This window comes from Gadus morhua, chromosome 14 (assembly GCF_902167405.1).
Source record: "Gadus morhua chromosome 14, gadMor3.0, whole genome shotgun sequence".
In the NCBI taxonomy this organism is placed as follows: domain Eukaryota; kingdom Metazoa; phylum Chordata; class Actinopteri; order Gadiformes; family Gadidae; genus Gadus; species Gadus morhua.
This window is the reverse complement of record NC_044061.1, coordinates 24,917,870-24,989,757: the sequence shown is the minus strand read 5'-3', so window position 1 is coordinate 24,989,757 and position 71,888 is coordinate 24,917,870. Positions and strand designations below refer to the sequence as shown.

Genomic DNA, 71,888 nt, shown 5'->3' with positions numbered 1-71,888 from the left:
ATTTACGGCAGTCTTTTTTTCCCATGGAAATGACCGTAGCTTTTAGTTGTCCGCACTGCTGTGTGTCGCATTGGCAGCAAACATTTCTAGTTTGTTTTATATGACCGTGTTTACTAGTGGGGCATTTCTCTTCCAAGGACCAGAGTACATGGAATGAATGTGAGAACCATTGCTGGGCAATCTAGGCAAGGTTATAAAAGAACAAAACAGTCCTATATTACATTAGTGAGAAAGAACAAGGAAGTCAGACATTTGACATATTTTCAAATCAGCCCCAAAATAAAAAGTGTGTGCACCTGAGTGTTTGTTTTGAGAGAATTTAACCGACTAAGGTCATTCCGGGTAAAAAGCCTGTTATGGGCAAATCTAAATGAATGAAAACCCTGGGCAACTTATTGTGTCACATCCGCTCATCCCCTTTGTTTGGGTTTGATACTGTTGTGGTGAATGGCAATCTGAAGACGGGGTTATGATGCTTCCTGATCGTTTGTTTGTTTCGGGGTGTGTGTGATAGTGTGTGCGTGTGTGTGTGTGTGTGTGCGTGTGTGTGTGCCAGCGTGGGGTCAAGGTGTATATGGACACTGGATGTTTGTCATAAACAAGGCCTAGCCCAAAGAAGTCCATCTGCTTTGATTGTATTTAGCTATTCTCACCCCTAGGGGCCCCGAGCGGGAGTGAGAATAACAATACTTGGGCCCATCTGCTCCCATAGAACCGGCCCGGGCTAAATTATCGCACGCTACGAGCGGCTGGCATATGCTGTGATATAAAGCTTCAAGAGGGCATTGTGTACCAGCTGTTGTGTTGACAAATACTTATCTGGCAATTCTTAAGTCAGCTTGCTAAGCTGGTTTCAAGTTTGACTAGAAACTACACCATGGGAAGGTGTGGTGCGCCGTCCCTGTGGCGGAGTTGCATCCATAATACACGCAGATTCATACGCGGGATGTTTTCTTAAAGACGGTCTGGGGAATTGGGTCACCGGCGATGGAACTTAATCCCAATATATGGGGACACATAAGCATCTTAAGCCGGCCAAGTGCAGGCCGTCGGTTTAAATCTTTGTTATCCCTCTGTGGGCTAACATGGTACCAGCAGCTTGATATCATATTGTTGTGTTGTTCAACTATTTACAGTCAAGTGGATGATCCCTGTTTTCACGGGACTTACCGGAGGATGATCGGTGTAATGCGGAATTAAATCGGTCCACTAGGCGTTCATTGCGTACCTTTCAAAACGGGTTTTATTTTAGTTAACATTTAGAGGAACATCACTGAAATTAATTTCCACCCGACACATCGGTCTACACTGTAGATGAAAGAAGGAAAGTGCCGCCTTCTGTCGGGAGACTTGTGCGTTCCCCATGTCAGTGACAAGCATTTAAGTTCAGCAGTGTTGAACGAGTTCACGCACACCGCGCCCCCCTCTCCACCCTGCGGGGGTCCCGTCGGGGAGAGGGGGGGGCGGCGCCCGGCTCGGGAGGGGGGGCGGCGCCCGGCTGGGGAGGGGGGGCCCGGGCAGAACAAGCATCTGGGAGTTGTAGTTTTCCGAGACCTCATTCCTTATAAGCCTCGACAAATTTGTGCCTTGATGGGAATCCAAACCAGGGAATGTGATTTAGAATGCATTTCTGCTGGATTATTGGACAATTGTAACGATATCCCACCCCTCAAAATGTTTTGACATGAAACATTGTCTCAATACTTTGTTATGCATGTATTTTTTTCGTAATGCATATTGAGCATAACTATCGTATTATCTAGCAGGTTCCTCGACCTGGTCAAAATCATCATACAATGGAGTCTAGAAGTGTTTTAAATATATAGATATACTGCATATATTTAACCCTGCAGGCTCCAAGGTGTCCAGCCCTGCGCCCGCTCGGTTCCCCGTGGCGCGTCCTCGGGTTAACATTCAGTAGTTCCATGGTACAGAGTCCACCACAACTCACAACTCAAACGTGTAGCGAGGGAGCACTGTATCGCCACGATTCTTCAAAAACGGGAAATACAGGTTTAAGATTAAGTTGATTATAATATAATAAATAAACGATCACAATCGCGTATAAGTCATCTGTTGCACGGGGTATGGATGGATGGATGGATGGGGGAAGGTCTTTTTTTTGTCTGAAAGGCAGCGATAGCAAAATACTTCCACGGTTCCCCACTGTGTGTAGGCGTTATCACATCGACTGGAGAGATATAGCGATATAGATCTGTAAACTTGAAACGCAATTTAGATTCAGTTAACTCAGGATTCTTCACATCACACTGTTAATTCATGAGTACTAGAAATTGTTTATATTTCCGCGGATGCCTCATCTCAGTAACCTGGGGTCGGCCAGAGACCTCCACCCATATACAGCCGTAGCCATTGTAGAATAACCCCTTTTCTTGCGTTTAAAAGCTACGGTGTACGATAAAACCAAACCCATATATATTAAAATACACAACTCTGAAATATCATCTTTGACAAATCACAACCGCTGACTGGCGTAAAATTGAACCAATGGTCTTCTGTTCGTCCCCTCCTGAAATGCAGCATTTGATTGGTACTCATGCAATTAAGTGGGACTCATACAATGGCTACATCTGTACAATTTCAGCTGCAAAAGAAACATGTTATAAAGGACATCTACTGGGCACGATGGAAGAATGTCGTTGTCGAACATGGTCGATGCGGTTGTACAGTGGGTCCACGTTTATACTGTCGACGGCAAACATGTTACACAGTGAGAGACTTGATGCTACCAGGGAGAGTTCCCACACACTCGCACGCGGGCCGGGTGAAGGTGGTGGTTGGTGGAGTTGTTTTTGTTCTTGGAGTCCTAATGGAAAGCCCTCCCTTCCGAACAGAGATGAAGGATGGCAGGACCTCCCTTCTCCTCAAGGTAAATGAGGTGGCCCCCGGTCATCACGTCTTGTTTTTTTTCCACGCGTCTGGTCAGCAGAGATGAGCTCCACAACACCTCCCACACACACACTAATATTTATACACACGCACGCACGCACACACACGCGCACACACACACGCACACCTCCTTCCTATTCCGAGGGACTCTGAGGGGTCCCCATCGGCAGAGTCCTTGCTCTTTGTCCCCCAGCGGCAGCCTGCATGTGAGGCACAGGGAGGCTGGTATGGCCTCAGCACGAAGCGGGCAGACACTTCCTCCACCTCCAGCCAGTGGCTGCTTCCCCCTCCTGCCCAGCCCTCTCTCTGCTGCTGCTGCTGCTTCCCCCAGCTCTGAGCGGCCCTCTGCCCCACACCAGGCCCTCTCTGCTGCTGCTTCCTCTGAGCGGCCCTCTCTTCTGCCTGACACACCGGAGGGAGGGAGGATGAAGGGGAGCTTCGGCGGAGAGGAGAGCGAACGGAGAGAGAGAGAGGGCCACCCTCTGAACCACACCCAAACCCCCCCTACCAGCCCCACACCGAAGGGGTCTGGTTCCCTTCAGCCTTCCTCGCGTGTCTCTGGACGGGGCTCTTGTCCTCGAGGGTGGAGGGGGTCGGGGGGGTCGGGGGGGTGGTGGGGCTGCGGGGGGAGGTGGAGGTCTACTTGTACAGGCTCATGGTGGGGCTCTGGTACATGCACATGTAGGCGTCGCAGAGCAGCCGGCGCGCCTGGCCCTGGATGCTCTTGGGGTCCAGCGCGTGAAGCTCCTCGGGGCTCATCTTCAGGTAGGCCCCCACCTCGGGGCACGCCGACACCTGGGGGATGTTGAAGCCGTTCTGACCGCCTGGACACACACAGACACAGACAGACAGACAGACAGACACAGTGACACACACACAGACAGACAGACACACGCACACAAACACAAAGAGACACGCATCAGAATTAGTTGCATTCCAGTAAGCATTATTTCACAGTATATATATTGACATTTGAACATTTCTGATTTCATATTGTTGTATCGGCACAGAGCAGGATGGGGATGGTTTGCTGCACAACAACAATTAATACATTTGATCAATTCACATTTTCAATCAATAAAAATGTTCGACCTTATTCTTCCTAAAATACTGTACTGGTAAAAATAAAAGAAAGATTTAATGTAATTCATTTTAATAACTTTTTTACACATTAACCATAATACAGAGCAGTGTCAAATAATCTTCCATCTTCCAACAATATAATGTGGCCTGAATGTCCAATGTGGCTCGAGCTGCTTTTCCCTTTGCACGTCCTCAAGGTCCCCACCACCAACACCGCCACAGCCACACTCCCCTGCTCCAGGTCATGACGCCTCAAAGGGCAGCCCCCAATACACCTTCACAACCCACCACCCCACCCTCCTCCAACGCCGGCCCTACGTCGCGCCCCCACGTACCGTCGCGGTCGGCCATGCTGTCGAAGAAGAGCCAGGCCGAGTCGGCGGCGCCGTACTTGACGAAGGCCACGTAGTGGCTGGTCTCGATGCACAGCACGGCGAACAGCTCCATCCGCTGGCGGGGGAAGCTGCCCTGACGCCCCAGGCCCTCCTGCAGCTCCTTGGGGAGGGACAGCTTACCGTGGCGGTGGCTCTTCCTCTTGGGGTGCAGGTGGACCTAGGACACACACACACACACACACACACACACACACACACACACAAAGTGACAGTGACAAACACACACAATCATGCAGACCAACATGCACACACAACCACACACACAAGACCACGGAGAGAGACAGACACACAATAAGACAGACAGACAAATAGACACACAAACACAACCACGGACAGAGACACACAATCATACAGACCGACATACACACACAACCACACACATAACCATGGACAGGATTAAATCGTGTGAGGGAAGCAAAATGGAATGCAGCCCCGTTTGTGTGTAATTTGATTATTAATGGAATGAAATAGGTAGCAAAATGTTACTGTTCCATAATAAATAAAGGAAAATCATACATCTTAGCACACAGCGGTTTTTTTTTCATGTTGGGAATAAGGACGTTGAAGCCAAAATAGAAATGTGGAAACATTTAAAAGAGCGAAGGGATTATTAAGGGTTAATGACAGATACATCCGTCGAAATCGTCCTACAAAAACATCCTGTGGTAAAGTGATGAGTAAATAGACTGACAATAAATAGATATAAACACAGAGGCCAGACTGTCTGTTTAGTCTGGTCCGTGGAGTAAAACTAAGTTGTTAACATCTGCAAACAAACAGAGCATGTTCTGTTTCAACTCGGTAAGAAGAGAATGGTGAAACGTATCGCTGTTTAAAGGTTTGTGTATTCACCTCGTAAACATCAAGAGGCACAGAAACAACAACAGCACAAGATAATCGTACACAGGACTCCGTTCGCGGACCATTGTGTGAAACTAAATCGTTCTCTGTCGAACAAACAGCCCGTGACGTGAGACGAGTTATTCCCTGGAGTTTGGCACCACCAAGTGGCCGAGTGCGGTACATGAGCCACCTCTAATTATCATTGACACTGCGGCGCCCTCTGTCTCCCATACCTGAGTATTGCACTTGTCACAGAACTGTTTGATCTTCCCGGCGGTGATGTCTCCGTCTTCGTAACACTCGCGGCATTCGTGGAGGGCCAGACCTCCGCAGATACGGCACTCCCTTGGGGCTGGAGGACATAAAACACACCGGATTAGACAAGTCTGACTGGGAAACAGACAGTGTTAGACCAGTCTGGCTGTGAAACACAAAGTGTTAGGTTCAGTATGGCTGTGAAACACACACTGGTAGACCAGTCTGTCTGTGAAACACACAGTGCTAGGGACAGTCTGAATGTGGAACACACAGTGTTAGTGCAGTCTTGCTGTCACTCTAGAGGACGGCCCTTTGAAAACACTGCTGGCCCCTGTCGTCGGGGGGCTGGGGGGAGAGAGCTACCTCATCAGCTGCACTGCAACTCAATGGAGGCTTGTTGGTCAGGTAATCACCCCCCCCACACCACAAACACACACACACGCAGACAGGGTAGAACACACACATGTATCTTCTCTCTCTCCATCTGAACTTTCCTCATCATCAGTATGAAGCACCAGTAGTGACAGCCTGAGACAGACACTGAGTGATCTTACTGTCTTCCAGTAGGTCTGTGATGTCCAGCTCCAGCGAAGGGAAGATCTTGTTGAACATTTTGAATTCCTTTCCAAAGCGGGGCATCTGGATGATAAGGCAGGAAGGGGCCTGAGAGGGGAACGAGAGAAGAGGCCTCGTTAAGAGGTCTCAGTACATAGAGAACAGGCATCCCAATGAACACTTCTCACTGCATCCAGGGGAAATTAAACTCATTTTGAGGTTCAATAGGGTTAAGGGATATTTTCTGATAGAAAGTTATATCACGGTCGTAAAATAAAATGATATGATAAAAAAATTAAAACTAAAAATGTAAATACCAATGAATAAAAAATAATATATGTATCGTTTTAAGCACTCATTTCGTTGTTGAAGACACATATTTCTCGTCCTGCGACTGATGTGGTCGTGGTCAGATGTGGTCATCTGATGCCGGAGCAACAGTGGGATGTGTGGCTGAGCACGAGGCAGCAGGCGAGAGAGTAAAGGCCAAACAATAGCAGCTAGTGTTACCGCTGAGAGTTCCCACTGGGAACGGATACAATCCCATTGCAGACATTCAGAGTAGAGGAAGAATTTATCACAATGTGGAAAAACAGATCAGATGTGCGCTAAAGAGTAAAATTATGTCTGGAACTATATTTGGATACATGCAAATCATTAGCCTCATAGCAAAATTGCCTACATCATATTCTAAGGTTAATCTTGTTATAAGTGTCAAATATGAGGCAAAAGGATTACTTATGCAGGTAGTGATTATGGTATGTAAGAAGCATGCTGATTGGCTTAGGATATAGCCAATGGGGCTCAGTGAATCGGCAGGTTCGGATAGATATTACAATTTGGCCAAAATATGAATTTTGTTATGAGGCTAACGATACAGAGACATATGGAGAAGCCACGTGATAGACGAGTCTATGGCTGTTCTGAAGCTGGCGGCGTGGCTCAATCTCCTGGTGAAACTGCTAGTCAGAATCACCCCGATATAATGAAATAAGGCTAATCCATGGACAATGCTGATTTAATAACTCCTTTTTGCTTGCAGGCCTAGCCTACTAGTACAACGTCTTGAATAGCAAGCTTATACAGGTCAGTATTAATAGCTACTCTATCACTCAAACAAGCCTAGCTGCCTTATGCTGGATTCATGAATAGGTTTAAGAATGAAACAAGACCGGGATCAGATGAATGCTTCCCCCCTGTGGCAGGAGAGAGCATTGCAGCTCAAGCCATACTGGAAACAGACAAGATTTGCTATCACTTAATTATACCAGTTGTTTTTTTGATGGTAGAACCATTAACCTCAACGTTTTTAAGAAATTTATATCGGCCAACCCTGGTGATTAAAAACAACTGCAAAACGTTTTTCACAATACACAGTATACTAACAACATCTCCATAACTACACTAGATGTGAAAAAAGGGAAGTGGAACTTCTCCAAGATGAAATTGTGTAACAGTTCAGGTTTCATCCAGCCAAGAATAAGATTAAGGTTAAATCAGGGTTATTATTTTGTAACTGATCTTGCATCATCCAGTCAAGGGGAAGCCAAGACGAGCCTCACCTCGGCGAACTTGAGGTCGCTGTTGATGAAGGACCACTCCAGGAGCTGCTGGCTGGTGGGGACCCCCACCTTGTCCCTCTTGTCCATGAAGATCTGGTAGAAGTAGCAGTCCTGGACCTTCTGGCCGGCCGACCTGCAGGGCACACGTCTCCCTTTAGAGGGGTTCACCGGGAACCTCTCATGGACGTTCAGGAACCTCTCTGGAAAGGCTCTCCACTTCAATGCCCGACCCACAACAGTTTGACTAGAAACGCATGGAGGCTCTGCTTCTTTTTACGACTCATGTGAATCAAATGGGGGCGTTTCATCAAATCATGAGCACTAAAGTATTTTATTTGGGATGGAAAGTTTGACCAACAGCTGGTGGCCAGTTTTTTACTTATTTATTTTATGAATTGTATTGGCTGTGTTGACTACTGTTTGCAAACTAAATTACCACTCGGGGAAAATAAAGACTATCCTATCCGTTATGAAAAAGCCTGCCACGGCCACCTGGGTATGAGTTTGCGATGGCCCAATATCCTGTTTTGTTCCCAATATATAAACACATCTGCCAAATTTGGTGCTTTCATCACAAAATGACCAACTGCTTTCTAATGTTGAGCTTTGCAGCCCCAGTACTGGGAGTGCGACGGTCAGGAGAAGGTCGGGGCCTCGGTGTCAGACACAGCTCTACCCCAACGAGACAGAGCGTCTGCCCACTGACCTCAGCTTGAGGAGGGGGTCCACCCTCAGAATGTGGTGGAAGAGGATGTTGAGGAACTCTTCCGGGTCTGAAACACATATAGGTTAAAAAATCTTTAATATGATCGACAACCACTCAACATTCAAGTCAGTTGGCCTTCGATGGATGAATGTAAAATATATATAGATGGAAAGCTGACTGATATTGGGTACTTGTAATCATTGTTTGTATCTGTCACCTTTCTCTTCCGACGTGAACCCAGACGCTGCCTCCATCTTCTCCAGGATCCTCCTCAGCTTCATCACCTTAGTGGCACACACGTACCCATGACTGAAACACACACACACAAACACTGTAAGCAACACACGTAGCCGTGTCTGAAACACACACACACACACACACACACACACACACACACACACACACACACACACTGTAAATTACATCTTCAGCCCTACACATAAGACATATTTTTCGGACAAGACACAAGTATATAAGTAAGGAAATCGACACGTCTGCAAGAAAAAGTTACTGTCTCACCTCTGCTGCAGTGAAAATAAGATTAAACCTTCAATCTTAAAGCTATTCTCCAGACCATTTCTTACTCAAGACATGAGGTGAGAATTATTTGCCATAATTGACATAGATGTCTGTTGGGCCAAATACACGTCATGTGGGTTATATTAACTCATGCTACAGTAAAACACACCATATGTTATTCCCCATGACAGCAAGGAAGGCTGTTAGCCTGTAATCCACTGTGCGCCACTGGTTCACACAGGGGGAAACATGTGTGGGCCTGAATTACAATAAATCATTATTGGAGGGTCATGCAAGGTCATATATACCCTTCTATCATATATATGTTTATATCATAGAGTAGTAGTTAAAAGGTTCTATAGGTGAGATTAAAGAATCATTATTTGAGAGTCATTTGTTAGAAATGCCACAGCCATCCATCAAAGTTTAGTGAGTGAAATGCCCTGACAGATTATCCACTTCAGGCGTTCTGCATCTGCATGAGACTATTTTGACTTTGGACCGCCACTGCGCCCTGATTGGTACAAGGCATCTCTGCCCTGATTGTTTCGGAGCCTCTCTGCCCTGATTGGTTCAGGCCATCTCTGCCCTGATTGGTTCAGGTCATCTCTGACCTGAGTGGTTCTGGGAAACTATCGTACCTGTCAATCAAATGTGTATGAACGAGAAGACTTCTAACAGCTGAGAAACATAAAGACGGAGGCAGCAGAGTGGGAGGGGATGATTTGTTGGCGGTTTGGTTCCAAAGTCTCGCTCTCCTGCTCTTCTTCTGCTCACTCTCTAGCCACTCGGCTCTCCCCGACTGCAGCCTCAAGAGCCTGCTACCTACTGCAGCTTTAAGAGCCTGCTACCTACTGCAGCTTTAAGAGCCTGCTACCTACTGCAGCATTAAGAGCCTGCTACCTAATACAGCTTTAAGAGCCTGCTACCTAATACAGCTTTAAGAGCCTGCTACCTAATACAGCTTTAAGAGCCTGCTAACTACTGCAGCTTTAAGAGCCTGCTGCCTAATGCAGCTTTAAGAGCCTGCTACCTACTGCAGCTTTAAGAGCCTGCTACCTACTGCAGCTTTAAGAGCCTGCTACCTACTGCAGCTTTAAGAGCCTGCTACCTACTGCAGCTCGCTCTAAGAGCCTTCTACCTAATACAGCTTTAAGAGCCTGCTAACGAATGCAGGTTTAAGAGCCTGCTACCTAATGCAGCTTTAAGAGCCTGCTACCTAATGCAGCTTTAAGAGCCTGCTAACTACTGCAGCTTTAAGAGCCTGCTGCCTAATGCAGATTTAAATTAGGGCTGTACGGTATGGACTAAAATGTGTGTCACGGTATTATTTGAGGCAAAGACGGCAACTGTATCAAATCACGGTATGTTGATTTTATCTTCTAATTTCGATATAAATGCTTCTGAATGGGTAAAATACTGGTTGGGCAGAAAAACTGCATAAAAAAATGCAAAATCTTTTCTCAAGTTACTTCCATTTCTGAAAAACACTAATGTTTGATAGTATGGATTTCTTTCTCCACTTGCTCGCGGACCTTGCCGTATAGTTTTGGCATCGCAATTTGGCTGAAGTGTGTGCGGGCAGGTAACGCGTACCTGGGATAGAGCGTTTTGACCATCTCTTTAAAGCCCTTTCTATCGACATTTTGAAAGGGAACCATGTCCTTACACAGGAAAACAGTGACGGCGTTTGTTGTCTCGTTCCACATCTGGCATTTTATCATAAGGACTGGCTTTGGAAAATACCATGTCTGATATGCAGAGACAGCTTCATGCTACCAGCGTCTGTCTCGTACGGTGTGGAATGAGAGCTCGGGAAGAGACTATTGCGCAAGCACGCAATAGCATGCTGAGAAGGCAGTATCGCTGTCAAATCTGTCCCTGGGAAAAGTAACGTTGCGCCAAATTGAAACAGGAACTATGTTTTGTTACCATATTTTCAGTAGTTGCGCGTAACTTTACTTTTTACATGAAAAATACGTTTGGTTACTGTATTTACGCGTTACACACAACAATGTCTATGGGTCACATCGGTCTCATGGTAACGTCAAAATCCATACCGTAGCACAAATTCACACCGGTGTACTTTCTATACATACCTGGCCATGTTGTGTCAAATGACCTGTCTGATGACAAGGATATCATAGGCAGCGACGGACCCCGTATGCACAAGCGAACATGCTGTGTCGTAAGTTTAGTAGGTGCTCTGTACTTGTCAAAATCTCACTCTTTAGAGCGTATTGTACACCACTGTATACTGCCCACCTGTGGTGTCGTTATAAACAAGGCAGCATTAGAAAACTTACAGTGGCTTATAATGAAAGCATGAGGCTGCTGCTGAGAGCTCCAAGAAGCTCCAGTGCCAGCCATATGTTTGTCAGTGTTGGGGTAACTACCTCCTCTACCGAGTTATGTAAACTGATGTATAGATTTATGTGTAGGGCATCAGTCAGAAAACGACTTAATTGCAGTCTTGGCTAACCCTGAACGCAGTTCTGTCAGATTTACTTCCAGACTGTGAAACCATTGGCGAAGAGGTCTGTATGCTAGACACTGAATATTGTGGAAGGCTTTGTATTTTTTTTTATGTTTGTGTTTGTTGATGTTGTTTGTACTGATATGGATCCCCCTGGGTCTGAAATAAAGAATTATATATATACCGTTTATACCGTACACCCCTTCTTTAAAGGCCTGCTACCTACTGCAGCTTAAGGGCCGGTGTTGGGGTGTGGAGACTCACATGCGCAGCGGGTTGACGATCTCGGTGCGCAGCAGCTCCTGGGTCTCGCGGTAGTACTCCACGTCCGCCTTGGAGCGCGGCCGCAGCAGCACCGTATCCAGCACCGAGCTGAAGGAGAACAGACTGGGGGGGGGGGGGGGGGGGGGGGAGACAAGGTATGTCAACACCGCCATCTTCACTGGAACATCAACAACACCGGCTAAGGAACCTTGAGCTACACAAAGAGAACACACCAGACGATTTTTGTTTGCTTCAACAGAGCATGCATTTCCAAACTTCACTTTAATATTTCCATTTCAACTCATTTAAACTTCTCAGGAGGCACGAGGAGAAATAAAAACATCAGAAATGGGAAGGGTGCTGTGTTGGGTGGGTGATGATCATTTTCAAACTACATTGAAGACACATAGCTATAGCCCAGAGGAGCTTTCAATTACTAAAATGAAATGTGAACATCAGAAGCACTTTTTGCTATTTTTGTTTGTTGCTTTCACAAGAGACCTCAATACGATATACCTTAAGCATTTCCCACAACACCTCCTTATCAAAGTCCAAATGGACACTGATTGGACAAAGAAAACTTCGGAAAACCCCCACATCGGGAACATCGCTGTGCATTCCTGTGCATCTGTTTACAATAAACAATGGAACCCTGGTCCACTTCCTGTTTCCTCTGCTGGATCTTAGACACAGATGGCCATGAGAGAGGGGAGAGAGGTTGGATAGTCAGAAGAGGGTAAAATCCTGGTAGGAGGAGAAGAGAGAGAGGGGAGAGAGTGGAGAGAGAGGGGGGAGAGGGGGAGAGAGAGAAGAGAGAGGGGAGAAAGCAGAGAGAGGGGTGAGAGAAGAATGAGAGAGGAGAGAGAGGGGAAGGAGGGGAGAGAAAGGGGGAGACAGACCACAAGAGGGTGGAGTCCAGATAGCAGGAGAAGAGGATAGAGAGGGGAGAGAGGAGAGAGAGGGGGGAGAGAAAGGAGAGAGAGAGAGGAGAGAGGGGGCACCCACCAGAAGAGGGTGGAGTCCAGATAGCAGAAGAGAGAGGGCAGAGCAAAGAGAGAGAGAGAGGACCGACCAGAAGAGGGTGGAGTCCAGGTAGCAGGAGTTGTAGTGACCCTGGATGCCCTTCTTCTTGCCCACCATGACGTCCAGGCCGTCGTGCTCGGTGCGTGGGGGCGTGTTCTCATGGACCACCTCGCTCAGGTACCCTCCGAACGCTACAGCAGGAGACGAATGGGGTCAGCGCTCAAGAACTACAGGTTGATCGGGGGGCTAAGAACGTTGGATCATTTGGGTTATTTATTTTTTTCATGCTAATTTACTTTATTTACAGTGTTTTTATGTTGTTGTGCTCTACCCTTTAGAGCTGTTGTTTTTTTGTGAGCTACTTACTTCAAAGCGGGTTAGAACAGGAAGTTAAAGGAAGTGCAAGACACATCAAGTTTTTGCTTTTGTTATTTGGCAAAACATTTGAATAAAGATTTGCATAAATGTCAAAAAGTAAGTATGGAATTTGTTGTGTTTTCTCTCTCTAAAATATTTAGTTCTGCAAAAGTACAACCATTAAATAGTGACTTTACTGAAAATAAATGTTAAACATGTTAGAAAGAGACTGTTTTAAATTGAAAAAAAGGCGACAAATTATAAAAAACGAATTTACTAATTACCTATACAAAAATGTAATGTCTTTCAGGCTACGTCAAGAATACATGAATGAGTACAATAGTGAGAAAGTAGGATCTGAAACACACTTGTTTTTTGATTCTATTTCAGTGTACAAATGTGTTCACAGGCGCTCACACCTTCAAAGGTGCTCACACCGTCAGTCAGCAGCCAAAGTTACATTTCTGTTAAGTATTTTCTAATCTAAAACTCTTGTGAAGCATCCCAGTTTGAAAAGAAACACCATGAGACTGTCTGAGGGGACCACTCACCGATGGAGTTGCAGCGCTCAATAGGGTTGGAGGAGTGGTGCAGCGAGGGGAAGCGGGAGTCGGGCCGGCAGCACTTGAGCTTGACGAACAGGGCCTTCTTGGGGGGGCAGGTGAAGTATCGCGTGCCCTTGAAGGTCCCGTCGGTACACCCCACGCACTCTTCCTCCTGGGATGGGGGGGGCGACAGGTTAACTCAAACATCGACCTGATCCTGCAAAATCCCATCCCTATAACAAAACATTATTTCATGCGTGTGAGTGAATAAATAGCATTGCCTCCATTAAGTGCAGAACAGAGGGCCGCCGACTCACCAGCTCCAGGCCAGCCAGGGGCTCCAGCAGCCCGGGGGGCAGCCCCACCCAGCGGATCACCCCGCACAGAGGGGGGTTCTCCTTCACCTCCACCAGCGAGCCCACCTCCAGGCCCGGCTGGCCGCGCGGCGGCGTGGAAGGCCGCGGCGAGGAGGGCGGGGCCCCGATGGACTGCGGCGGCAGGTCGGGCTGCTCGCCCATCACCGACCCCACCGACAGGGAGTTTGGCCCCTGGCTTATGCTGCCATTGGGCCCCGGCTTGCGGTTCAGGCTGAAGGGCAGCGAGTGGAACTTGTTATCGCTGGACAGCGAGCCGGGCGGCGGCACCCTGGAGGGCGGCGAGGCCTGGCTGAAGTCCGGGGGCGTGTCCGTGAGAGACTTAGCAGGGTCCTCTCCGACTGATGGGACGGGGGGGGGGAGGGAGAGACAACCGGGAGGAGAGTCAGACGCTCATCGTCTCAGGATCGGCTGAGGTGTATTCCCAAGACGTTTATCTAAGGTGTATGTTACAGAAAAATGAAGAGGCTTCATGGATGAGCTTCAAACATCGACACGAGACACAGCGGAGCTTCACGACACCAAGATAAGGAAACAAAAAAAAAAAAGAGCACCAAATGAAAAGGGATGGCAGTGATGACGATGCGATGAGGAAACAATAAGAACCGTTAATGGGGAACCAAAGAAACAACACCAAGTGGGAACGATGGAGCCTGTTCCTCCCCTGTAACACCCACTTACACCCACATACACCCACACACAAACGCTACAGATGAATCCTCAGGGAGGTATAGAAACACATACATTTGATCACTTGTTCAATTTTAGATGCTTGGTTTGTTACAGGGTATATGGACCGCTTTCTTTGCATGTGCCTTTAAACAGCTCATGTAAAGAAATGTAATGCAGGTTTATGATGCACCATATTTAGCTTGGAGTTCTCATCCGTCTCATGGTTGAGAGCGCGGTCTACATTGCAGTGTTTTCCTGCATTTTTGACCTTTACAGAAGAGAACAGCACGTCCATTTTCGCCTCTAACAAATCAGAACTCGGTCCGTTGTGATTTCAATGGTGATACAGGCAACGGACAATACAAGGATAACGTTCTGCCCACACCACTTGAGACGTCAACACGAGACAAAGGCTTTTACTAATGACATTTACAAAAAGGTTTCGTGCTCCACATTTCTAGACTTTCATTGACGTACAGCATTTCACAAATGTACAGTCTTTGGACACATACCGCTTTGCCTGAGATGTGAAGATAAAGACAGTCGTGTAAAAAGTAGTCAGACATTCTTAAAAGCCTTTGGGTGGAGATGGGGACAGCGCCACTGGAGAAGCTCCATGCGGGTGGATGCTTACTGTGCATGGACATGAATGACTGGACCCTGATGGGAGGGTCCTGATAGCAAGCTACTGAGAACCTCACGTTGCCCAACTCATGTGTTTTCTGGTCTTTTACTGTGTAAAGTCCATTTCTCCAATACGCGTCCCAAAACTCCCAGATTTGCTGTTGTTATGTTGGGAATAGGGCTTGTACATCAGATGCATATTTATTTTGAGAGTACTCAAGTAAGTTGCGGTAATGTAAAATCCTAAATAAACGTAAATATACCGTATCCTAGGCTAATCAAAGGTTTGTTAAGCTAACGTCTTGCATGAGAATCATGTCACCCATTATGACAAATAATTTCAACATTACCAATGTCATTGCAGGATGATTACAAAACAATGACCAAAACACTAATAATACCATTAACATTCTTATGCTATGTTACGCCACGATGTACAAGCCCTTCTCCCTCTGTGATTCAGGTGAAGAGAACGCCGAACCAACCCCATGTTTATAATGTTAGCCAGATGGTGAAATCCTTTGAATGAGCAGGAGCTTGCTACCAAGACAGTGACATCACGTGGACAAGTGAACATCTCAGGTCCGGTTTTACCTTCATCAATGTACCATGTGCTTTTGGATTTGGGCTGGCAAGGGGGGTCAACAGAGCTGCCATTTAAAGTATAGTAAAACTCAGACTTGCTTCTACTGCCACACTGGTGACCTAAGCCTGCAAACAACACACGCAAATGTAGAGGAAGATAAATAAATACAGAAGTTATAAATAAAATGTGTATGCTGGTGTCACATCGGTGCAGATAACAAAATGACAGGTAAAAAAAAAGTTTAAAGGATGGAGGAGGATTAGAAGATGAAGAAAGCATCAGGGATTAACAAATGTGGATAGTTGCAATGCACTTATATTTATAACACAACCTCCCTTTCATCGATATCAATAACATAAATCAAACAGGAAATGGATTGAAGATCACAAAAAAAACAAGAAAAGGAAAAATGTACAAGTTAAAGAAAGATTTTACTGACATTACATTACAAAAGTAAAAAAATAAGTGCTTGGTTTGTTACAGACCGTTTGAAATTAAACTTCATGCAACACGTAAAAAACAAGATAACTAATTAACTATACAAAATTATAATATAGCTTTCGGGATAAGCCATATTACATACATAATTGATCAATATCAAGAAATGAGGATCCTGAACCAGACTTGTATTTTTATTCAAGTGTGCTCACACCAGTCAAGTGCTCACTTGACTGGTGTGCTCACAGCAGTCAGTCTGCAGCCAAAATCGTATTTCTTTATATTTCTGTAATATTTGTGACATTTCCGGTAAATCAGCCGTGCAGTACCTTTGCTCTTTGGTCTGCTTTGGCCAGAGGAGGACTTGTCACTGATGCTGCCTTTGGGGGCAAAACTGTGCTTTTGCAGCCTTTGGTCCTGCATGGAATATTCTGCACAGCCGAGAAACACAGCCCCATTAGGGCCTGTCCACACTGAATCAGGCGCTGCTGCGATAATACCAGTTCGACCATTCATTTGAACGGGGGGTCGTTCATTTAAGATGCGACGGTGGGGGGCGCGTGCCATTTAAAGAAACACAGCCGGCTTACGGCGAAACTTTGAAACAGATCAACTTCTGGAGACGTTAGCATTCCACCGTTTACCGAGCAACTGTGACGATGGCCGCCATGTGGCCTTTCCAGAGCGGTACAACCCAGCCGTGAAGGACTGCTTTAAGTTCACAGCATGACGTCACACCAATGAGCCATGGCGTGACCCCCATACATCGTCGCAGCAGTTTGCAGTGATGCCATGGCAGTGATAGCCGCAACGCCGGATTCAGTGAATGTGCCCCATTAGAGTCAGGACACAACCAGCGACCAATATGGTCTTACCCTGCCTGTATGACCTTACAGTACCGTCCATTTTATTAACTGAACTGATATATTTACAATTAATATATCAATGTTAATTTTTATATTTAGATATATGCAGTGTGCGAAATACGGGGGGGGGGGGGGGTCCAGGGGGTCTCGACTCCCCCGATTTACCCATGAGAGCTAGCCTGGCTATTGCCAGACCAAGCTCAATCGTAGATGCACGTTGGGGAAGCTGCACTGTCATTTTCCTCAGCTCAAGAGGCGAGATCATCGGGCCTAGTTCAACTGACTGTACACAATTGGCTGCTTGCCGCCGCATCCCTGTCGTGAATGTGATAAACCAGCTAATAGCGCGCCAGGGGGGGGGGGGGGGGGCAGCTTGGTGTTTGGCTCCCACAAAAAAATATCGGAAGCAGAAAGAAATGTATTGCTCTACTCCAGACCCTTCTGCAGGGAGAATTCAAATCGTAGAATGGGCAGGGCTACCCAGTCTACATGAGATCCCCTGGAAGCCTCAAAAGCCAAATTTGATGGGGGTCTCAAACTTTGTCAAAAAATTACAAGATAATGGTCACTTAAATGTTTTTAACCTCACCATGTCCAGTATTCAGACCTCAAAACATGTATTCGCAAATATGTTATTTTTTGCTGAGCCCTGTGTGTGTATGCAAATAAGCCATGTTCGCCAAACGTAATGTTGACAAGTCATACTAAAAACGGCTAGCAAGCGAAAGCTAAACCAGATTGTATCAGTCACACACTTTGGGTCTATTCCAACTTAAAGTAAGAGACTATCTTTTTTAATCTTTGCAGTGACTAAATTGTGATTATAGAACCGATTGTTGTGCATACGATGAGTGTGTGCGACTGTGCGCCTGCATGTCCTTTCCGGCTTCGGCATACTGCTCGGTTTTGAAGGCCTTGTGATTGGTTGTGGTCTTAATGAAGCAGCCTAGCCTTGGAGATGTATAAGTTGGAGTGATTGTTTACGTGCTTGCGAGAGCGAGAGAGCACCTGCCGTGGTGATGTTTGGCTTGTTGTGTTAAATGTTGTCAGCATCCGCCATGGTTGGACGAATGTGCTTTGTGTATGTGTTCTATGATGTATCTATCTGATTGTTTTTGCGGTAGATGGATGGTTAAATAATGTCACACGATCGGTCATACTGCAGGCACTCATTTGCAAGTGCACTGATTGCGTGCCAGTCTTCGATAGTCTATACCTGGCATTTTTTCAGTTGCTGATTGCTCTTCTAAGTGCGCCATTTTGGTGCCAATTATTGTTGTGTTTGCATTGTAATGCACAACTTTGCCTCTCCTTGTTGTAAAACAACGTGCATCCAAGTTTTGCTTTGCAAATAGGCTACTATAGCATATCGGATTATAAAAAAAAAAGTGTATGTTTTGTCATGTAGGCTATAGACTGATTGCTTGCATCCATGAAATATTGTAATGTGATAAGACTACTGCATATTGAGAAAATTTAGATCGGTATTGAGCAACAATCTGGGGTTGGGGGACCCCCCCCGAATATTGAAGGGTATTTCGCACACTGGATATATGCATTGTTGTTTCTAGTCTTAATATAAGGGGCGCAAGTTTGCAGTTTTCCGCACTGTTCTCTCTTAATTAAGACACACGTACAGTCAGCTGAACACACAAGTTATATCTGTAATGATGACACTGAAGTTGGTGCAAATTGGCAAGGGTTACAAAAAATGTCAATCAAAAAATAAAATACACTCATTAAACAATAATGGAGCACTATAGTATCCACTCGGTCCCCGACCTCTTCAATAAACAAGGACAAGGGGACTTAAGGGAAGTCCAAAAAACGGCCCAAAACAAAAAGCTTTCTTTGGGTTTGATTTCCTCCTTGTGCGCCGTAAGAGAGGAGAGGCCGAGGCAAACATAAACAAATCAATACGCCAATGCAAGCAGAACAAAGAGCCTCAGAGCCGCTCTCTTGACTTAAAAAAAAAAAAAACACACATGCCAGCGAGGGGCCATCATGGCCACAAAGGGGCCACTGTTCCCTCGCTGGCTGCGCAAACGCAAAACCCCCCGCGCCGCCGCTTGCTCCGGCCCCGGCCCTGGCGCCGCCGCCGCCGTAAAGGCTCCTACCGGTGCCAAAGGCTCATGATTAGACATGTTCCATGTCAAATCACGAGCCATCGATGCCGATAGGCTGCTGATAGAAAACGCTGGTTGGCTCACCTGGCATCACGTCACAGATGGGCACCAGGAGGGTGTGCTCCAGGCTGGCGAAGTTACACAGCAGCTTCCCCTTAAACACGCCGTCCCAGTCCCCGATGGGATTGTCCTGAAACAGCATGCGACACCTTTAAGACCCGCGGCGGCCGGTCAGCATCTCGCAGGAACACCATGCCATTTGGGTTAGATCCCAACCCGGAATAACGAACAAGAAATCGACGACAAAACGACTGAATCCAACTAGAAAACGCAGTGTAAACATAAATAACCGCAGCTGGAGCGAGCTCCGCTCTAAAACACATCCCACTGAGGTTCTCTTGTCAACGCTGCTGTGCTGTGCTGTGAGCCCTCTCTACGGTCAGGGCGGTCTAACGGAGTACGGTTGGTGGTGCCACTATCAGGCAGAGGCAGCAGGGAGAGGCTGGGAGCAGAGAGGGAGGCAGAGCAGTGGGCTACTCCTCGCCTCGCTGCTGGCCTTCTGCCACACTGTTGGGTCATAGCTAGCGCTGAGACTACACCTCACACTGCGCGTGACTCTCCTTTCTCTGGATGGCTGCGATGTAATGAGAAGGCTGCTGCTGCTGCTGCTGCTGCTGCTGTTGTTATTGTTGTTGCTATTGCTACGGCTCACTATCATCAGTCTCCGTCAAATGCCTCGGCGTGCGTTTGCCTCCTCCGATGGCTACGTTCCCGAGCCCTATTGGAACGGTTGACTGCAGACATTAGCATCTCACAAACACAAACAGAAGCAGAAGAAGAGCCTAGAAGAGCGGGTTACCGCTCTTCAGAAAACTGGGATCTGTAAACAGGACAGGGGTTTCCCTGACCAACATATTTAAGGATTTTTACATTAACATATTCTACGTATATTCCGGCTTTGGTAATAAAAAAAAAAATCGATAGCTTCCCAAAGGTCAGGAAATTCGTTTTGCACAGCTGTGGGAGCCATTAAGTTGCATATTTAATTGATGGCTTCATCACTTCAGCATAACCAGCTGCATTAGCCACAACTCTTCCATCGCTTACTGCAGCTCCGCTCTCTTACCATGTCGACGCCCACATAGTAGCCCAGGCTTTCGTTGTCAGGCAACAGGTCGCAGAAGATGATGGTGCCCCTCTCGGGCCCCTCTCTGGTCTGCACCAGGACCCTGGAGTTGATGTCCAGGGGCGGGTAGTCTTGCTCCTCCTCCACCAGGGCGACGTGGTCCACCTCCAGCTCGCCGTGCTCCTCCTCCTCGTCCTCCCACAGCTCCAGCTTGTCCAGGGCCACGAACACGCCGCACTCATCCTCACAGCGGAACAGCTGACGGCCCTGGTAGGAGCCCTCCGTGAAGCCCTGGCCACGCCCTTCCTCCTGGGGCAGGATGAACGAGGACAGGGAGGAGGGGAGGGGGAGAGGGAGAGTCGGACGCAGGATGCCAGGAGAGGGAGATGGGGTGGGCGGGAGAGAGGGGGAGTGAGGAAGAGAGGGAGAGAGAGAGGGAAGGGGACGCAGCCAGCCAGGAGATGTAAATATTATCGTTGTAGAAGAGCAAGAGGTCTAAGTTAGGATGCTTGGTCAGCGCTCTGCAGGAGAATCATCAGATTACAGGGGGCTTCTGATTGATTGCTGCAGTGGGCCTGTAAAAAAGTATATACCTTCTGCCAATGAGTTGCAGAATCTTATATGCAAGTAATATATGCAACATGATCCAATAGTCTCATTCAGAGATGAACACAAAGATGCATTTGGAAGGATAGGACAACTTAATAAAAAGCTTGCTTGCTGATGAGGGAATAACATAACTCGATATTTAATGTATTGTTAAGCGCTACACTGAGGGGCTACTGAGACTGGATGCACCAAACACTGAAGGAATGTACACCGAGTGACGGTCAGAATGTCTGTCCCCGGTCGGTCAGTATTGGCAGCCCACGGTGGGGACTGTGGATAAATGCAGCGTTGTGTTGTGAATGAGAAGCCCTTTGTGTGTGACTATGTTCCCCACGTTGTCACAGAAGATGCTGCATGGCAGAGGACAACCGCAAGACGGGTAGGTGGGCTGGCATTTGATTTTACGACGTAATTACCCAAAGGCGGGCTGTTCTACTTATCGTGTCAGGGGGGACACCAGTGCCTGGTTGAAGTCGTTATTTTGTATCTCTAGTTCTAGTCAAAATCATAAAAATAAATAAAAAAGGATATACATAAAATGATTTAATACATTAAATCATTTTATTCTAATTCTAATATTATTTTAGAAAGGACGTTTGTAAAATGTCTGTCTGATTTGAAAACCTAAAAGGTTTTGGTGGGTGTGGAGTCCCTTCCGTTGGAACCCAAACACTGAATAGGCCGCCCTCGGACCGACCACCCCCAGACGTCGCCCCGTTCTCACCAGCAGCTCCACTCCGAACCAGACCCCCGAGATGGCGCGGTCGGGCAGCAGCGAGCCCTTGAAGCGCACCACCCCGGGCAGCGGCTCGTCGCCGGAGCGCAGCAGAACGTGCACCTTCGAGCCGCAGTCGATGATGCGGGCGCGCTCCAGCCGCGGGTTGTTGCACAGCAGGGCGTAGCGCTCTTCGCAGTTGGTGATGGGGAACAGCATCTCTGCCAGCTTCTCGTCCAGCTCCAGGACGTCCCGCTCGTCCAGGCTGAGCACCACGTTGGTCTGGTCCAAGATGCGCAGGCTCCTCTTGCCCTTGCTGGGGGGTAGCGTGCGGCCCAGGTTGTTGCGCTCCTGGCAGGCCTGCCCCAGGCTGCCACGGGGGATGCGCAGGGTCTTCTGCGGAGGCTTCTCCACCACGCACTCCGTCACCACCATGTAGAAGCGCCAGTCCTCCCTGAAGCCCGCGCTGGGCTTCTCCTGGCTCCACAGGGCAGAGCTCATGGCTGCATGCTCCACGTCGGGTCTAACGCCGTGGGCGAGCCTGGCCGGGGGTCTGCAGGGAGGGGAAACCCTTTAAAATCGGTCGTAAACTTTACTGCCGTTTTTTGGCTTTTGTTTTGTTTGTAAAGGCTTCAGGCCAAAGCACACAATACCCTACATCAACACTAGGATTGTTGTTGGACTAATATTTAAATCACTTTTGATTAAAAAAAAAATGGTCTGCTAAATAACATAATGCAACGGTAGGCAACTTGATTAAGTAGGTGCACAGTGAGCAGCAGCAGATGTATTGCCGTGCCTACTCTACTGCCCAGACTAGCGTTAATACACTGAGACTTTCAGTCCCAAGCTGTTGTCTTCCTTCTACCCGGAGCTCAATCGATACCCACATCCTATCAGCCATTTGCCGATTACCTACCTGTTACATATCTATGTTTTTATCCCCTTTTGCCAGAACAGCACTGAACATTAACTGCCACGTTAAACATTAAAAACATTGTATGGTCATTGTCAACGTTAATTCCAAAACAAGAAAAGTATCTTTGTTGTAACCATGACCTCCAGCATAAGGTCATTAAGGAACTGCTCTGCAACACTAACAAATGAAATAATTTATTTAGCACTAGGCCGATATCCAATGACAGGATGAGGGACAAAAGAATGAAGGTCTCGATGCTTGCTTCCACTTCCAGAATGTACTATCACTGCATAAAAAAGGACCACTACATAGGCGTATATTTGGCATGTACATCAGGGGGGCATCTCCCTCAGATATGATGAGTATGCTTGTTTTCATGAACACTATTTTGACTTGTATGCTGTGTTTGTATTCTGTTATCTCTTTCTCAAATTACCTCGGGATACGACAGCAATAGCAAAGGCAACTATCTTCCCCGGGATCAATAAAGAATTGTGAGTGATACCTCGGATACAGGTTGCTGTGGTGACGGTGGTGATGGGACCACCCCTATGATGACATAGGTTATATGGGTACAATCTAAACCTGGCATGAGCGGCATCACACAGCTTGCTTGGTTTCGGTATGAAAATAAGGGCAGGGACCAGATATTGAGGTAAACAATTACCTTGTTCGACCAGCCATACCAAGAACGATAGTGGTGTAAATAAACACACACACACACACACACACACACACAGATAGATATACAGCATCAAAGCTGGGTCAATGGCTGCCCCAAAGTGAGGGAAGACGGTCCACCATTTACATTATAATGAGCTGCGTTGCCTTCAGCGCCTCATCTCAACAACGAACATGCAAAAGGTGTCAACGTCCCCACTGACAGCCATCACAACAATGTCATCTGCTGCAGGATGCCAGCTGTGGCCTTCCAGGGCATAAGGGCAGCTAGCTAAACATTAACACGTTATGACACTCACGTCAGAGCCGCATCTCACTCACCTTACGCGGGGTTCAGTTCAGACACACGTCAGGAGCCGCCGCAGTGTGCATGGTGCGTGGATCATCCCCGCCGGTGTCACGCCGAACAACCCGTCTCACGTTAGATGGTGCTGGTGGTTAGCTGACAGGCTAGCTAGCAGCTACACTTGTACAAAGTAGCAATAGTAGGCTAGCGAAAGGCTAGCGAGCGGCTAAATACACACACACAAACTGTAGCGGGTTAGCTCCAGTAGGCTAGCTCCGGAACGGTATCTCCAGTAGGCTAGCTTCAGCCGCCTAGCTTCAGACGCCTAGCTCCAGCAGGCTAGCACCAGACTGGCGGATCCGCCGTATGCGGGCAGGCTCGCCTCCCGATAGAGACACATATGACCCCACATCAGGCAGAACGTGCACCAAACGACATGTGGATCGATCCACGGTGGACGGGGTACAGAGGACGACCTGACAGGATCTCAGAGGGACGTTGTGGGGCTCGTCACTCACGCCTCTGTGCTGTGCCCGGGCTGGCCGTCGGAGCGCGTCTGTGACTACGCACCACCACGGGGGTTTCCCAGTCTGCGCTGAGATGGCGAGCTGGTTGAGTGCGTTAAACGTCAACGCCGGGGCTTTTTAGGCATTGATCACATGTTTTGCATGTGCCATACTGGTGTGATATGGGAACTCCACCACCAGTTCCACTGTATTTGTAGGCGCATTATGTGTGTGAGGGAAAAGTGAAGGGTACTTTTCAGTGTGTGTGTTCGAGTCACTTGTCGGCGGAACAATGTGTTGATTGGTAGTATTGATCATACTGGGGTCATGGATGCTATCTAATGTGTCAACAAACAACTCTGTCATGGAGGTTCAAGAAGTTGAATCTTATTGTAGAAACTCCTGGTAATACTCTATGGCCTGTGTGATACTACGTAACGGAGATGGGTATATGATGGAAAAACACAGGGTTTCATCACTAGAAGCCCCGCACCGTCTTCTCGCGCTGTCTGAAATGTAAAGCGCACACTAGGAGGACCAGTGATGCGGTTGCCAGGAGCAACGCGGTGGTCCAGCTGGGATCTCTGCTCTGCTGCCTCTCCTCCGGGGTTATTGTAAAAGCAGCAAGGGAGAAACACTAAACTAAGTTGTATTTATTGATTATTGTATCAGATGTCTCAACGTCCTAGTTTGTGCTGTTATCTCGGTCTATGTGCAACCGTCAGCGCTTACGTTTTACCCTGGCCTGTTGGTGAAAATGTAATATCGGTCTAATGGCAGAAAATGCCTATGGCCAAAAGGCTGCAGTTCTGAGCCACAACCACTAGATAGAGCTATTGCCTTAACGCAGGGTGAGATATTGGCGTCAGATTAATGGAACATAAAACATCTATTAAAAAACATTAGGACCTTATTATTGAAAACCAATACATTTTGTTAAGTAGTTTAAATGTGTAGCTTTGCTGAAACATCATACTTACAAGTGATTAAAGGACCCCTCAAGACCTGTTGCGGTGGTTTGGCTGAGAGAGTGTAGTCTTAAGACCTTGGCTTGCTTGACTAAGAACCTTATTTTCTTATTTTGCCTTAATCTTTATTTTTTAAGTATTTGGTTTACTCTGTTATGGTACCAGGGTTGTTAATAGATGAAGATATTTGTATTTGTTCATCTCATCTGGACGTTCCGTTTTCTCAACTTATAAAAGCGTCTAATATATACAGCCCAGGGGTGATTCACACCAAGAAACAATGGACATCGTGGTCACAAAATTTTGGTAAAACCTAACGAGAGTGCATTCTACTATTGGAGTGAGCTGACCTGAGACCTCTTCCGGGGTGAACTCCAGAATCAAAACTAGAAAGTTCTCGAAGGAAGAGGACTCAGACCGGGTCACCATGCAGCAGATTAGGGCGTGGACGTACGAGACGGAGAACCCCTGGAGCGCGCGCGTCCTCGCGGCACTGCGGCACAACGTTTTGGCGTGCGTGCGCGTGTGGTCGGCCCGCGTTTCATGGAGAGGAAGATTAAAGCGTACCTCGGAGGGTCCCCTCCTGTGTTTGGGGGAGCGGCAAGGTCCTCTGAAGGGGCCTGCTCTCCAGCGGCGCCCCGGGGAGTCCAGGGTACCGCGCTCTAGGTTGGCGCTGGAAGGCCCCCCTGCTGAGCGGGGCGCAGACTGAGATGGGTCCTACTTGTTGGACATTCATTATCAAACTCTGTTTGCTCCTTTCATCTGCGGCTCGCTGCAGCACTAGACGTAAACTACAGAGGCACCTTGCAGCTTGACATCTCTTCATTCACTCTGTACCTTAAACAGCATGCTGCCACATCAAAGAGCCCGGGCTGTCTTTGATGTTACAAAAAGAAAAGGGCGCCAATGATCTGCTAAAAACCCATGCAACTTTCAGGAGCTGGCTTGGAGTCCTTCGCCGTCTCCAGAAGTCCGCACACAGCTTCCAGAAGTCCAGCCCACAGGTAAGCATGGAGAAGTTTAACTGGTTCAGACGATTCTTAGGACCAGAACTCCCGACTCTGGATCCCTGGTTTTGCGTGGAACGGATGAGTCTTCCACCCTTAAATCAGGAGTGTGTCGCCTGTGAAACAAAATTATCAAATGTGAAATGACATCTTCCGTCCTAGCTAAGACTGTAAATGCTTGCAGCCCTGATTGATTGAAGGTCATACCCATTAACTAAGGCCCGACCACAAACATTCAAGCGATAGTTCACACATGTTTTAAGCATGGCTTATCGCTATTCACACTACTTTATAATGTTTTCCGCGTAGCTAAACTGTCCAATGGCTCGTCCAATGACCTTGTCTACAATTAATGAATTCTGATTTTCCTGTTACCAAAGTGCAGCCAGGGACAGTCTTAAGGTTGCCTATACCATTCATGCTTTCGCCATATTGAAGTAAACTACTGTAGCATGATGGCTATGGGAATACTGTTTATCACTGTAAATAATTGAGGGTATAGCACATGGAAAAACTATTTAACAGCTGTCTTTAACACCGGTATACAGACATATGGAATACAACACAAAAACATACACACACACACACACACACACACACACACACAAATGTCTGTGCAAGAGCCCATCTGGCATCAATCTAAACCAGTTGTTTCTGCTTTTATCCAATGTTGCAGCAATTTGCGTTGTTCCTCTCTTTCTGTTTCATGTGTCTTTGGCATTCCTGCTTGCGGCAAATGTTAACAGCAAGTCTTGTGCATTAGGCAAGGAATTAAAATGGATTGTTTTCGGGGGAACGCTGATGCTGCGCTTAGTCCTAAACATCACAGGACTGGTGACGCACTGGAGTGTCGACAAACTCCCTCTGATGAAGTGTGAAATGATGATGATGACACAAACAGAAACCGTTTTAACAGAGACCAATGATTCATAGAAATGTTACTATCAACGAAGTAGATGGAGGAATCTATTTAATGCTTCTTGATCCAAACTATTTTCCTTTTTTTGGGGGATGTATCTGGGTACTTTCAGTCGTGATGGCATGTTTGCAGCAACGGGACCTTCTGGCCGAGCCAAAACATTGCCGGCCTTGAGCTGTTGACTGCTTTCCCATAGTAAACACCAGTTCACCACAGGGAGCCCGTTTGCCTACAGTTTATACAGTATCATGTCCGCGTGGCAAAAGGCAATCTGCAAGCAAACATAGCTGTGGAATAGCTGACATTTGACATCACAACACCTGCGGGTGCCACCGGAGGGGTGAGCAAGCTAATGATAGCTCTATTATCGCAGGGTTCACCTGACTCTAATGCCAACTGACTTGTAAGAGAGTCCTGTGTGAGGGTACATGAGAGGGAGGGAGAGGGGGTGGGCGGGTGTGGGGGCGGGTGTGGGGGGGGCGCAGGAAGTGGAGGCAGGATGGCTCCCTAATTATGCTGCTCCCTCACAGCTGAACTCGAGGCCTAGTGCTTTATCCTGATACCACTAGTACTGGCTCAAGTATCTTTGAAATAGTTTATCATAAGCCAGAGGCACTTCACCGTACCCTAAACTTTAAGCATAGAACAAACGCAAAGAAGGAGATACTCTTCAAAGATTTTCAAATATCAAACATTAATTGCAAAAACGTGTCTGGTGTGTGTTTACATAGTGTTGTTGTTTGAAGGAATGTTCATCTATTATTCATTTCCTAGTCTAGTGCTATGTCTATTTATATATTTTTGCACAATAAATTGTAGTGGCTTTGATTATGTTTAGAGTTATAAGATGTGTTTCATTTGGAAAAGTAATAACAGAGATTGTGTTGTTCTGCTCTAATTGTGTGACGTTAAAAGTATGTCAACATTTAAACATAATGAGAATATGTTTGCAATTTCTGCACAGATATGAGGAAATATGTTCTAATAGTCTAACAAACTAGGATATGTTCAGTTTTAACAGTAATCCGAGCACTGAACACAATCTATTTATGATGTGCAACTTTAGTTCACGTTTTTTTGGTCCACCAAAGAAGTGAGTCATAGTCCAAAATAAAGCAACTTGTTAACTCAACAAATAAATAAAATACAACGTCAAATAAATACATACAAAACTGCAAAAATCATACAAAAAGACATTACCCAGCCCTTGATGTGAAGGGCCTGCTTCAGGCTGTGTTTTATGATCCCGATGATAGGGAAAGGGCAAATGGGCTGAATCGCTATAAACTTCACCGCAGCAGTTTAATGTGATTGAGAGATTGTCCATGACAAGTCAATCCTAAACAATTGTCAATTTACCAGATATACTAAGTGAGTGGAGAGCAAATGTCGACCGAGGAAAGTGACATTTACTGCGAATGATTACTAGGTCAGCCGTATTGAACTCAAGCACTTTTGTCAGCTTGTTTCCAAATTCAGTGGACTTGACAATAATTGGAGTGCTTTATTTTTATCATTTTCCCCACACATAAAAGACCGCCATGCCCAATTAGCTCTAATGGTCTTTTTTCTCTGTCTCTTCATGCTCTTGTAGGCACAAGCCGGCACATTCGGATCATTTGCATTATCCAAAGTGAATCGGCTTTGAAGTTCTGAGAGACTGTAAGGAAAAGGAACCCTGCTTATCCTGCATGAAAACATTTTCAAAGCCCATCAATTCCCTGGAACAGATGTACATTATCATTGGATTTGCTTCTTCTTCCTCCCCTCCTGCTCCTGTATTTGTAATAGACTACCTCATGTCCTATGAGCTAGCATCTCCTCACTACAGAGGATCGCCCCCTGCTGGGCCAGCCCTTCCTCAAAGCACTCTGCCTATCTGCCCAAATCAAAGCCGAAATACCACGTTACGCCAGCCTTTAATTTCCCCGTATTTATATCAATATCGGTGAGAACGTGCTTTATTCATCATCAACAGGAGGAATGGTCTGTAACCCACCCTGTTATCCCAATAACGCAACATACAGTATTGAGGCCTGCCGAAGCCTTTGAAGAAGAATCTCTTATCAATCTGATCAACACATGAATCACTTCCAAGGAAAATTAACCCCTCGTCCTTGACTTCTCCTGAAGATTACATTTACATTCAGGGCATTTGGCAGACGCTTCTATCCAAAGTGACTTACAATAAGTATATTTTTCAGAAGAAAGAGAAACAACAATATACCGCTGTCGGTACGCTAAAATTATGTTCATAGAACCAAGTGCCAAGCACTAACAATCGCTAGGTCAACCCATTCCCTGATCCCATCACTACCTCGAGTCAACGATATACCCCGCTCTTTCAAACCTAAGTGATGCAGGTTTGCAGCAACAAATTGACCTCATTTACATGCTTCTACTTAGCCAGACACAACATCCACAACAACCGTGTGTTTACTAAAGAGCATAATTGTGAGTAATTAAAACAGCCTTCAGCCCCCCCCCCCCCTGAGTGGTGCAACCCTAGTGTTACCAACCATTCTGTCCCATGCCTCACTACAGCCACACCACAACCTTCACCTCTCCTCCAGTCTATCCTCTGAAAGCCCGCTAATCATTTACCCCTAGGTACTCAAAGATTTCCTATAGATCCCAGCGGAAATAGAAAATGCATCAATTACTCTTCAGCACACAGTGAAGGATGTTAACTGTAAGTAAAGGAGAAGCACGGCATATTTTATCCCTAAGTACCGCTGTGCTGTGTGCTAGCGTGGCTCCCATGGCTTGGCTGCCCGCTAGTTCTTTTTAGTGTAATGTGCATGCAGGGTCTCTGAAGGCCCGTCGCACAGTAATTGCTCATTGTAATTGCTGTAAAACAGTGGGAAGTGTTCTCTCATAAATAATGCATTCTCAGCTGGCACAGCAACATACTAACCCACTGGCCTCCACAGATTCCCCACTCCTGGACAGCAGCAGCGAAATTAATCAAGACCTCAGCGGTGGAGCAGGTGGTGCTGCTGAGAGAGGTGTTTTGGGAAAGCAGGATGGATGGAGGAAAGGACTTTGGTCTCTTTGGTCTTTTAACCTTGTTTACTTTATTCAAGCTCATATCGTATCACGGTTTAACAAATACTTAACATCCATGTGTGGACGGACAGATGGAAGAACGGTCGGCCGGACAGACAACAATATGCCTACTTTTAGTAGTCATGGGGGCCAGAGATTATGGTTGTTAAGACAGTCATTTAAAAGCAACGATCAAACGAGTATTGTCCATTTCTTAAAGTTAGTCGTAATGTTACGATGCAGTCGCAAACCAGACAAACCCAGGCGAGCGTTTGAAGTACGGCTCGTCGCTACTTTCTGGGTCCTGATGTGAGCCCACCGGGGTGTCGCGGCGTGACGGAAGCTTCCGCAAAGCTCAAAACGAATGAAGAGAAGTGGACACAATACCCGCCAGATGCCACGTGTGCACGAGATGAGGCGGCTTGTCACGGCGATCGCGGTATCACTGGCTTCCCGGGCACTTCTATTTAAAAATGCTGCATCTGAGACGGCCGGGGAGGAGACCACTCGGGGCTCTGGCCCGGACCCAGATAAGCTTCTGAGCCCAGGATGAAAGAGGGTGTGCATGTAGAGTGTGGCGTCGAGGAACAGCTGTGGGCAGGGAGATTCGGGAAGCTTCTGGGGCTCCATAGGTAGGAGGGATAGAATCTCAAATGCACACACACAATTCACGTGCACACACACACACATGCACGCACACATGCACGCACCCACACACACACTCTCATGCACGCGCATACACACAGAGATGCAGTTACCACACCAGGTCTCTTTGCATCATTGCCTAATTTGCAGATTACCTCATGGAATGGACTCTCACAAAGCTTCATCGTTTGAATGAGCAGACTTTCATTTTCAGCTCCATTATGCTGCTCAAACGCACAAGGCAGAGATAGTCGTGGAGCTTTGTCGTTTTGTCATGTATCCTTGGTTAGGGTGACACACTCACACACTCACACACATAGACCTACAGCAGACATACACAATTAAATTAGTATCCATTACATTTGACATACAAATGTATACGTTAATATATTTGTATGAAGGCCGATTTCTAATTGAAATGGCTGAGTATATATGGCTGAATCCTTAGAGCGATTTAGTGGGTGGACGGGCTTTCCACCTCAACATCAGCTATCGATTATGACCCAAACGTCATGGTCCACCACACCACCAAGTGATCAAGCTCCGTGTGTGACACATAAAAACGACAAAGAGGATCGTCGAGGGAAAGTGAAGCAGCAGCACTAACGAGATCAAAACAATAACCAAAAGGAAAGGGAAGTCAACACTCTACTGGCGGTTTGAATCGACCGACGCTGCAGAGAGGAGCACGTCGTTGAACCGGGACCACCCTGAGAGACCGGGCAGCCCTCCAAGTCCTCGTCTGTCCTCTAATTTATCCCCGCGACCGTTTCCGTGATCCCGGGTCAGGCGTGGGTGTCGACACCCAGGAGGCTTCGTGGGTGGGGGTAAAAAACGTTGACAAAAAGAGTTATAGTGCTGCGGAGCAGACGGAGAAACCGCCGTAAAAGCGGTGTGCGGTGGGGAAGGCTGCGGTATGTGAGGTGCAGCTGTGTTGCGGGGATACCCCCCCCCCCCCCCCCGGGGAAGGGGGCCGCTGGTTGACGGGGTCCCATGGGACGTCCCGTCTGCCTGGTGCCTCTGGATAAAAGACTGCAGCCTGCAGCTGTGAGCCCGCACCGCAGGGGGGGAGATCCAGGACAGGCCTGGCATTCACTGCATTCCCTGTGGGTCCAGAACACGCGGAATCCCACTAAACTGCCAGGCCACACTAACCTCTATTGTGGTATGTTCAGTTTGGACCGCCATGAGCAACTCGTTGTTGTTTTACTGCGGGCCCCAGTAGTGCTCAGGAATTCATTCCAACCGAATTTGTTTGGTACCGATCTGTAATTCACTCGTAATGGTTTGTTATCGGGCTTCTTAGACCGTTTCTTTCCGTCCCTCGGGTAGCTGAGAGCCAACGCTGGCAGCGCTAGAGACAAATACATCTTGTTGTGTAATGTGTGCGACGGTGGCCATGTGAAGCAGGGAGAAAGCAGTATGTGTGTACCTCCAGAAAACTGAATCTTTCCGATAACTTCCGAAGGCACAAGAAAGCACCAGGGTTCCACCGTGGTGTCGACACACCTGTGGTCACCGTTACACCACCTACACCCCCGGGCCTTTCACATCCACACCCACACCACAGCCATCCTCGGCCAGCCTATATATAGAGAGAGAGAGAGAGAGTTTATATATGCAGTTTGACCTCACATCGGGTCGCAGGAAGCCTCAAATCCCTCGTCAGGAACACAAGGATGTTGGCAGTGGTCGTATTTGACGGATGAAAGACGCGGACGGAACTGGGCACGCTATCCAAGGAAGGGAGAAGCCCGGGCAGAGAAGGGGGTAGAGACCGGGGAGAGACAGGTGAGGGGGAGAGAGGGGGGTAGTGATGGTGGCATAGACTGGGGTAGAGACAGGGAGAGAGACAGGGGCATAGAGGGGGAATATATACAGGGACAGAGACAGAGACAGAGAGGGGGGGGAGACAGGTAGAGAGGGGGATAGCGACAGGGGAGAGACAGGGGAGGGACGGGAGAGAGGGGGGTAGAGTCAGAGGTAGATACAGCGCCAGAAACAGGGGGAAGAGACAGAGACAGGGGAGTGAGTTATGGGTCTGGTGGTTGTGGGGAGGAGGCCACTACCGGTCACCCAGCACCAGCGGAGGAATGACAGCTGAAAGCCTCTGGTCCCCTCCAGGCGGTCCAAGTCACAGACACACAGGCTGGCCGGCTGGGCGCTAGGGGGGACACATGCTGCGCTGATAGAGCCCCTGACAGCTGGGGGACACGGCAGGTCCCACCGGGAGACACAGGTCATCTGAAGCCGGATGACAGCAGTGGGCCGAGAGGAGTGGGGCGGGGCCACAGAGGGGCAGGAGGCCCAGCTCGCTCTGATAGGTCGGTTGGCCGAGGCGCACCGACCAATCGTGGCGTCTGGAATAGGTCTTTCGTTTCAACGACGTGGGTTTGTTTTGGATGGTTGCTGGCGGTCAAGCTGGTGTTTTCATAGTTTTTTAGCTGGGTTTTACACACGTTTTATTGTTTTATTGGGCAGAGACGGTAAAGAATACAACCCGACATTTATTGGTTGTCCACAAGACCGTTTTGAGGTTGTAGATTTGCGTTCTACGGACCCTTTTAGATTTTTTCTACATTCAAAATTTCAATATCATTAATATTCAACCCTTAATAACTTTTTAATTAAATAAAACTGTCAAACGGGAAGTATCAAAATACATAATAGAGGCAAGAACTAACCACTGAGATCTTTAAAGAACAAAGTAATGAGTCTTATTTTCCAAGAATTAAATCCCTTTTTTTTTCGAATTTACTTTTTTTACTTTATCCTATGCTTATACTTTACTTTATGTTAGAGGAACTACACGTTAGCCTCTACAGTGAACCACCTATAAGCCGTTAGTGGAACAACCCGTTAGTCTACACACTGCGTAGACTAACTTGTAGTTCCACTAACGGCTTTTAGGTGGTTCACTGTCTGAAGTTCCACCATAAGCCGTTAGAGGAACTACATGTTAGTCCCTTCTTGTCTCATTTATCTTTAAACTCATAGATAGGAACATTGAGTTTTTAATAAATAAATTGCTTGAACACAGAATCTTCAAAATAAGTATTTTGTAAGAAGCGGTTTTACACTGTTCTAAACATGGCAATAAACAGGCCATCGTTTTAAACGTTTAGTCACACAGATTCTCAGTAAAGATGTAAACGCACACACAATGAACACAGATTTCAGAGTTGGGAGGCAGACCATATATTATTAAGTATTATAAGGCTATTCATCATGAATCCTAATGCAGAACACAAAGCCTAGCACATAACATCTTATATAAATAACCAGATTATAATACAAACATGTTTGATATATGCCTTTTGAAATATGCACTGCCAATGACACCCATGTATTTCACAAGGTGCTTTCCTTGTACTTAGCTTCCCTGTTCTTAGAATAAAAGTGCCATTGGTACAGAGTCCTGCTGTTACATAGAGAGCTGAACATTTGGGTATCATTACCGGCAGGCTGCGAAGTTAGTTCTAGTACAGCCATTGGACCATTTCTAGTCTGTAGTGGTCAGATTTTACTGTATCTACAACAATGACGATCATATGATGGGTTTTACAATATTCTTTTCAAAACAACACTGCTAGTGGTCTTACAAAATGTGACCTGTGTGAGAAATGAAAGCATAAAATTGTGAATACAAAAATGTTTCAATATTGTCACACTGTCAATAAAGCTTATCCATTTTTATAACAACTGTACATAACATATGTACAAAATATGTCAGCTACCAAATTAAAGGAACTTTTTAGCACTTATATACTGCAGATTGAGCTTGGCATTTCATCTTTACAAAAAAAAGTCATTTCAAAAGGATCATGTCGACATGGATTCAATGTCACCATAAAATTACAATTAGAGGTAGCAGCAGATTTGGGATTTCTCAAACAAAGAAAAAACTTTAATTTTCAGTTTCATTTTTGCTTTTCGGGGAATCTGGAGTCTTATCTATATAGTTTAGCTTCAACTCCTGTCTGACACACATCAAATACTACTGCACCTTTAAACTGGCTTCAAGTGGTTTTTCAACAGTGGCACAGGTATCAGAACACACGCAAACAGATTCCTTCACCTCATACATGCACACACATACTCTCACAGACACACACACACACACACAGCCACACACACATACACACACACACACACACACACACACAGAGCCACACACAAACCCTTACAAATAATTGTGCCCGCCAACATGCACACCAGCAGTCATAATGTCACACACAACACTCAAGACACACTGTGCCCATGTTCACTTAGTATATTCCTTCATATTAGTTATTCCTATATACAGTACATCAGTCTCTTCTTCATCTTCTCCTCCTCTTCCTCCTAATATTCCATCCGTTTCACACAACTTGACTCCTGGGTCAGAAATGATCATGTGTCTGTGCTCGAAGCGAACCGGGTCAGAACCAGATTGGGATCTGGTTCTGAACCAGACCTGGTTCTGGTTCTAAACCAGATTGGGATCTGGTTCTAGATTGGGATCTGGTTCTGGGCAGAGGAACGGGAGCCGTAAGGTCAGACGGTCTGCCAGGGTTCAGACTCTCAGTAGGCCACCGAAGTGCGATCCTCGGCCCCCTCCATTGGCAGTATGGTGTGAAATAATTACATATAAATATGCCCAAAGTCCACAGTGGACTTAACACTTAAAATGCACGCGTTGAAGATGAATTGTTTGATGGGTCGTATTGAAGCTTTGTGAGCTGCACGACCGAAACGTACCATCTAGCTTAGCTTCTCAGCATCGAGTCTCGGCTTCGATGAAGGAAGCACGTCTGCACCGAGTTTGTTAGAAAATAAATGTTTCAAAATATATATTATGTTGACAAAAACATATCACTTTCCACCCTGTAGCATTCGACACAGTTTGAGATATATTACAAAATTATTTAGAAACCGGAACAATACGACAAATCGGGCAAAATCATGAAACCGGAACGGATCCAGTAGACCTGAACGGGCCGTGACAGCGCTTCGGTGGTCTCCCCTTCCCAGCCTCCGCCCCCCCTGATAGGCTGCCTGAAGTGCCGCGCCCCTGGCCGCGTGAGGTCCAGACCACACCCCCCTCCCCAACACTGGATACCAGCATCCCCCGTCCCTGAGACCAGTCTGACCTCCCCAGGGCTCCTGCTGGTCTCCCTCCCCGACGGCGGCTCCAAGGCTCCACCTCCGCGGGGCCACTTGCTACAGTCCTGGCTGTCTATCACCGGACCCCTGGAGCTCGGCCAGGCCTCCGAGGGCGAGTGGCGACGACGAGGCCTCAGGACTGGTAGAAGTGGTGGTAGTGGTGGTGGTGTTCGTGGTGGTGGTGGTGCTCGTGCCGCTGCACCACCTGCCCCGGCCCCCCGTCGTAGAGCAGCACGCCGGGCACCTCCCTCGTCGGCTCCTTGTCCGGCGCGGTGGTGGCCCCCGGGGGGGCCCCCGGCACGCCGGGGCCCAGCGCGCGGTAGCCCTGGCTCTCCTTGGCCCGCTGCTTGTGCTTGCGGTAGGGGGCGGCGGCCTGGTGGGGCGGGGCCAGGCCGGACAGCGCCGGGGCGGGGGGCGTGCCGCGGCTCCTCAGGGCCCGCCCCCCAGCGCCGGGCTGGGCGGGGGGCGTGCGGCCCTGGGTCTTGGGGGAGCGGGGGCCGCCGTGCTTCCCCGGGTCCGGGCCCCGGAGCCGGGCGGGGCAGGGGCTCTCTGGGATGGCGGGCTCGGCGGCGGTCTGCGAGCGCCGGTGGTGGGGGGGGTAGGAGTGGCCGTTCTGGGGCTCGTGGGAGCGGGAGCGGGCCTGGTTGGTGGGCCGCGTCTGGGTGGGCTCGGGTTTGGGGGGCTCGGTGCTGGTGGCTGAGGAGGAGGAGAGACAGGCGTTAGAGTAAACCGCTTCTATCACTATTATTATTATTAAAGGTGACATATTATACCACCAGGTGTGAGTGTGATTAGCCCTTATCCTTCACACATCTAAGTGGACACACCCACCTATGATGTCAGATTTTCTAAACGGTTTGTAACGGCCAAGACTCTCACACCTGGTGGTATAATAGTCACCTTTATATGCAGTTCGTTGTACGAAACCAAAATCAAGTACTGTAAGAAACGGACGATCAGGCTCCAGTTTAGATTCCTACAATCCACCGTTCCCTCTGTCTGTGGACACTACAGTTATTCAAATCTACAGCGAGCAAACCAGAATAAAAAATACCCTCAGAACGCTATTACGCAAGAACCACTCGTTCCAGCTGCTCACTAATAACCCTCGGCTGGAAAGCCCTGTGGTGCCGCTGGCAGGCCCGTGCCCGTGGCCACCCCGTGTGTGAGCGCACACCCTTAACTCTTGCAGACAAGACGAGCAGGTCTCTGTTAGCACCGGACCAACAGGGGCACGCATTCAAATAATCACCCTGTCATCGCTGACAGGCGGATCAAGGCGGCTCCTTACAGAGAGCCGGCACTGTGGAGCGGCGTGGCCTGGAACACTTGACGTATTGTGGCTGCCCGGGCCCAGATGTTGGTTCTGGCCCGCCTCACAATGGGCTCGCAGTTCAGCCATTGGCTCTAGACAGGTGCTGCAGTAATTAGGGACCCTGGAGGATCATCAAAGAGCAGGCAGACTCTCCTTCGCTCTCTCTCTCTCTCTCTCTCTCTCTCTCTCTCTCTCTCTCTCTCTCTCTCTCTCTCTCTCTCTCTCTCTCTCTCTCTCTCTCTCTCTCTCTCTCTCTTTGCGCCGTCTCTTGTTTCTCTCTCTCTCTTTCTCTCTCCGTCTCTCTCTCTCTCTCTCTCTCTGCTCCGTCTCTCTCTCTCTCCGTCTCTTTGTCTCTCTCTTTCCCCTCTCTTCCTCCCTCTCCTTCCCTATCTCCCTCCCTCCTCTCTCTCTCTGCTCTGACTCTTTGGCCCAATCTCATTCCTTTGCTACATAGAAATCTCTCTTCCTCCCCCTCCCTCCCTCCCTCCCTCTCTCTCTCTCTCTCTCTCTGCTCTGACTCTTTGTCTCTCTGCTCTGACTCTCTCTTTGTCTCTCTGCTCTGACTCTCTCTTTGTCTCTCTGCTCTGATTCTTTGTCTCTCTGCTCTTTGTCTCTCTTTGTCTCTCTGCTCTTTGTCTCTCTTTGTCTCTCTGCTCTGACTCTCTCTCTCTGCTCTGACTCTCTCTCTCTCTCTCTCTCTCTCTCTCTCTCTCTCTCTCTCTCTCTCTCTCTCTCTCTCTCTCTCTCTCTCTCTCTCTCTCTCTCTCTCTCTCTCTCTCTCTCTCTCTCTCTCTCTCTCTCTCTCTCTCTCTCTCTCTCCCTCTCTCTCTCTCTCTCTCTCTCTCTCTCAGCCTAGGGATCCACTCACCGGTCCCGAAGCGTGAGGTGTAGTTCTCGATGCCAGCCAGGTCCAGGTAGTGGTTCCTCCGCTCCAGGTTCTCGTCCACGCTGTGCGGCCGGCAGGGCGCCCGGCCGGGCTGGGCTGCCGGGGCAGCGGGCTGGGCATGGTGGTCCGAGTGCTTGCGCCTGTGGGCGTTGAGGGGCGCGGCGGTTCTGGTGAGGCGGCAACGCTGGCCGGCCGTGTGCTCGCTGAGCCGCACGATGAGCGCGCCGGGGAGGGACGGGCGGGCGCAGCAGCCGCCGCCCGTGACGGCCCGTCTGTGGGACAAAAGAGGGAGAGAACGTCAGGATTTGTCGTTTTTATTTTTTTAAGCGGAAAAAAACAAGCCTGGGAATCAAAGGGGGGATTTCATTTCATTTTATGAGCGCAGAGTTCTCTTAAATGTGTTGGGGGTTGGTTTCCAGTAATGACTGTAACTCTTTCTTGTTTAAACAACTCCCTCGTGCTTCGTAATCGATTTGATTACACGTACGTTCCCAGTGCTCGAGGAACATGAGGCCTCGTGGAGGTCATGTCCTTTGGACCTCCACTCTGAGTGGATCACGCTGAAGGAGAACTTGCCTTATGAGAGCTCTGGACTTCTTGTCTTCACTCTTGGGGTCTTCTATACACTTGTCGCTTTTCGGTCGTGTGTGGGACATTTCTGTGTGTGTGAGGAGGAGAGAGAGAGAGAGAGAAGGGGGTTGAGGGAGAGAGCGGGAGAGAGAGAAGGCCATTATCAAAGAGTGCTCCACAGAGCAGCCACACTGAACACATTAACACAGTCTCACAAGCCTCACAAGAACCTTTGTTCTTGGGCTTTTACTTTGAAGATCTATAGGCGAGGAAAAAACAACAATGCTTCATTTATTCTATTTTTCACTCCAGGTCTCGCATGACACTGGAGTGAGAAAGAATGAGAAAGCGAGAGTAAGAAAACCGAGCCACAGCAACACAAATAGTTTATTAAGTGTGCGAGATCTGAGGTGGTTTGAAATTAGCATGAAGAGATCCAGACGCATTTCAAAGCCAGCGCCGTTTGAATCAGTGTGTGGATATGAATAGCCAAAACAAAAGGAGGCAAACCCGCCAATATACTCCTATTAAAAAAGAAAACCCGTAAAAAATAAAATATATATATAACCTTTATATATAACCCCTTTTTACCCCCTTGTTTACCGAGCCTTCAGTTTGAAAGCTTAAGTTGAACATAAGCTATATTTCGCTGACAGCTCCGAGCGAGAGGGTGGTGGGGCGGGCGAGAAGAGGGTGAGGAACGGCAACTTTGGTGAAAAGAAAAGTGGCTGTTATCAGAAAAGACTCGAGTCATCTCTCAAGGTTTCTTTCTGCGTTTTTGAAGACGAGAGTTGTGGGGGGTGGTGGCGGGGTTCGGGGTGTGTGTGTGTGTGTGTGTGTGAGTGTGTGTGAGAGTGAGTGTGTGAGTGTGTGTGAGTGAGTGTGTGTGTTTGGAAGGGGGGTGGGGGGGGGCGGTGTCTCTCACGGCACTGTCACTCCCGCCATCATTAAAAATGAACCCCATTGAGCGGCAGGAAGGAGGCGGTGGCGGCGTCGAAGAAAGCCCTTGACGGGCCTAAAGCAGCCGCCTTCATGCGTGACAATAAACACAACTAAGGGCTGGGCTGACGGCGGCTGACACACGGGAGGGAAGCTCTCACCGCGCTCCCTCTTATTCTGTCTCATCCCTCCCTCCCCTATCATCCCTCCCTTCTCATCCCCCTCATCACTCCCTTCTCTCATTCCTCCCCTCCTCTCTCATCCCTCCCCCCCTCTCTCATCTGTCCCTCATCCCTCCCCCTCTGTCATCCCTCCCCCTCTCTCATCCGTCCCCCCTCTCTCATCCCTCCCCCTCCTCTCTCATCCCTCCCCTCTCATTCCTCCCCTCCTCTCTCATCCCTCCCGCCTCTCTCATCTGTCCCCCCCTCTCTCATCCCTCCCCTCCCCTCTTATCCCTTCCCTCCCTCTCTCATCCGTCCCCCCCCCTCTCTCATCTGTCCCCTCTCATCCCTCCCCTCTCATCCCTCCCCCTTCCCAACCGATGCTGCTTCTGAACCTGCCACACCCCTTCCCTCTACCCTGGCCCCACCCGGCCCCACCCGGCCACACCTGGCTCTGCCCACCTTTAACTGTACCAGCCTGCCCACAGCTCCTCCAGCGCTGGCTGGGGTCCGGGGCCACGGACAGCTTGACCCGCAGGGTCTTGCTGCTGCTGGGGGAGTGGTTGACCGATGAGTCCACCACCTCGTAGATGGTGTGAAGCAGGCTGGTGATGTCCTGGAGAGAGAGAGAGAGGGAGAGGGAGAGGGAGAGAGACAGAGACAGAGAGAGAGAGAGAGAGAGAGAGAGAGAGAGAGAGAGAGAGAGAGAGAGAGAGAGAGAGAGCGAGAGAGACAAAGACAGAGCAGACAGGGAGAGACGGAGAGAGAGAGACAGAGACAGAGACAGAGACAGAGACAGAGACAGAGACAGAGACAGAGAGACAGACAGAGCAGACAGGGAGAGAGGGAGAGAGAGAGACACAGAGAGAGAGACAGAGAGAGAGACAGAGAGACAAAGACAGAGCAGACAGGGAGAGAGGGAGAGCATAGAGAGTCAGAAATGGAAGCTGAATTAAACGAAGACTTCACCGGCAGCATGCTACTGAAGTAGGAGGTAACCGGTCTCTTTGAGGTTCATTTTAGTGTTTATCGAGTTCGTTTTAACAACTTTTTTCCATTTAATTGAGTGTTTTTATATATTTTGATACTGCTATTGAGAAGTTTTTCCGGAAAGTAGGCCTGCGATAAGAACTCCTAGGGTGTGATATCCTTCCAGACATTGACAGGATATCCACCCTTACACACATATGGAACACAAATAGATAAATGAACCCAGCATCCTTCATCTTTGCTCTTTCAGGAGAACAGACTGAACAGACAAAACTTGGGTATTCCCGCTCTCTCCCCCCTGCCCCCCCCCAGCCCCCCCCCCAAGTTTTAAGTGTGAGTGATCAGATCCCCCCACATTTTGTCACTGAACTCGCTCCTGCTATGACTCTACAACCCAGTCGTTCAGGACTCCAGTGAACAACAAACCCACGTCAGCCTTGTAAGTTTGTCGTTCCGAGAGCGCAGATCAGAAGGGGCTGGTAAAGGGAAGTTATGAATTCATAAAAGCAAATGTCTTGGAGGGAACAGAGGGGATGAGGCAGATGTCAGGCGGGCTCTGTTAACGCTGCCTCTTTGTGTTCAGACCCATCACTCAAAAAGGCACACACACACACAGATACAAATAAATCCTATGATATATATCTTATGTGCCTAGAGATCCCCCCCAGGAAGAGCAGCAGGAAGTTGCCATAGAAAGGGGGCGCCCTGATTGGCCTCCCCCCCCCCCCATCCTCCCCCCTGTAACCCCGATTCTGGGGGAGCGGGGAAAGAGCAGGAATGGATGGGTGTCAGAGGTATGCATGCGTGCGATGACCATCCGCACTCGCGAAAAGAGTGAAAAAAAGCAAGCGCACACATGTGCACCGACATTCCCTTCCATGGTTCAGTGTGGAAGGGCCTGTTGCTTGGGGCCATGGTTAGGGCCTCTAGCCTGGGGCCAGTACAGGGGAGGGAGAAGGGAGCAGACAGAGGACAGACGAGATGAATCAGGGCCGGGGGGGGGACGCGGTGGTAAAAGGGGGAGACACACCGTTTAATTTAACGGACGCTGGGGGAAACCGCAGCGGCAGACCCACGGATGGACGACACGGTATGTGCGTTTAAGAGGAGGAAACAGAGGCACCGAGGGGAGGGTGGAACTCAGACGAGCAGCGCTCCAACTCGGCAGACGTGGAGGGGAAATGTGAGTTGAGGAATGAGACCGAAATGAACAAAAGACTGTCAGAGGTATTTTTACATTTAAATGGCAAATTCAAGTAGGTCATATATTCATGCCACAAAGCACTCGCTATAGGCATTGGCTGGGTATGAATTGTTTAACATGAGTGTACAATTACATTTTGTTCAAGTTTGGTTCTGTACAATATCAAACATTGGATGTGATTCATTTAGCCTCACACAAATTACAATATGATTGGTTTGATGGGCTGGTACAGGCAGTTACAATATGAGTGCAATTCACAAGTAAACGTCCGTCGTTAGGGTTTTTCCACATCGGACGGTAGCAAAAGTAATTCCACAAGAGCTCTTTTTACGGCAAAAAAAACCCTTCACTCACAAAATCACCCCCAAAATCTTTCTGGAATAAGCTTGAGCTGTTTTCTTTACATTCTTTCTTCCGAGGCCAAAGATAAACATTCAAACGCGTAATTTCCTGTGTGTGCTATTCTGGATCCGAACATAAAGGATGATTATGTGTTCTCCTGGGACTAGTGCCACATGCCGTTTTCAGACATGTATGTCGCGTAAAAAAGAAACATACTTTCTGGCTGATTTTCCCCCACCTCCCACCGCCCGAGTGTCTGAAGTTATTTTTTTTTGTTATTCTGTGCATCAAGCTTCCTGGTTTACTTTGGAGCCCCGGGTGTACAAAGGAAAGAACGCTGGCAGAACCCTAGCAGAGTGAGGGCCGCTCACATCTCTTAACTACTCTAGAAGTAAGCGCTTTAGAAAGGTCTCAGATTGCTACCCTGTCTGACGAACCACCAGGGAACCATTATGTCTTTAGTCCCAACAAACCAGAAGGAAACCATTATGTCTTTAGTCCCAACAAACCAGAAGGAAACCATTGTGACTATAGTCCCCACAAACCAGAAGGAAACCATTTTGACTATAGTCCCAAGAAACCAGAAGGAAACCGTTATGACTATAGTCCCCACAAACCAGCAGGTAACATTCAGATCTATGGTCCCCACAAACCACAAGGAAACCATTACGTCTTTAGTCCTCACAAACCACCAGGTAACATTATGTCTATAGTCCTCACAAACCACCAGATAACCATTATGTCTAGTCCCCACAAACCAGCAGGTATCCCTCAAATCAATATTTAATTCATCACTTGATTGCTTGCCTAGTTTAAGTTGGACATTAAATATATTAATTATAATAAAGACCTCATTGTGTGAAGTGAAGTTGGCCTGAAAGTGGGATGTTTCTTACCTCTCTAGTGACCTTGCCATTGTTGTCAAAGTCGTACAGGGTGAAGGTCCACTCCTGCCTGCTGTCCTCCTCAACGGACACAGCACACTCCAACTCCTACACACAAACAAGATTATCAACACTAGGGAGTGTGTGTGTCTCTGGTTGTGTGTGTGTGTGTGTGTGTAAATGTGTGTGTAAATGTGTGTGTACATGCGTGTGTACATGCGTGTGTACATGTCTGTCTGTCTGTCTGTCTGTCTGTCTGTCTGTCTGTCTGTCTGTCTGTCTGTCTGTCTGTCTGTCTGTGTGTGTTTGTGAGATGGGGGTGGCGGGGGGGAGGGGGTAAGGTAGTAAGTGTCATCATCTAAGTCGACTCTCACTTCAAACTGGAGCTGTTTGTGGGGCCCAGCGGGGGGGCGGCTGTCCTTCTCCTGAATCTTCTCCACACAGCAGCTGTCTGGCTTCTCCGGGGGTAGAGCCACTGCACACAGAAACACACACACACACACACACACACACACACACAAACACACACCAACACACACACCCACACACAGGAACACACGCACACACACACACACACATACAGCAACACACACACACACACAAACACAGGAACACACACACACACACACACACACACAGGGTAAGATAAAAGGGAGAGCCCCAGGATGAATGCGGTCGTGACCTGGGGACGTTACTTAACTTAAAGTGCTCTTTGTAGTGCTGCGCTTAGATGTTTCAAACCATCATTATCATCTTCTCCCGGTGTCATTACATTAGTTTGAATCTTTCTCTCACCAATTTAGGACCATTCGCGGCTTTCACTTTTATGACTTGTGACTAACACTTATAAAACATATTAAAGTCTATTTATGTCTTTCGCTTATTTAAAGTATGTGTCTGATGCAGGGAGGATTACCTTAAACTACAGATTAGTGAGGATGTATTTAAAATAATGGATCTGTTTAGCGATTCAAACAAATGCATACAAATTAAAAGGGACTATTATTGAATCAACAGTTTTAACAGGAAAAACATTGCCTACCCACATCCCAATTCATACACAAACTTCATTCCCCAAGAAGAATTATGTTCCAATAACACAATATCAACTTTATTCATCTTTTCAGTTCAGCCCAAGAACACAAATGTGTCGTAAAATACAAACTAATGAAACAGTCATGCTATTTTTTGGTTCGCTAACCACATTATAGGCGCTGCAGGGTTGAAAGGGCGAAGAATAATGTCAAACATTGAGCAGAATGACATAACATGCAAACACCATGACAGGATATTAAATGCCACTCCAGGAAAAATGGCTTTGCGGGGCCGGGCGAGCCGACATCAAAGGCCTCACGCCTGGCCCCTCAGTCTGGGCCCCGCTGCAGCTGAACCCATAACCGTGATGAATGGCCCTCTCTCACTCTGCATTACCTCTCTACCCCAACGCAACAGACGGGAGAGGAAGCCCTGGGCTTGTTCCTCGGCACCTCTGTGAACCGCAGAAACCACATGCACTGCTTTTAAAAAATAACACGCATGCTAATCGATGGCTCCCCTGGTAAAACTGAAGGATTGCCCTGTGCGGTGGTGGTTGTCAACCGTGGACACAGAGTCTCTTTGAATTCACGTGTGTTTGTGGAAGACCCCCCAGAGTGGCTGCCGGGGTAGGGGAGGGGCCGGCACCACAAGTTCCGAGCACTGACCTAGTTGCCGTTAAGATTGCGATCAGCCCTGAGGTCCCCCTGTAAACTCTGTTCAGCGACGCAAAACAATACGAGACCGCCTACCGAGCCAGACCCTCCACGCGCACCTCTTCCTACTTCGGTTTAGTCCAAGACCCAAGGGGGGTTAGGGATGAGGGAGGTGGGGTTCTGATTTGGTACGGTAGCTACCAGCAGGCTTGAAACACACCGCAGACGATGTCAGGTTTCATTCAATACACCGCAAGTCTGTCTGCCTCTCCAATCACAAGAACCACCCTCGCCTCATCGGTGGAGACCAGAGGGGGTTGAGTGTGCGAGCAAAATGGGGTTTGCATGGTGATATGTGTGCACCAACACACACCCGAGCCCAGCCTCCACCCCCACCCAACCCACCACCCAACCCACCACCCAAACCCCCTCCCGCTACACTTTGAAGTTTAATTCTCAAACCTTTTGGAAGAGGATCAGACCGGCTGTAAAACAGAATCGCTAATTAATTAAGCCAAGTCAAATCCGAAACACTGTTTGTTGTGCTCGCCAACTGAGCAGACACAACAGCCCCAATTTCTTTCCTCCTGATCCAAAACAGATCAAAGCAGACCTGTCCTATCCCTGGGTGGAGGCAAATGCCAGAAAATGAAAGGCCCCGTCCCAGGGAGCTTTTACCAACTTTTTGGATCGCACCGTTGAACGGGACCCCGTCGTTTGATCATCACTGGAGGCGCTCAGAGGAGGACAGCGTGTGCGTGTGCGTGTGTGTGTGTGTGTGTGTGTGTGTGTGTGTGTGTGTGTGTGTGTGTGTCCTGTAGCATGCTCAATATGCTAGTGAGATGCCTATCGCCAGGGCTAATGAAATGCCGGGAGGAGAAACAGTAATCTAGCATCTCCCTCCTCCCCCTGTTCGCTGACATTCCCATCACAGACATAAGCCCGCTTTATGAGAGGAACCGCCGTCAGGGGATTGGCTGGATTTCAGATCTGAAGGGAGGTGGGGGCGGGGCCAGGCAGGGGCGGGGCCAGCCATAGCCAGCTCATTGTGTGTGAGCGGGGGCTGTTCCAATAGGGCCTCATTGAGACCAGCAGGCGAGTAGATGAGACACACACACACACACACACACACGCACACACAGATACACGCATGCACACACACACATACGCACACACATACTCGCACTCACACACAAAGGCCATCATAATGAACGGCGGCCAAGCTCTTTGATATGCTTAAGGCAGAGACACAGACCAGATCAAGAACAATGATCTGTTTCAATTCCAGAAATAACTAGACTGATAACTACATTGGAAACGATATGAGGTAATCTATCTGTCTACTCACGTAGCCAGAGAGCACTCGCCACTTTGTGGTAAGATTTAACGTCTGAAGACAGACCGTTAAAATTCCCTTTCTGGATCCGGCGACCAGATCGGCGTCTAGCCTGCTGATTGGATGGTTTCACCTCCCAGAACCCGCCCACCACATTCTCCAGCCAATGCAACGCCTGGTGTAGAACCAGGAAGCAAGGCACCTCTGGCATTTTATTGCTTCACTACAGAACTGAAATGCTTCCAGCCAACCGCGTCTGCAGCTTTATTAGGCAATGTTAACATTTATAGCATGATGGAGGTTGAAGGAAAACATTCCATTCTGGGGAATCTGAGAAATGGAGTCAATTTAACAGCTTAATGACCTTGTTTGAAGTATTGGCAAGGTTGCCAGCAGAATTTGGCAAACGTTATCATTTTGTTTAGATGTCCGTGGTGTTATGTACATATTGAAAGATTCATGTGTAAGGTTAATGTTAAAAGTTTACGATGGTAACTCTAAAAGGCGTGTGGATGTTTTGGTCTCTTTATCTAGTGATAAAAAATGTTCACGAGTTTAGCCAGAAAAGGTCTTGGTTGTACCTGGTTATCCAGTTTAAGAGAATATTAAGCTTAATATCAAACTGAATTTAAATGAGGGTCATATGATACATGAAAGCGATGGGGAGAGTCAAGCATCTGGAGAAAAAAAACAAGTAATTTGATGTTCATTTCTGCTTTTTTTACGCTCTTTTAATCCTCACAAACTTCCTTTGGAACTTCCCCTGAAGCCCTTTAGGAAGGCTTTTATGTGCACTCGGTCATGTAATATATCGCTCCACTTACCCTCTCTGTTTTCTCAATTTTTTTAATGCTCTCTTTTCTAGATCTAAAAAAAACGATGGAATGTTTAACCGCACTGCACTGCATTGTATTGAGATCGTTAGCAGACCAGCATCTATTTGAGACATGAGTTATTGATTCATGTGTCAGAGGAAATGATAGATGATACAAATGCCTGGTGTAAAGATATATCCATTTCAAATAAAGAGGTGTAGCGCTGGGGAGTGGGTGGGAGGGAGAGAGGGAAGGAATGAGAGAGGGAGGGAGAGAGGGAGGGGGAGATTAGGAAAGAGGGATGGAGAGGTTGGGAGGGACAGACAGGGAGGGAGGTTGGGAGAGAGAGAGAGAGAGAGAGAGAGAGAGAGAGAAATAAGAGACATAAGGAGAAGGAGAGCAAGAGCAAGAGAGACAGAGGGAGAGAGTTGAGAGGGGAGGTTGGGAAACAGGGGGGGAGGCTGGCTGGATGGGAGTGAGCGAGAGGGAGGGAGTGAGCGAGAGGGAGGGAAACGGCCTAACCACCACGGTACAGGTCTGGGCTGAGGTACAGGAGGTGGGGCTGATGCAGTGCGTGAGGTTGGGCTGCCTGATAAACTCTCTGGGTCGGTCCCAGCCCACGAGTGTTTGGAGTACACTATCTGTGGTTCAAGAGCTGCGCAGGCGGCTTACCTTCTAAACGGTAGTGTTCATCGCTGATCCCTTCTGCACAGGACTCATCCATAGAGTCCTGGAGGGAGGAGAGGAGAGGAGAGGAGAGGGGAGGGGAGGGGAGGGGAAGGGAGAGGGGTGAGGGAGAGGTGAGAGAGGGAGGCAAAAGTATGAGTCAGCCATACAGTGAGGAAACACTTGAATGAATGACATAGAGACGAGAAACTTTGTTGGGTGGAAACTGGAGGTGCGATCCGACGTTAGTAGGAGAGGTTTGTTACCATCACCATGAGTAGTTTAAATATGTATAACACGCCGTGGAAAGTTAAAGATAAAATGAGTTTCTGAGACAGAAACGGAGAGGGTGAAACTTGGATCACGGAAAATAAGGATCTGCCCCCCAACGGAAGAACCCCCTCCATTCTGCTCGTCAGTTTCTGTCTCATCGCAGGCGAGTACCGACTCATTGATAGGCTTTCCTTTCCCTGCTGTGCTCACCCAAGCACACACACACACACACGCACGCACGCACAGGAAGATACAAACACACACACACACACACACACAATCACACTCGCACACTTACACTCACGCAAACACTCACACACACAGGCACTTACACACGTTTATACACACAGGCACACTCAGACACACACATTCCTACACACACTAATCACACACACACGCACACACACATGCAGACGCACACTCTCATGCTCATGCACGCACCCTTACACATGCACACACTCTCATTCACATGCACTCACACTTACACATGCGCACACGCACACATTTTCACTGTCACACACACAGACACCCTCATACACACGCACACACTCCCACACACACACACTTGGCAGCCGTGCCTCCGAGTGAATACCACACAGGGGGGGGGGGGGGGGGGGGGATACGGGGGGAGCCACGGAGCTCCGGGCTCGTCGGTGGAAAAGTGGGTCTCAGGTATCACTCTGGCACCACATCACGAGGACCCGTAACCATTACTCTCAGGCACACAGAGAGGCACCTGCACGCACGCACGGCCGCAACGGGCCCCGGACAGCCACACACCCGATGGTCGCGCACACACACTCAGTCACAAGGAAATGTGCACACATAAACACCCCACCACACTGGCGTAAAATACAGACCGCTGAACGGGTTTGACAACGAGAGCGGAGATGTAACAGCCGATCAGCCGGAGTGATGCTTGACTGCTTCGCAATGTTTCCTCTCGTTACAGATTCAGACTTCGCTGGCTCACTGACCGACTGACTGACTGCTTCGCTGGCTGACTGACTGACCTTCTGGCTGACTGGCTGGCTAGCTGGCTGAGTGATTGACAGACTGGCTGACTGGCTTGCTGGCTGGCTGACTAGCTGGCTGGCTGACTGGCTGACTGACCTCCTGGCTGGCTGGCTGGCCGACTGATTGATCTATATGTTGGTTTCAATCAAATCCCCACCAGAGTGCTTTGATGTGTCATGTGAAAGCTGTGCATGTTAAGTGTGACGTAAGCCTGACTCAAAGAGATACATGGAGCTGAGAATCCAGAGCCTAGTGGGTACCATGCAGCCTGTGTAGTCCTGATTTACTGCTGAACCAACCATTTGTTGTTATTTGTTTGGCTCTATGGAAGTATTAGAAGCGTGCATAATGAAGTATACAGTGAAACAAACAGTCCACAAGGCATTGCATTTATATTTGCTGTTTTTTGTAATGTACACACTATACAAAGATGGAAACGGAGCCTGAGCTGAAGCTAAATTAACCAGAACTTATTTTCTACAACTTCAAACTCATTTAAACTGCACATTGCATCTTCATCCATTCTCATAAAAAACAATCAACTCTGTTATATAGTTTGCTTCAGTTGATGATTCCTGATTCTTAATTTTAAAATAGATTAGCTGAATATAAAGAGTACTGTGTTAATCCGTCTGTATGGGAAAGAGACTGTCAAAGAGTGGCAGAAAGACAAGAAAGATAGATAAAAGATAATGGATAAAGTGTTATGCCGGTATTTCTGAACATTTGAGACACCATAACACCATAGGGCACAACTAGCAGAGCCTCTAGGTTGTTTTGAGTCTGGTACAACCGCGGAAAAACAGCATAGCTTAACGTCAAGGCGAATAACTGTCACTCTGAATATGTTTGAGGCTACAGGAAGCTTGCCAATATCTTGAAGCCATGTGATTGACATACCAAAGCAGGAACGGCATAAGCAGAGCACGGTAACAAAAGCAACCGTGGCCCCTGACTGCTGAGAAAGAAAGCCTCACAAACAACCATCGCCCACGAACAACATTCCCCTGATGGGCAAGATGGCCGACCGATTGGCAGGCCACAATCAGAGGAATCTGAGCTGAACATTCAGCCTTGCTTTCCCGCTCTGAAACTCTCGCGACTCGGACCCCCAAGGGCAAGGATACAGGATAGGAGACACTAATGCCCATTCCACCCCTCGCCAACACAAACGCACACAAATGTTCGCAAACACATACACAATCTTTGCGTGTGTTTTTGTTGTATTTTGATGTAAGACCCTGAGTCATTGCGTGGGTGGACCAATACATGAGAATAGGGGAGAGAGGAATGCGCTAATTGGTTGTTGTCTCTGTTGATGGATGGCAGCTGTATTATTAGCGTGCCGAGGTTAGGGTTGAGGATAGCCCTGGCTAATGTTAACGGCGAAGGAAAACATCCAAAAAAGCGAAATGTGTTGAAAAACGGCCAACTTGAAGACATTCTCCCCGACCCCTGACCTCCCCTCCTCATTCTCAGCGAAGGCTCCAGACCCCTGAATGTCGGCTGGTATGTCGGGGAGAAGACCAACAAAGGGGAGGACTAGCTGGGAACGCTCTGCGATGGGCGGTCACACATCCTTTGTAGCGATGATCTCCAGGGAAAATGACCGCAAATTCATATTCTTAAACAGATGAGGCACCAGCTTTTATGAAGCCACTCAAGCAGGGATTATAAAACATAAGAGGGTATTTATGTTGACACAAGAATAAAGATGAACCGAACACTGTGTTCGAACTGCAGGGACGGCACGAGACACAAATGAGTCTGTGTGTGAGACAAGTGACATCATCGCTTGGTGCAATTTCATCCAATCAGGAATACCAGCTGCAATAGCCATTTGTCACCAGAGAGAGTGCTGTCCCTCAGGTTCGATTTTTATCTTTGGCATTGCATAGGAATAAAATCAAAATTTCCCAACCACTTCAATGCCGAATGTGGGAAACAGCTATTTCAACTATCTGCTGGCACGCTTTGGTTTTCAAAAGAAGAAAAATCTTCTCTGTAGCAATTTGGGAATGACTCGGTAACTGGGGCTCTTCTGGTAACATGTTCACCACATTTAACGGGGAATATACTGCAGATAGAATCCTCTTTCTCCGTTTCTTTAGTCATTAATGTAACGTTTTCCTCCGTTCTATTTTAACTTCGGTATTATGCTACAAGACGTGTACACTCATCGACCAGACAGTTAGTAGTCACCGGGCGATTCCTAAAATACAATACAAACCAGAAACCAACCGACTTTAAACTAGGGACTGCCGCTGTTTGTCTATCAGCAAAGTATGTGCCTGTCTCCCTCTCCCCCCCCCCCCCTCCCCCCCCCCCCCCCCCCCCCCCCCTCAAAGGGAACAATGGGGACCGGGCCCTTTGTCCCTCTGAGGGCCCGCCGCTTGGCAGGAACGGGAGGCTTCCACAGCCACAGGAAGAATATTTGCCTGGCCGCAGGTTTTCTGGGGTCGGGCTGCGGAGCCCCATTCAGGCCAGTGAAAAAGAGGCTTATCCCCCTCGGCCCCACAGTGACTCCGGGGACACAGTCCAACCCGGGGCCAATCCCGGGCCACGCCCTCCCCGGGGATCAATGGTCACGGAGGTCCGGACGCGCCGCGCTCAAAGCTTTTGACTGGCTGCTCTTTTTAGACACCAGTGGCACGCACAGGATGTGTGAAGAACGGCAGCCAGGTGTGTGCGTGTCAGAGTGTGTGTGTGTGTGTGTGAGTGTTGGTGTCTGAGTGTGTGTCTAAGTGTATGTGTTTGTGTGTGTGCGTGTGTGTGTCTAAGTGTGTGTGTGTGTCTGTGTGTGTGTGTGTGTGTGTGTGTGTCTAAGTGTGTGAGTGTGTGTATGTGTGTGTGTGTGTGTCTAAGTGTGTGTGTCTATGTGTGTGTCTGTGTGTCTAAGTGTGTGCGTGTGTGCGTGTGTGCGTTTGTGTGTGTGTCTGAGTGTGTGTGTGTGTGTGTGTGTGTGTCTGAGTGTGTGTGTGTGTGTGTGTGTGTGTGTGTGTGTGTGTGTGTGTGTGTGTGTGTGTGTGTGTGTGTGTGTGTGTGTGTGTGTGTGTGTGTATGTGTCTGAGTGTGTCTGAGTGTGTGTGTGTGTGTGTGTTTTGGGACGGAGGGGCGTTTAAGATGACACATGGTCATTCAGTGTCAGACAGGCCCACTTAGGCAGAGCACATGGTGGTGGAAACACACCGCTGTGGAAAACATGATGGACTAATGGGGATGGGCTCGTCTTCGTCTTCCTACAAAGTAAAAGCGGGGAAAGTCAAAAACTAAATGCAGTTGGCCGGAGGGCTGAGCTGTTATGCGTGGGGAGAGGGAATCTTCACCCCATAGCTGAGGAGGTCAGAGCTGCCCTGGAAGGGAGTGTGTGGACGCAAACCTCTGAGATATTTAGCCAGGATAAGCAGTGAAAAGCACACAACTCTCTCGCTTATTGTTGCAAAGAGTGGAATCTCATACCTAGGCCATATTTGGTCTGTGTTAAAAGGGTATGACTAGAGACTTGGGTGAAGAAGATTATATATAGTTATCATCATTGTGTCATCATGTTGCCTTTGCGCTTCAGTGACGACAAATAAATATGGATTCCTCCAGCATAGCAACCAACAGACCCAAAAAATAAGTAAAAAACGAAAAAAGAAATGTTTGTTAGTGGATGAACAGGAAAAATGTGGTTTTTTTTACATCTTTGTGATCTATAAAGAGCCACATATAGCTCGCCTTAGGGTTGTGAGATTGATTAAGAAGATCAAAGCATCCTCTATTCTGAAAGGTCAACAAGTGAATGAGACAATCAAGCACTCGATGCCATGGGGGGGCTTTTAAGTCGCTGAGGGGTCAGAGTTCAATTCTCTTTATTTTTAGCACAGCAGACTGGACAGCCCACTCCACTGTGTTCGTCACGTCGTCGGAAGAAGTCATAAAGAGTGGTAGTAATAGTCGGCCACGCCAACAGGATTTAGTGAATATCCCCACTTGCTAGCCTGCATGACCAAATTGAAGCAGAGAATCAACATTTGCTATTCTCTGGTGTTTATTGCCTTACAATTCGCTCATGTTTACGTCACAGCTTATGCTCCACGCTCCAAATAAATACTATAAAGTATTTATAAAAGTTAGCGTATAAGTTGTTTACAATAGTTAGCGTGCAAGATATTAACGAAAGTTAGCGTTTAAGATATTTACGATAGTAAGCGTGCAAGATATTTCCAAAAGTTAGCGTGTAAGATATCTACGATAGTACCATGTAAGTATTTTTTAAAGTTAGCGTGAGAGAAGCAGACGAGTCCGCTGCAATCCTCCAAACACCCAGAAAGGCCTTTGGTACATAAACAAGAGTCTTTGTTCAACACTCTGGAAAACAAACTTCCCAGACGTGATGTTTAATGTGCGCTGGGAACCAGAGCATAATGTGTGCCTCTTTCAACCCCGGCCAGCTCCCTCCACAGGCTCTTTCGGGGACGCAGGGACCGAGGAATGATGGATGGGACGGCCCAACTGTGTTTATTTCCAGGCTGTTCACGTGTGGACAAAGTGCCCGCTGCAGTGTCCCGTGTACAGGCCTGTTTCTGCTAGGGAACTGTTTATTTTGGGACGTTAAATGAACACGGCCCAGAACGGACACATGTCAGTCGTCTGTTCTCATAGCTTCATGTTTAATGAATGTGTACTTTCTACTTGAAATGCTAAACTCAAGTCAAACAATGCCATAACAGTAGACAATGATATTGTTTACTATGGATGGTAGCAGTTTGAATTGTAGCTATCCATGAACAACTGATATGATTTGTATGGATTTAACTCTATCTACTAACACCTACAACAGGCATCTATGACTCCCATTCAACAACCTACTCACTTGAGCTTTCTGTGGATAATATTTAAACCACTACTGAACCCGTTGAGCCTGTATTATCACCAAACAGGCTCTAATTCAAGTGTCATAATCCATTGGCTCCTACAAAAGAGACGATGAACAAGATGAAAGGCAACGTGAGCAGAACGTGATTATTTCTGGCAATGTTGCACTCTGGTGTCAAGCACCATATTAACCCTGGCAGCGAATACACGTATGATTGGGCCAAGTGATTTCTATCTTCCTCTCCAGCCTCTTTCGGTATGTACCGACAGAGAGAGAGAGAGAGAGAGAGAGAGAGAGAGAGAGAGAGAGAGAGAGAGAGAGAGAGAGAGAGAGAGAGAGAGAGAGAGAGAGAGAGAGAGAGAGAGAGAGAGAGAGAGAGAGAGAGAGAGAGAGAAACGTGTGTTTGTTGGAGTGCAAGGGATCTGTGTTTATGCGTGGCTGTGGTCAACTCCCACAAGGGTTTGACCCATGCTGTCTGTCTCTGCCACACCACACCACACAGGCAGTTAACATGGCCGACTACAGCTCCCCGTGGCCCCCGGCCAGGGAGCGAGGCAAAGCAGGCCGCAGGAGTAATGGCTACATAACTGTCTCTAACCCAGTCTTCATCCAACCTCTGGGGGCGGGACTCTGCTCATCAGGTCACACACAGACACACAAGACACAGAGACACAGACACATAAACAGACACAACTACAGAGAAAGAGAAAGACAGAGAAAGACTGAGTCACAGACAGAGGGAAACAGTCACAGACAGAGACAGTGACAGACAGACAGACAGACAGACAGACAGACAGACAGACAGACAGACAGACAGACAGACAGACAGACAGACAGACAGACAGACAGACAGACAGAGAGAGAGAGAGACAGAGAGAGAGAGACACGGTGAGAGTTCAGAGGGAGGGAAATGCTGGCTCTCTTTCTGCTCCACACAACCTCCTAGTTTAAAAGCTCAAGTATCAAGAACTCCAAATGCCCTTTTTGTCTTCATGTAATGCCTGCAGTCAATGATAGAATAGAATAGAACAGAGTAGAATAGAGGAGGACTTTTTTGCCCAGCATGGGCCGGAAATTGTATTTTTGGCCTCACATCAGAGGCTTTAAAACCGTATACACTCACACTCAATGACACATGTCACATATAGGTCATTCACTTCCAGCTTTATGCTGGAGAGCTTACGTGAAATACTTTGTGGCAGGGTTAAAAGAAAATACCTAAATGGGGCATTGTCTTCTCCCTATTATCATTGGTTCTTAGAAGTTTCCCACCTGAAGGAATTATTAATGGGCAACCCTCCAAGCCCCGGCATATATATTATACTCCAGGGTTGGCAAACACGCTGAAAGCCAAGGAGTCAAACAACAACAAAGAAGAAAAGCTATTTGCTCTGGAGCTGCAAATTAGCGTCTAGGTGTCGTGTTGCTCACTGAGGCCTCCCCCCGAACGTAAGCCGAGACGCTCAGGAGGCCGACTCAAACAGCCAACAGGCCGCCACGGAGCCGGAGCCTGGGGGATCCCTGCAGGATAAGGGATCGCCCAGGCTTCCGCCCGCTGACCCCCGCGCCCGGAAGGGCCTGGGTCTAGACGACGTGTATAGAGAGAGAGGGAGGAAGATCTTATGTTTCAACAACCTCACTTATAAGACTGAAGAGGAAATCCAAATTTAGGATTATTTTTGTGTATTTGTTAGGGATATCGGGCCAGAAATATTTTGCATGTATCGGTATTCGAATTCGGAGACTTTATATTCTGTGCTCTGTTTATCGTTTTGATTCGAATCCCCATAGACTCAAATCAGCCTGCGTTGAGAATCAGACTGTCTTCCCGTCTAAACATCTGAATCACGCGAGATCAAGTGTCTCTATGAGTGGAGGACGGCTCCCCAAAAGCAGCAGACCTCTTCAAGGCGTGAGGTTTCACAATGACAGCAGACCCGGCGGACATCTTCTCAACAGGTTACGGTCGAGGTATAGATTTGGGGGGTTGGGGTGAATTACGTTGGTGTCTTTGGCTCCGGTGGGGCGCCGGTGGTTCTCTTTCAACGCTGTGCTGTGTGTGTGGAGGAGCTGAGGCGATCGAGAATCAGCCCGTCTAGAAGGGCTGACCCTCTTAGCCCTGCTCCGCCGCACACGTCAGCCCGATGCATGCATGCTTGTGTGTGTGTGTGTACACTGCCACACACACACACACACACACACACACACACACACACACACACACACACACACACACACACACACACACACACACACACACACACACACACACACACACAAATCGACACACACACACACACACATACATACAGATGGACACACACACAACCACATACACGAACACTTACTTGTATACATACAAAAACACACACACACATATTCAGATGGACACATACACACACCCCTACATGCACGCACACGCACAAATAAACAGACAGACAGACAGGCAGACAGACAGACTACAAGACTATGTGATGTATTCAGGATTTGTAAATCTCATCTACGGCTTGCTCGGAGTGAATTTGTTTTCGGCTTATCACAGTTCTCCAAGCGACAACAAAAAAAAGCCCATTTTAGCGCCGCATACACGTGCGAGCGGGCGCGGCTCGGCGTGCTTCAGATGTTTGATTCCACAGCCGCCGCGAGCCGCCGTGTGATTGGCTGCCGTCCTTTTGTAGTCCGTTTGTGTGCAGCCACCAATCATTTCTGCTCTCCGGATTAACACAGCAAACACGGCCGGTCACATTACCTCACCGACATCAAAGGCCGGCTCTGAAAAGGCTCAGTGAAACATTAGCAGAGATTTACAGCTCTCTCGTCTCCACTCGTCAGCTCCACGCTGCTGCAACGCCGCCGCCGCCGCCGCCGCCCCCCCCACCCCCCTACCCCCCTACCCCCCCTTCCCCTTTGCTGTCCTTTTTTCTCCTGCGCTTCATGTGGGAAGTTGGCCGACGCTTTAATGACCCATTTACTCAACTTTTACACCTGCGAAGATAAGCCCTAACGGCCCTGGCCGCTCGCCTCGGGCGCCCTCCGTCTCTCAAGGCTCCTGCCGTTTATTAGCTTTGAAAAATATGTAACCCCAGCAATTAGCATTTATCAGCGTGTTTATCAAAGCTTTCCCCCAGCCCGGAGACGAGAGGAGGGCCGTACATCAAGGCCTGACATCCTGAGAACCAGACCGGCTCTGGGTCGTTTGTTCTCATTGACCAGAGAGGCGTTTTGCTCGTGTCAATCTCCCTTTGCCTCCAAACCGGCTTGTCAGGAGATGGGAGAACATCTGAGCGACTGGTTCTTGTGTAGCTTAACTTTAGGTAACCTTGTACACCAGTTTCAACACGGAGTCAACGAAACGCACACAACAACTGTGGCTTTGAATTCCTGCTGCCGCTGCCTGGTAGAGAATACAAAATACAGCCTGCCAAGATCTACAAACGAACATGAATATAACTCTTCTTTTGCGAGATAGGACAGGAATGAAAGAGTTGGTGATGCAGAGCAGCACCAAGGGCGTGTGAGGTGAGCCAGTTAAGGTTTTCTAACCAAGGAAGAAGATGGTAGTTCATGATGACAGAACTGGCCCTTGCGCGCGTGTGTATGTGTATGTGTGTGTGTATGTGTGTGTGTGTGTGTGTGTGTGTGTGTGTGTGTGTGTGTGTGTGTGTGTGTGTGTGTGTGTGTGTGTGTGTGTGTGTGTGTGTGTGTGTGTGTGTGTGTGTGTGTGTGCGTGCGTGTGGTAGCATGTCAGTGTGTGTGTGTGCGGCTACTGGCTCGTTAATAAGGCAGTGGTATCATTAAAGAACAGTGTGACTGGATGGTTTCACGGCTTGGGCAGCCTGTCTCCCCAGTGCAGCAGAGCCTGACAGGAACCAGGCTGGTCGCCTGACTACCCCGCACCAGATAGTGAGCCCACGTGTTGACGCTTAGTATAAACAGTGTTTCCACCTTTCATCACAGCCAGAGAGCATTACTGAAACATTTGGTAAATAGGCGCCTCTGCCTTTAAAATGACCCAGACACATCTTGCTCCCAAAGCGTTTAACCATCACTAGGGTAATTTAACCAACACTAGCAGCACTTAACCACGACTAGGAGAATCAAACCATCACTAGCATTAGGAGCGCTTAACTGGGATGAAGGGCTGTGCCATTGAAATCGACCTGAAATTCGACATGATCTCTAAATAAAACCGTCACAAGATCAAACTGTAGCGATGAAGATTCCATTGACAAGTGTGACGGTACAGTGTGCAGGCAGTGAGGGCGACCCGTCGACACCAGCCGACCGCCGCTTTTGTCTTCATTCAGAACCACTTGCCCAGACCCGTCACTCTGGCTGACAGCTCCACTCCCTGTGTGTGTGTGTGTGTGTGTGTGTGTGTGTGTGTGTGTGTGTGTGTGTGTGTGTGTGTGTGTGTGTGTGTGTGTGTGTGTGTGTGTGTGGAAAAGCTCAGACGTGTGCGTACTGCGTAGCAACAGCTTCTCTACAGCTGGAAAGTCTGCCTGGACACCAAGTTGGCTGTGCTCACCCCCCCCCCCCCCACACACACACACACACACAAACACAAAATTTAAAAGCCCACTCACACATTAACACACACACACACACACACACACACACATATTTACAAACCCAAATACAGCTCATACACCCAAATAATCTCCACATAAACTCAGAACACACACGCTCACACACTAGCACCCTTCTACACACACACACACACATTTACACACACACAGACACACACAAATACAGCCCATACACACATATACGCCCGTAAACTCTGAAACACAAACTCCTGCACAAGTACCCTTCCACACATACCCACACCCTCCCAAATACAGTTCATGCACAAATATACCCCCCACATAAACTCAGAAACACATGCGCAAGAACCCCTCCACACACATTCGCACATACACATCTCTTCTTTTCACCCCCACACACACACACACACACACACACACACACACACACACACACACACACACACACACACACACACACACACACACACACACACACACACACACACACACACACACACACACTGTCCTTTTCCACACACACACACTCACAGAATGGCCGGGGAGAAGACCATTTCCAGCCACAAGCCACCACCTCTAAACATACCATACATCTGACCTTTTTAACTTCTGACTTAAAGACTCTGTAATTACAGACAACTTTTCAACTAAGCGAGTAAACAAGTCGGTAGAAATAGACACTTCAACTACTGTACACAAGCGCCCCGGTGCCAGTGGTATGCGTCTATTCATAGCCGGCTGGAATTAGAGGCTTGTGTCTCGGCGCATCGTTAAGAACTCACAGTAGGGGGAGTTACTCACACTTGTGCGAACGTACGCTGGCAATGTGGTGCGCACATGGCCTGCGTGCGCCTTCACTTGCACACGCATTTACACCACACACAACACGATGCAGGCAGAATACCGACCCGACCGACCCGGGACCAGAAGCAGGGCCTGCCAATGTGTGACATGTTTATACATGACATGCAGCGACTACGACAGGACGAACTGTTGAAGGCAGTTGTGTGCTAATTGGTTGTTTTTCGTTGGTAATGTTTCTCCTGCCATGGATGGCGAGTGCTTCCTTGTGTGTCCGAATGCGTGTGTGTGCGTGTCTGACTGTGTGTACGGGCGTATGTACGTTTGTGCGTTTTATTGTGAAATGTTCAGTACAATATATGGTCATTCTGCCTAATTAAATTCTTATAACAAGACAGGAATTTGACCGCTGTGTAGAGATTTGTTTTTCTTCAAGGTAGTAGAAAATACAAACAAAGTATGAACAAACGTGAGCATGCGTCCGGGTGTGTCTGTGCGTGCGCCTGTGCGTGTGTGTGTGTGTGTGTGTGTGTGTGTGTGTGTGAGGTGTGCATTTGTGTGAGGTTGACAGGCAGACCACACCGCCCTGCTGGGCTCCTGGGCTCCTGGGCTCCATTCAGGCCCCTCCTGGGTGAGCTCCTCTCTGGCCCCGGGCCCCTGTGGAGCATAAACACACCGAGGGGGCGGGGGCCTTTTCCTTTCAGCACAGCCGCCCCTCTGTTTGGCTTTCCCTCCACCGAAAACATCCCCTAGCAGACAATCCAGACCTGCCTGGCCCCGCGGGCGCCAGGGGAAGAGCCCTGGGTCTCTCTGTCTGGACCTGGAACAATACGCTCCCCCTCTGTTTACCTAAAGACCACATCCTCCGCTCCGCCTTCCTCAGGTGGCGCTGGGGGCCCCCCGGGCCCGGCGGGGGGCCACCTCTCTCCCCGGGTGGATAAACACAACGCGGGGCCCGTGGGGGCGGCAGAGGAGACGGCCGCCGGTCTCGGGGTGTCCCCCAAAGTCCCGGGGTCCTTTGAACCGAGTCAATAAATACAGAGGAGAGGGAGAGGGGAGGGGGAGGGGAGGGGGAGGGGAGGGAGAGTCGTGCTGGGTGTCTGTGCCCGTCAGGCCTGGTTCTGATCAACACATCCGTGTGTGTGTGTGTGTGGACGCATGCGTGTGTATGCTTGTGCGTGAGGTATTTGAGAGCATGTGTGTGTCCCTTATGTGTGTGAGGATATACAAGTGCCTTGCTTGTGTGTGTGTGTGTGTGTGTGTGTGTGTGTGTGTGTGTGTGTGTGTGTGTGTGTGTGTGTGTGTGTGTGTGTGTGTGTGTGTGTGTGTGTGTGTGTGTGTGTGCGTGTGTGTGTGTGTGTCAGTCTATGTGATTATGCATCTGTCTCTCTGTCCATGGCTGTGTGTGTGTGTGTGTGTGTGTGTGTGTGTGTGTGTGTGTGTGTGTGTGTGTGTGTGTGTGTGTGTGTGTGTGTATCTGTCTGTGTGATTATGTGTCTAACTCTTTGTCTGTGGCTGTGTGTGTGTGTGTGTTTCGGTTTGTGTGATTATGTGTCTATCTCTCTGTCCATGGTTGTGTGTGTGCATGTGTCTGTCTGCGTGCGTGTGCGTGTGTGTGCGTGTGTGTGTGTGCTTGTGTGTGCGTGTGTGGTCTTTGCATGCATGTGTTCTCTTGAGATTCTGCTGTAACAGCTTTATGCAGATGCTGATCTGATGCAATTTACAAGAGCCACTTTGCATGCTCTGTCGAATTATTCAGCGCTTACTGCACGGGCCAAAGCACAGCCCGCAGGGGGAGCCGATAAACAAACAAGAGAGAATGATTCAGGGTTCTAAACACTTAAACACCCACTTCAGCATAGCCTTTCAAGTGGCTGATTAAAGCGGGCTCAGGGCCGCCATGGGAGCCTGAGCTGGCTCCAGAATCGCCCCTGGAGGACTGACCCTCCTACCCCCAGACACAGGCGCTGCTCTGGGCTGCACTGGTACGATCCTGGGGACCTCATACATGGATGAAATGGGGTAATGGGATCGGAGAATAACCCCGATTACGATCACGCATGATAGTAGAATTGCTTTGCAACCATGACACCTACGATTTCGGGTGACTCCAAAAAACGTCTGTGGACGTGAATTCCAGAGCTTGATCAGTAGCAGAAGTGGAATCAGTCCAACGCTAGAACTGGACCCTCTCACTGTTTCCCTCCCCTGTTACCTTCAGCGTCCAATATCATACCGAGCGCAGGTGCAAGGGTGCTGCTGGCCATGCTGATCATCGTAAGGTGCAGCAGAGCTAGCCGAAGTCATCATGACCCCACTGATCGAACACGTGCTCAAGAAGACTCTGGTCGTTAGGAGCAGTACAAAGTGCGCCGCCAGCACAGAACATTTCTTGAACCCGAGCCCGTGTCACTTTGGGTGAGTCCGGCTGTGTGAATTTGTACAGCAACCAGTAAGCCTACAGGCTATCTTCCATTTGATAAACAGACCAGACATTTGGAGGAAATCACTGCCGTCTCCTTTGGGATTGAGGTCTGCATCGCGATTTAATAAAGTAACGACACACGTAAAAACATCGGGCTCATCCCTGAACCAACGTCGACCTTCAATAGAGATTCAGAATTTTGCATTTCGCACGCTACCACAACATTTCTCCGACGTCAAACCCCGGCACTCACTCAGAGGCAGCCTGAGAAACCCGGCGAAGAGCCGGAGAGAGGAGAGGAGAGGAGAGCGGGCGCTTTGAAACCATCGGTGGACAGTGAGCAGATAACCGGGGGAAACAAAGCGCCATCCTCCGCCGCTTATCCCTCGGGATTCCAAACACATTCCCGCAGACGCCTTTGATCTCCGGAGTGCATCCGGACTACCGACGCTAGACGCACAGCACTCACTCACGCACACTTACTCACACACACACACACGCTCACACACACACACACACGCTCACACACACGCTCACACACACGCACATAAACACACACACACACGCTCACACACACGCTCATAAACACACACACAAACGCTCACGTACACACTTACACTTACTCACATGCTAACACACACACGTACACTTACTCACTCACGCACACTTACACTTACGCACACTTACACTAACTCACACACACGCTTTTACACACACACACGCTCCTACAGACACTCTCGTATACGTTTGTGTGTGCGTGCTGTAAGGCCGGCTCCACTCCAAACCCCATGGCCACATGCCCATACCTCGCGTGCCCGCTGACTATATTTAACCAAGCATGCATATAAAACAAAGTGAGAGTTTGTTTCCAAATTGAGACGTCTAAAAAAGTGACAACTGCATTTGCGAAACGACTGCCGGATAAAAAAATCCACACCACATCACACAACAAGTGATAAATAACCCGGACAAATTACCTACTTACATTAAGAAGGAATAAATTATTATTTTCCAAGAAACATATATTCATATTGACTAACTTCCCTCGACCTAGAAGTGCTCGACCAATCATAGAAATAAAGGTGAGGAGAAGATCGGATAGCAGGAAAAAAATAACAAAGTCAAGATGGCCGACAAAACAGAGTGCATGTTCTGTCTCAGGCCAGGGTCTACCGCTCAGACTTGTGCTTCAGAGTGAGGGTGGATGTGGACTGTGTGTCAGCCCATCACACTTTTTGTTCAAGAGACACTCTGCCACGCCCCCAGTCTCAGCCAATGAGCTTCATCAGACAGCCCTGGCAGGAAGGAACATGCCATGTTTGATTCCTTTATTTTGTGCGGGGTACCACCAAAGTGAAAGGACACAGAGGCTCTGCTGAAGCACCACCCAACCCCACCACCACTAAACCCCGGTACAGCGTCCACACACACACAGAGAGAGAGAGAGAGAGAGAGAGAGAGAGAGAGAGAGAGAGAGAGAGAGAGAGAGAGAGAGAGAGAGAGAGAGAGAGAGAGAGAGAGAGAGAGAGAGAGAGAGAGAGAGAGAGAGAGAGAGAGAGAGAGAGAGAGAGAGAGAGAGAGAGAGAGAGAGAGACAGACAGAGAGACAGACAGACAGACAGACAGACAGACAGACAGACAGACAGACACCCTGGTACACTGTCAACACACCCTCACGCCACATTCACAGACGGGGCTGCCAGAAGGCACCGTTCCCTGCAAACCCCTGACGTGTTGATTCCTGGCCCGCATTGTGTTCCCCTTGCTGTAGAAGCCCCGCAGCTCGGAGCGCGCTGGCGTTACACTCGATCCGTGGCGCGACGCGGCCGCCGCCCACGTGCCCTTGAACCTCCCGTCCTCGCGGCGACGGTCCCGGGGTGGACCTCCGGGGACGCGCCGGAGACGGCATCCTTCCCGTCTCCTCGTGGGAAAGCGGAGAGACGGGAACACGCGAGAACCTTCTGGAGCCAGGTGCTGCCCCCCCCCCCCCCCTACCCACCCCCACTAGCCCCAACTCACCCCCACGGCCATACACACCCCCACAAGCCCCAACTCACCCCCACAAGCCCTGACCGACTCCCATAAGCCCCTACCCCCCCTACGAGCCTCAACTCGACACCGTAAGCCTCACCCACCCTCCAAGCCTCTACCCACCCAACAAGCCCCGACTCACCCCCAGAAGCCCTACCTACCTCCACAAGCCTCACCCATCCCCACAAGTCTCACCCGCCCCTTGAAGTCCTGCCCACCCCTATGAGCCCCTAACCACCCCCACAAGCCGCTACCCACCCCCACAATCCCCTAACCACCCCCAGAATCCCCTACCCAGCCCCAAAGGCCCGACCCACCCCCAGTGCACAAAAGGCCAAGGCTTTTCTTTTCTTTGGAGTGTGGCCCCAAACTCTCCCCACCCCCACCTCCTCCACCTCCTCCACCCCCCCACCTCCTCCACCCCCCCCAAGCCTCTTCAAAAAAGCAGCAGCAGGCATGCGGCCCCCAGAGGTCCCACATGGGGGAGGGCCCGGTGGGAGAAGGGTTGGGGGGGGGGCGACATGAAGCACGCATAAGGGGGCCAGGCGGGGGAGAGAGAGTGCACCGCAGAGAGAGGAGACGGCGGAGAGAGAGAGAGAGAGAGAGAGAGAGAGAGAGAGAGAGAGCGAGAGAGAGAGAGAGAGAGAGAGAGAGAGAGAGAGAGAGAGAGAGAGAGAGAGAGAGAGAGAGAGAGAGAGAGAGAGAGAGAGAGAGAGAGCTTTCAGCTCCGAGACAGGGGCTCTTGGCTTAAAGGAGCGAGAGAGGCACGACAGCGAAGGCGAGAAATGAATGAAGCGCGAGGCCTGCCGTGTCTTTTATCAGCCTCAGCGTTTGAGGAACAATGTGTTTAAAAGCTTTAGGCCTACTTCCATAAAAGCAAGAGAAACTTTCTAGTCACAGGGAAATATCAGAGCGGCGGTCCCCTACTGTGAAACAAGGGGGTTGGGGGACGGGGACGTGCCTCGCCGTCAGATGAACGCTGGCCTTGTTGTCTAGGAGACTGTATCTGTTTAGATGGAAGCTCTTTGAGAGGAGAAACAGCCAGGAAATAAGAAAGCCCTGCGATGCAAGGCAGCCCTTTTTTAAGGTTGGGGGTTTGGCTTTTCAACTGGAAGCGGAGGAGGAAGTGGGGGGGGGGGGTGGCTACGTCAGCAGGGTGGAGGAGGAGGAGGGGTAGCCCTGGGGGGTCACAGCTCACACCTCTCTGCACGGCAGGAACCACTCGAAGTGTTCCCCTCGTTTCTTCGGCCGCAGACGACCGCAAAGTCAACCCAAGAACCAGATGGAGTCCAGGAAGGGAGCGAGGAGGACCAAAGGAGAGAGGAAAGAGGAGGCAGGAAAGGGGGGATGGGGGGGTACGCACGCTTTTAATAGTAGAAAGGAAGGAGAACTTTGCTGGGGAGAAAGACGAAAGAAAAGCCAAATCACCTAATAGAACGCGTGACTTTGGGCGCGGTACAGACAAACCAAGGCTATCACATGATGGAGCAAGCGATATATCTCGGGTACGGAATATACACCAGCCCCCGTCAGACAGGAGCGTCCGAGAGACGCAGCGAGAAGAACAAAGTGTCAGGAGATCGCTGCCAAAACGGCCGACCAGAAATTCAAACTGCAAGATCACAGATGGTTGAAGCGTTTGATGCCGTCCGCGTCTCTCACGGCAACATGTGAGATGTATTTCCAGCAGAGGTGTAGACAACGCGGTGTGGACCGGAGGGGAAGTGTATCTGCTCACATGGCCTGCGGCAACCCACCTGCCCCCAGCCGTCAGAGTCCGTAACCTCCCGGGCCTGTCGCCATGCTGCTCATATCACTAGTCCACTGTCACGATGACAGGAGATAAACAAAGCTAACGTAGCACCCTTCAGACTTCAATTCGTAAAAGATTAACTATCTCTATCTCTCCTTCTTCCACTGGCCCTTTTGTGCTAACAACCTGTGTCAGACCGGGAGTATTGAATTGACCGAACTACACTTTGGTCACACTAAAGGTTCTGTCTTGGTTCTTACATCTATGGCTCTGATGTGGGCCTACAATTGTGGGTTGATGTACCAGATAGCTAGTCCAGCACATCTTTTGTTAAAGAGAAGCGATGCCACGCCTCCAGACCCAAAACCACAAGGTCTGTTATTTAAAAAACATAATTAAAAAAGCACCCTAAATCTTTGCCTCTTCTTAGCAAAGTGTCCCACCTTCCCTCCCTGTGAATGACGTAGTTCAGAGAACACACGTTGACCGTTTGCAAACAATGAAAACATATTTTCTTCCCCAGGCTAATGCTTCGGTGTGAAAAGGGGCCTTAGTTTGAACCTTTGAGGATTTGGCCTATTCTCATCACCTGCTGGCACTCAGGAGGAGTTGCAGATTGAGAGCATCCAACAAGCCCCGAGCATGCTTCGGTTAACGAAACACACCACATTATAATAACAAGTAATAATAAATAATAATTTAAGAGTAATTCCCCAATATAGCAGTATACATATCATGATGAGGAATAGATTTATGTGATTTATGTGTTGATGTGTAGATTTCTCTCTACACAGATTCTGCTGAATCCAAATCTTGGAGAGGAACGACACAACCTAACCCTGCATCTCCTACAAATTGATCTATATGTTGTTCAAAGTTGGTAAGAACAACATGTATTCATAACTATCTAACCCTGAATCTTCTACAAATTGATCTATATGTTGCTTATGTGGGGTAAGAACCACATATATATGTAACTGACGGCAGAACGCTTCTAGGGCTAACAGCTCTGACCTCCCTGGCTTTTGCTTTCCTGCGTCGTTGTTTGGGCGAAGCTTAGTGCGGTACTCGTGTGGTGGTAAATTATGAAGGCAAAAGCAAACTAGGGATGGACTGAAATCTGAAACAAGCATTTTACAGCTAGTTGCCGGTATTTAAGTCATCTTATTTGGGAGGGACTGATTTATTCAGTTGCACATGGCAAAGTAATATTGTGGAGTAGCTTACATGTGTTGGGGAGTATGTGAGCCAATGAGCTAATGCAAAAAAAAACTGCCATACTTCTTTGTGCTATTAATGCCCTGTTTACACCTACCTGATAGTGGGCCCCGATGGTGCCCGATGGCTAAATCAGCAGCTATCGTTATAACATCGGCAAATAGCGTGGTTGCATCGGGAAACACCGTTACTCTTCCCGGGAACATCATTAGACAACGGGAAGAAACGGGAAGAAATGCTCAAAGATCGGGCAACATCGGGCAACATCGGCAAAGAACGAACATATTTGTTAATTTTGGGTCTATCGGGGTAGAATCGGTTACCAGGTGTTGCTATGGGCTAATCGGCTATAATCGGGAATAGAACGGGAGTATAACGTAAGACATCGCAAATCGTTCGGGAATTTTCCTGGGCACATCGGCTATATTCGTTAATCTTCCGCGCTTTATCGTGTTTTATCGTCTTTATATCGGCAACCTCAACACACGAAAGACCCTCGAGAACCATAGACAAATAACGATTGTGAGTGACCAGATTGTGTTAGGGAAGACCCTCAATCTGCCACTTGGGTATAAATAGGGGGTGATGGATGGATGTCCTACTTTTATAATTACAGGGTACTTCGCCCATTTAGAACCGGCGTTCTATTATTATAAAATCGCTATTGTAATATAAATAAATATATCAATAAATAACAGTCTAAACCAGTCTCCCTTTGCCTTCTCCCGAAATGACGCCAAATGACGCCAAACGCGTCATTTGACGTGTTTGGCGTCATTCGAAATGACGTCAAATGACGCCAAACTCACTTCGGGTGTCTTCCCTGGCATAAATCGTTATGTTATCGTTATAACATCGGGTATGTGTAAATGCTACCCTGATAAATTGACCCGATCATACATTTTTAGCCCGATGTCACCCGAATCACCCCGACTTCCACATCGGTGGTCCATCGGCCATTAGCGGCCATTAGCGGGATGGTGTAAACGGGGCATTACTGAACTAGAATCTAGCCGACAGGACGCAACAGAAGAAAAACATCCAAATAAATATTGATATTGGAAAAAATATCTTTCCTCTTCTTTTATGTCGACTCCCCCTTGGCTATGGAATCCATTAGACACACCAATTTGAATTATTTATGCCATAGAACTGCACATAAATCTTAATTGTGAATAGGGAAAACCATCAAGCCCTTCAGTTGGGATTGTTTTTAAACCAGAGCCAAGATTCTCTTCACACCCTCTTGGAAACAAAAACAAGGCTGCTATTGGAGAGGGGGGGGGGGGGGGTAAACATCTGGATAAATAACACTGTTTTTCAACAAGCGAGAGAAAAAAGAATTCCTACAGATGTGTTTTCAAACTTCCACACTCGTGAATCTGAACCGGGACGCGGTTGCTATTCCCCACGACCACCTTGGCGTCGAGTGACAAAAACAACAGCCGAGAGACTGAGACCGACGATAATCCGCACTTCCAGCAACAATATGGAACTTGAAATACATTTTTCCCAAATGTTTCCCATGGCGCTTTCCACGGCGCACACTGACACCGCGCCTTTCCGTGCGCGGGGGGCTCCGGTTACACGATGTTTATGAGTGGACCGGACACATGTCAGGTTTTAGCGACTTGGACAGCGTCGCTGGGGGGTCGTTGCTGGCTTTGCGCTGATGCACGCACGCTGAGCGACTCTCGCTCGCTCGCACGTCACCTCCAACCGGAGCGGCTAGAAAGTGGCCACTGTCGGTCATGTCCCACACTGACGGCCAGAGCAGATTCTAGCACTCCCCCTCCCCGGGGCACAACTATTAGGACCACACTGCAGCAGCAGCGGCCAAATTCTTTGGACCTCGACTTGGACCCTGATCAGGGGAGATTTGGCTGCGCATAAATTACGTCAGTGTCACTTCCAGTAAGGTTCCAGTGAGCACCTTATATTCCCCGATGCTGTTTCTTAATTACTCGTGCTGAACTACTTTACTTCGCGTCCAGTTTGCGGACACACTTGTATCGTTGTTGCTCTCTACCTCTCCGCTGCGTTGCCATTGGCCCTTCCACCGATTAACAGTGGATCTGTGGACCAGGGGTTGATCCAAATGATTTTTTTTTCTTTTTTCAAAATAGAAGAGGATTTCGTTAATTTTGGTCAGAATGCAATTAGGACACTGGAGTTGTGGAAAAGGGATTAGCTATCAGATGATTTATTTATTAATTTGCCTTGGTTCTTCAAACGTGGTGCGTTTGAGGAAAGCGTTGTAGCCAAAGCGGCTTAGGGACACTCTGAAGTGATTCCAGAGGATTTTCGAAGCAGAAAACAACATCAGAATGCCCTAATACAAAATAGACATGACCTTCAACTCGGAGCTATTCACAATGCACCACAGATTTTTTATCAAATAATACTTTTTATCCGACATAATGTGCAGTGCAAAATAGTACTTTTCATTCAGTTGGAGCGTTTTCAAGTTTATGGATGAGTAGCGAGTTTTGAAGGCATGTTAGTCAGGTTAATTGATTATTTTTAGAGAGAGAGAGTGAATGACTGATTATTTTTAGTCAGTCATTCACCTAAAGAGAAGACATGACGACATCACCGATTGTCAAATAAACATATTCTGTGATTAAATCGTAGGCCTACCAATAAAAACTAAAACAAGCACAAAGCGTTCCATTGTATCTTCAAAGGCTTATTCATCTTCAAAGCGTCGTCCGTGAGTACTTCGGGCGAAGCCTAAATCCGCTACTTTACGATAACACCTATATCCATGATGGATCAAACATCCAAACATCTCGACTATCAACTCAACTAGCAGAAAGTTGACAAACGGACACGATCCAGTACATCACACGATGGCCCAGCAGATGGCTCTCTCCAAAACCCGGGTCCACTATAACGTTTCACTGACCTCACATCAGTGAGTAAGTCCTCATAAAACTCCTGCCCTTACCCGAGGAGTGGAGCCGCAGGTCTTCTTGTGGTGACAGTCGTGCTCCAGGCGCGACGACCCGGTGCAGTAGTACTGCTGCTTCACCAGCCAGTCGTCGATGCCTTTCCTCGCCAAGCACGCATTCACTACGAAACTGTCGCCTGGAAACAAAAGAGTGACTCGTGTTAATATTCACGTTGTTTTACGCGTCTGTATAAGTATAACACCGATATTTTCTTTACGCACAGCTTCGTTGTGAGTTAGTAACATAGGTGGCTGCTCTGTTTCAACCACTGGAGCTCTGAACTAAAGTGCCGTTTCGATTGCCCGAATTCTCAAATAATAAATGATACAGTAACTGATATATGTCGTATCGCTTACCTTCCGGACTCTCCCTCGGTTTACAAACGGCAGCTTTTCGAAGAAAACCCCAAAGTAAGGGGGAAAGGGAGAAGACAATAAAAAAGGTTAACTCCAAAGTACCGCCGCGCTCCGGCGTGCTCCGACCCACTACAGATGGCATTTCTCCAAAGATTTATTTTGTTAAACTTACCATGTTTCGAATGCAGTTTACCCATTTCTATTCATCTGGTTGTGATTCAAAGAGCAACGGAAGAATATAATCCAAAAGTGGCGATATTTCCAAACACAGACGCCGTCCGTCCAGAGAGCAAGTCTGCGCTCAGCAGTACATCCTACGGCGAGAGAGCCAGAGAGTCTTTGATCGAGTCCCCCTCCCCCCTGCATCCCCCCTCCCTTCCCCCTGTTCTCTCTTCCAAGCGGACAGGAGGCGGTTACCAAAACCCGCACTTCAACCGCTCAAACAACATGATTGACACTTCGCCCAAGATTACACGAGGTGCTGGCAGTTCTCTGCTTTATTGGGCCGACGCAGCACATGAAAGTAAAACCAAATTCCTTGAAGTCTCAAAACTTTAAGAAAAAAAGAGCAGCCTGAGCGCACTATGAGCCTGTAGCCTGACTGCTTCGTGGAGCTTCAATGGCTAATCTGAATATCAGAGGAAAGACGGTGCCTCATCACAAATTGTTGTAAATTAGATTAAACTACCGTAAGCATAAAATACAGGGGGTAATGCTTGATTTGTGTTCTGCACAACAAAAATTACACAACTTACAAGTTGTAAAGACAAAGACTTCAAACGAACGCGTGCTATATGGGCGTGTGATTGTCAATATTTAACGATTATGAAAGTATTCATATGACTAGAAAAAAATTATAATAATGGCCGGCCAAAATGAAACTAATTAATTAATTTATAATGCGTTGTCTATCTATCAATGGCTGGCTATTGTTACATTTTGTGGCACAACTGAATGCCCATGATACACTATTGTTGACACAAATTGACGGTACATTTTCAATTTACTGTACTGTACCCGTGGGGCAATTTTCCTGCTGTTTATATCGTTTGCTCGATAAAGAGAAGTCGGAACTCTCAAAATGCCAACCTTTACTCTGTACAGCAGTGAAATCATTTGGGGGGTAAAATACAGTGACAAAAACCATCTGCCAGCTACAGTAGAGAGTGTTCATCCGGTAAATACTTGCTATACTCCTCAGCACCACTCCTCCTTCCACTGGAACAATAAACCTAAAGGCAGGAGAGTCCCAGACCCTAAACCTAACCGGGTTATAGGGTACAATGACTGCTTGTCATTCCCTACTGACGCACTCGGAACAGGGAGGGTTGAATGTATAGATCAAGAATGGTTACGTTTCTGCACAACATCCTAATTGAGTTTAGTTATTAAATTAAGGGGTCAGGGAAAGAAAGTGAAGGAATCATGAGATCATGGGAATTGTTGTTAAGTTGTGTTGCATTACACGTTACATATTATAGTACCATAATATATATATATAAATTATCATTATGGACATATTTCACATACAATGTCGGAAAAACCAGACAAGAAGCTCAAAATAAGTGAATTTTTTTTTAGCTCGATGGCAAAATAAATTCGGTGGTTAGTACAAGTCCAGACTGGAGATGGCGACTCTGACTACAGATGTATAGAACTGGGCCTACTGGAGTGGATGGCTCCCTTGGGTCTATCAGTCATGGCTCCCGAGTCGTTTGGGGCTTCTTTACAGTGAAGGCCATGTTAAAGTTTACAGGCCTGGTTTACATCTCATGGGCCTACCAAACGCAAGGGACACACACACACACACACACTCACACGCATGCACGCACGCACACACACACACACACACAGACACAGACACAGACACACACACACACGCGCACGCACACGCACGCACGCACGCACGCACGCACACACACGCACGCACGCACGCACGCACGCACGCACGCACGCACACACACGCACACACACACACACACACACACACACACACACACACACAGAATCACACACAGACACACACACACAAAGACACACACCCACACAACCCACATTGGAAGGAGGGCCCGCCGACGTGTTACATGTTTATACACGA

General features: G+C 48.3%; 2 protein-coding genes across 5 annotated transcripts; both read right to left on the bottom strand.

The window, feature by feature from the left end:
• Positions 1–1,220: 1,220 nt before the first annotated feature.
• On the bottom strand, positions 1,221–24,110 carry cyld (cylindromatosis (turban tumor syndrome)). Of its 4 annotated transcripts, XM_030377153.1 has the most exons (17): positions 23,554–24,110; positions 21,642–22,185; positions 20,309–20,617; positions 19,267–19,372; positions 16,520–16,621; positions 15,761–15,877; positions 13,814–14,211; positions 13,503–13,668; positions 12,644–12,785; positions 11,572–11,694; positions 8,530–8,621; positions 8,313–8,379; positions 7,607–7,739; positions 6,044–6,152; positions 5,465–5,583; positions 4,329–4,545; positions 3,550–3,734 (listed from the first exon to the last, which is right to left on the bottom strand). In XM_030377153.1, the coding sequence occupies exons 2-17, from the start codon at positions 22,131–22,133 to the stop codon at positions 3,550–3,552; spliced, it is 2,877 nt and encodes a 958-aa protein (XP_030233013.1). In that variant the 5' UTR covers positions 22,134–22,185; positions 23,554–24,110. The 4 variants fall into 4 exon arrangements, with proteins under 4 accessions (XP_030233014.1, XP_030233013.1, XP_030233015.1 ...); XM_030377154.1 differs by lacking the exon at positions 23,554–24,110 and having other exon boundaries at positions 1,221–3,734; positions 21,642–22,133; XM_030377155.1 differs by lacking the exon at positions 15,761–15,877 and having other exon boundaries at positions 23,554–24,109.
• A 9,675-nt stretch (positions 24,111–33,785) lies between these two features.
• On the bottom strand, positions 33,786–70,143 carry nkd1 (NKD inhibitor of WNT signaling pathway 1). The gene is made up of 10 exons (XM_030377484.1): positions 69,963–70,143; positions 69,791–69,823; positions 69,431–69,570; positions 47,562–47,619; positions 43,422–43,522; positions 43,060–43,155; positions 40,090–40,243; positions 38,534–38,615; positions 37,940–38,229; positions 33,786–36,452 (listed from the first exon to the last, which is right to left on the bottom strand). The coding sequence occupies exons 1-10, from the start codon at positions 69,985–69,987 to the stop codon at positions 35,890–35,892; spliced, it is 1,542 nt and encodes a 513-aa protein (XP_030233344.1). The 5' UTR covers positions 69,988–70,143; the 3' UTR covers positions 33,786–35,889.
• Between the last annotated feature and the right edge of the window lie 1,745 nt (positions 70,144–71,888).

Excerpts from the sequence above, each read along its gene's own strand:
- cyld (XM_030377153.1), bottom strand. The coding sequence starts at position 22,133 with ATGAGCTCTGCCCTGTGGAGCCAGGAGAAGCCCAGCGCGGGCTTCAGG. Across the intron at positions 20,618-21,641 it reads GGTTCGGAGTGGAGCTGCTG|GAGGAAGGGCGTGGCCAGGG; the intron begins GTGAGAACGGGG and ends ATCCTGCCCCAG. Across the intron at positions 8,622-11,571 it reads ATCGTCAACCCGCTGCGCAT|TCATGGGTACGTGTGTGCCA; the intron begins GTGAGTCTCCAC and ends TGTGTGTTTCAG.
- nkd1 (XM_030377484.1), bottom strand. The coding sequence starts at position 69,987 with ATGGGTAAACTGCATTCGAAACATG. Across the intron at positions 38,616-40,089 it reads GCAGGCTGGTACAGTTAAAG|AAATGTCCCACACACGACCG; the intron begins GTGGGCAGAGCC and ends TCACACACACAG. Across the intron at positions 38,230-38,533 it reads AAGTCCAGAGCTCTCATAAG|ACGGGCCGTCACGGGCGGCG; the intron begins GCAAGTTCTCCT and ends TTTGTCCCACAG.